At 50.4% G+C, this 69,219-nt stretch overlaps 3 protein-coding genes across 8 annotated transcripts in view; all 3 read left to right on the top strand.

The window, feature by feature from the left end:
- The window catches only part of SERPINA12 (serpin family A member 12), a 14,436-nt gene extending 1,839 nt beyond the window's left edge, over positions 1–12,597 (top strand). The window contains exons 2-6 of one of the 3 annotated variants that reach the window (XM_045451958.1): positions 3,503–3,624; positions 4,180–4,830; positions 6,464–6,734; positions 10,401–10,548; positions 12,126–12,597. In XM_045451958.1, the coding sequence (XP_045307914.1) occupies positions 3,615–3,624; positions 4,180–4,830; positions 6,464–6,734; positions 10,401–10,548; positions 12,126–12,317 (1,272 nt within the window). In that variant the 5' untranslated portion in view covers positions 3,503–3,614 and the 3' untranslated portion in view covers positions 12,318–12,597. Of the gene's footprint in view, positions 1–3,502; positions 3,625–4,163; positions 4,831–6,463; positions 6,735–10,400; positions 10,549–12,125 lie in introns of all 3 variants that reach the window. The other 2 variants (XM_045451959.1, XM_045451960.1) reach the window with 2 other exon arrangements.
- Positions 12,598–18,594: 5,997 nt separating this feature from the next.
- On the top strand, positions 18,595–35,824 carry SERPINA9 (serpin family A member 9). 3 transcript variants are annotated; one of them, XM_045451955.1, is made up of 5 exons: positions 18,595–18,673; positions 24,761–25,393; positions 31,265–31,538; positions 33,743–33,890; positions 35,269–35,824. In XM_045451955.1, the coding sequence occupies exons 1-5, from the start codon at positions 18,604–18,606 to the stop codon at positions 35,470–35,472; spliced, it is 1,329 nt and encodes a 442-aa protein (XP_045307911.1). In that variant the 5' UTR covers positions 18,595–18,603; the 3' UTR covers positions 35,473–35,824. The 3 variants fall into 3 exon arrangements, with proteins under 3 accessions (XP_045307911.1, XP_045307912.1, XP_045307913.1); XM_045451956.1 differs by lacking the exon at positions 18,595–18,673 and adding an exon at positions 22,061–22,193; XM_045451957.1 differs by lacking the exon at positions 18,595–18,673 and adding an exon at positions 22,070–22,203.
- A 19,120-nt stretch (positions 35,825–54,944) lies between these two features.
- SERPINA11 (serpin family A member 11) lies at positions 54,945–68,837 on the top strand. 2 transcript variants are annotated; one of them, XM_045451953.1, is made up of 5 exons: positions 54,945–55,076; positions 58,603–59,248; positions 64,269–64,542; positions 66,489–66,636; positions 68,489–68,837. In XM_045451953.1, the coding sequence occupies exons 2-5, from the start codon at positions 58,606–58,608 to the stop codon at positions 68,690–68,692; spliced, it is 1,269 nt and encodes a 422-aa protein (XP_045307909.1). In that variant the 5' UTR covers positions 54,945–55,076; positions 58,603–58,605; the 3' UTR covers positions 68,693–68,837. The 2 variants fall into 2 exon arrangements, with proteins under 2 accessions (XP_045307909.1, XP_045307910.1); XM_045451954.1 differs by lacking the exon at positions 54,945–55,076 and adding an exon at positions 56,031–56,184.
- The last annotated feature ends 382 nt before the right edge of the window (positions 68,838–69,219 follow it).

Here is a 69,219-nt window from a genome sequence, read left to right as displayed (position 1 = left end):
GGCGTGAAGACAGACACTACATGAGCTTTTTCTTGCCAGGTGGCTCCAAAGAGACCCCAACCACTGTGCATCAAGCAGTTCTGATTCCCACGTGGGCTGTTGGCCGCTGTATTGTTTTTCCCAAACTACTGGTAAGAGTAAGAATGAAAGGATTTTCAGCATTCTTGTTGAAAGCGATAGCATGTCCCACTCTGCCCACCCCTTAGTCCCTTTGATGGGCAGATCCCGGTTACTAAGCTCATCAGTATGGTGTGGGAGGGAAGACCAGAGCTCGCTGCGGCAGCCCTGCTGGCCTCTCCCTGAGGCACCCCTGCCTGGGCTCTCCCCGCAGCCCCCCTGCCTGGCCACTCCCCACAGCGGCCCTCCACATGCAGACTGGGGGTACCTGAGCTGCTCATCCAGAGGGCTCCTCACCTGGCTTGGACCTGTCTCCAAGAGGAATGACTCCTGAGTCAGGGCCATACTATTTATCTATTCCTAACTGAAGGGAATTGTTTCCTGAAATTAATAGGAAGTGTGGGACCAGGATGGTCAGAGGAGAGTTGAAAGACTGATTCCCCCGAAGTGGCTCCAACCAGGTTCAGATCTTGTTCTTTTTCTTCTTATTTTGTTTATTATTTTATTAGTGAAACAACAACAACAACAACACACACACACACTCACTCCAAACTAAAAACCAACAAAGAATTGCTCAACATGGGCAGTCTATCAATTTATTGGGAAACAACCAGTTGTTCAGCTATTTTAATGAATGAAATAAAAGTTTGCCTACTCAGGCATCTGGGACTAGAGCCCATCTGACAAGTCTGAGTCAGTTTAGAGCCCGTAATGACAGATGGAGAGGCCCAGAAATGGGGCTACTGTGGGCCATTTGGGGGGAAGAGAGGCCAAGCTGTTGGGACTCAGTGGGGTGGGGCAGGAGGCCGGTGAGGAGGTGGTGCAGGAGGCCGGTGAGGAGGTGGGGGACGCAGGCTCATGGAGGTGGGGGAAGCTGAGACCCGGCCGGGGTGTGGTCCGCCTCTGCAGGGCCAGGGGCAGTGAGATGAGTAGCCGCAACTAGTGAGGAGGAAGTCAAAATGTCACTCCCCTCCCCATTTAATAGATGAAGAAACTGAGGCTCTGAAGGGTTAATAGGCTTATTCCGTGCCACCTAACAGACCCACAAGTAGGAGAGGACCGATATCTACACTTGTAATTCCATAATCAGTTCTTGTTCCAAGAGCTTGGAGAAGTAGAAAGCACTTGTAGGGACCACTAACCAAACATCGCTTTAAAAATGTGGTGTGTGTGTGTGTGTGTGTGTGTGGTCTATGCCAGAAGCTTCCAGCAGCTTCCCTTCTCTGCTCCAAGGTCTGGCCCCCTGCCCAGACCCATACTCCACTCCCGGTAAGTTGCCCAAAGGCTTTGCACCTCACCTGGCTGGTCAACCTACTGTCGAGAATGCAGGTTCTTTCAGCTCCTTGACTGACGTGGATAAGTTCTCCACTCCTGGGTATCGAGAACTAGCGTCCATACAGACAATTATCTATTCTGAATACAAGAAGCTTCTATTTTTAAACCACACAAATTTTGTAAATAGTCTAACCCACTAGCCTGAGAGATCGACTCCTTTCTAGTTTCTGTGTTCTTTCCTTTATCTGAAACATCCCAGGGATTTTATGAATCTTCCTTTTTATTACCTATTTTCAGACAGCTCCTAGAACCCTTGTGCATCACCATCGATTTTTAATTTTTACTAAAATATACATCATGAGGAGTATAAGATGCTGAGAGATCACATAAGCTGAGAGAGGGAGATGACCTTTCCGAGTGTCACACAGCCAAGAGATCTGAGATCAGAGCCCAGAGTCCTTACTGCTTGGTCGTTCAGGCATTTTTTAATATACATTTGTATTTTTTAGGATGCTTTTGGCCTTGAGTAGCTGACTACATTACTCACACCAGCACCACTGGGAATCTGGAGGCAGGGCGGGCTCTGAGTTCACCTAATCTGTGGCCCAGCTCTGGTTTCTCTGCAAAACCCTGCATGTCCCTTCTCTGTGTTGGCTTTGCCCCAGAGTCACTTCCCCCATGGGGCAAATGGTAGTCCCTGGCATCCACACCTTCCTGCCCAGGACATCCAGAGAAAGAGAGAGTGCAGCACCCTCATACGCCAACAAGGAGCCCCAAAATTCATTCATTGGATCACATAAGTCATGTGCCCCTCCCTGAATAGCCATCAGGGCAGAACCTCACCACATCCTGCTTGGATTGGGCCCAGCTCCTGAACCACCACAGTCAAGGCCCCCTTGGAGCTGGAGATAGGGCCCTGCCCCTGAGGCACATGGGCTGTCTGTCTAAGGAGCGGGAGATACCTAGAAATATAAAGTCCTGTTAGGAAATTGGAAGAAATGGGTAGGATTCACTAGAATTTTCAAACACTGGGTCAGAGCCTCTTTGAAGACCCTGTCCACGGTGCTGAAGGCTGTGTCCAAAGGACCTGGCATAGAGGGTTTGAGGACATGAAGAACTTGGGGATTCAGGGCACCCCTAGGTGTAGATCCTGTTCAGGTATTTAGTTACCCTCTTAGTCACTCAACTGGAAAGAGCCCACTAGGTGGGCTCAGTTCCCCTAGGCTGGGGATCCTGAGGTTGGTTGCTAACAGCTCACAACTCCCCTCCCCATTCTGGAAAATTGCCTTCGGTGGGTAGGAGCTAACTGACCTGGGAAGTTCTACCCCAGGCCCTGCATCTTGGGGGCAGACTGACCATAGCCACTGACAGTTGTCCAAAAGCCAGCCCCCTTTGTCTCACAGGGTCAGTGCTGCCATATGGTTGATGCTCCAGAGCCCTCTCCTGTGGATCAGGCCAAGTCTCCATATTACATGGGGCCACATCCGTGCTCAGTTCTTTCCCTCTCTGTCCTGCTTGCCTCACTTCCTGAGGGACTCCTCCTACACAGGCAATGAATTCCTGAATTCTCACTGCAGGCTCTGCTTGTTGGGAACCCACTCTAAGACAACCATGAACAGTCTTGACTGTTGAGCACATTATTTCCCATGGATTGCAGATAAATAGAGATATAAGTTACAGGAAAACACACAGTAAAAACAAAGGACGGAGCAAAGAAATATAAATTGGTGTAAAAATCATTGACAGTAGCATGTCCAGCTAGAGAAGTCAACACACTTTTTAGAATATCATGCTTTTGGCATCTCTCTGTAGCCTTAGGACTGGAAATTGGGGAAAAGCAGAAAATGAAACTTTTGTCCCCCAAAAGCTCAGTCTTATTGGGAGATGCTGTGCTGTGAAGTGGCAAAAAGGAACAGGAGTCCTGGGGCCAGGCAGATTTGGCTTTTCTTCCCTATAACACTGCCTCTCTTTCCTGGAAAAGGGATATGGAAAGAGGTTTATTAGAGACCTGGGCTCTCCTGGGCTGGGTATCCACCACTTATAGACCATGTGATATTAGACAAAGGGATTTATTTATGCAAATTAGTCAGGATTTTTGTTTGGTTTTAAGGAAAAAATCCAACTCAAACCAGCCAACCCAAAGGGAAATTTACTGGCTCTTATAACTTGGAGAAACAGAAGTGAGTGAGCTTCGGGTGAAGCTTGATCCAGGGACTCCAAAGATGTCACCAAGTATGTCTCCTCATTTCTTTCTTTCCATCCTTTTCTCTCTTCTTTCCTTCTATATATGGAACCCATGGCCACACTGAGTTCTAGGACTGTATAATGAAGCCAGACACCCCAAAGTTAAGAGTATTGTGCATTCTCAGGGAAAGACAACGACTTTTCTGATGCTGGTCATTCTCATCCCTTAACCAATCAGTGTGGCAGTGGATGGAGTATTCTGATGGCCTAGCCTCAGTCACATGCCCACAGTGTGGGGTAGTCTTATTATGATCCAATGTAGTGGAGGGAGTTTCCCAAAGGAATTGAGATACCATGATTATAGGATGGGGAGAGGAGTACAAAACCAAGAGATTTCTTCTACACTCAGTCCTCTCATTTATGAAATAAGGACAAATGTTTCTAGTCCCCAGAGTGATTGTAAAGCGTAAATGCTAAAATGGATGTCAAAGAATTTATAAACCTCACAGTGCTGCTTCTTTCATCTGGTCTTTATGAATAATATAAGGGCAGTAGGATTGTTTTGTTCTTTTTTCTACTAACCTCAGGTCTACTACTCAACAGGACAATCGCCAAAGAAAATGAACCCCATCTTGGGCCTGGGCCTACTTTTGGCTGGCCTTCTCACTGTGGAAAGTCTTCAGCAGCCCAACCTCCCTCTGAAGAATCATGTACCAGTGAGCCAGATCGAATCATGGAAGGGAAGGAGGGCAGCCCAGGAGCTCACAAAGCGGAACACAGAATTCGGCTTCAAGCTTTTCAGGAAGCTGGCGTCCAATAACCCGGACAAGAACATCTTCTTTTCCCCCTTGAGCATCTCTTCAGCCTTTGCTATGCTATCTCTGGGTGCCCAGGATTCCACCCTGAATGAGATCAAGGAGGGTTTCAACTTCAGGGATATTCCAGAGAAAGACCTTCATGAAGCCTTTCATTACCTCATCCACAGGATAAACCAGGAGGGCCAGAACCTGAAGCTGAACCTCACAAACACCTTGTTCATCGACAAGAAGCTGAAGCCACAGAAGAAGTTTCTGACAAATGTCAAGAACCAGTACAATGCAGACACTGTCCCCATCAACTTCCAGAACTTGGAAAATACTCGGAGGCAGATCAATGACTATATCAATCAGAAAACCCAGGGGAAAATCAACAACCTGATCAAGAATATAGATCCTGGCACTGTGATGCTTCTTACAAATTGTATTTTCTTTCTAGGTAAGGCTTGGGGCATGTTGGCATGGAAAGGACAGGATGACCAGTAGACTTAGATTAAAAACCTGGGTTGGCCACTTGCTTGCTCTGTGACCTTAACTCATATGTAATGAAATTATCAGAACTTCACTTTCCCTATCTGCAAAATGAGTACCTTTATTCACAACTCATAGGGCATTTATTGGGATCCAAAGTAAAAATGTATGAGAAACTAATTTGGGGAAGTCTAAATTATTCTCCATATGTGCATTTTCATTATTACTGATTATCCTAATACAACATTGGTTGTAGAGATTGGAGTGACATTCTTTTCCCTGTTTCTTAGATGAGGGATGTGTAGCTTGGAAAGAGATTGATTTAGGGTTACAAAGCCATTCAAAGCAGGACTAGTCAGGACTAGATGGCGATGAGGTTCACTTTGGCGGGTGCCCTGGTCTCCTTGTCACATTTTGTTGATGTGACAAATCTACAAGGTGAGAGACTGAATCTGAGGGTGAGAGACTGAAAAAGAAGATGAAAGGATATTCCCAAATCTGTTTCACTTACCACCCCCCCCCCCAACCAGTCACCACCACACACAGCCACTCACATGCCACATGCACACTCAAAGGTTGGCCAATATAGGCCAGAATCAGAGGCCAACAACTCTCAGATCAGGCAAGATCATGTCGGGGCTATCAGAAACATGGTCCTGAATATGGAAGTTCAGCTCTTCCCAAATCCACAGTGAGACTGATGGCATAGAGGAAAAGAGCAGAGGGAGAGAGGAGAATCTGGAATTTCCCAAAGTTTCTACATCCCCTATATTTTAAAAGCAATGGCAACAATGATGCTGATGATGACTAGCATGCGCTCAATACTCAATGTACAAGGTCATTGATCTGTGCTGCCCTTCCCACTCAGTCACACAGCAGCCCTCTAAGGTACTCATCAATCTCTTCATTCTTCAGACAAGGACGCTGAAGCCAAATGCAATTGAGACACTTGTTCAAGGTCATCCTTCTGGAACAGTGAAGTCAAAAGTTGAATTCAGGGACTTGGCCCTCAGGGTCCCATACTGGGGGCTCTGAGATTAGTGGGTGTGAAAAGACCCAGGTCTGACTTTATGCTAAATGGTATCAAAGAGTAGTCAGGGTCAAAATGGAGGGGTCCAAACACCCAGGTTTGAGTGTTTTCTTCTCTTCGGTAGGCTCCCCAAGGCAGCCTGTTCCATCGGTTTTCTCAGTCCTACCTGAGGGCAGCTATTCCAGGACTGACTTAGAACAGAGCTGAGTATTTTCACTCACATAAGACCAAATAGTTCCTACTAAGTATAACCCAGGCCTCTCTACTGGGACACAATCCAAAGGCTCTCTCAGCCTCAACAGCACCTGGGCTTCAGGCAGTCCACAGGTTCCCTCTCAGCCCCACAGCCCTGATCATCGCTTCTTTGGGAACTGACAATCAAACCCATGCCACCTTACCAGGAGATTTCAGGGTATGGCACATGGGCAAGGATTCCTGGAGACGTGTCCTGATATCCCAGAGTATCCAAACCCCGTCCTTGAATCCACGTGGATAGAGATCATTGGTTAGCTGGGTCCAGTCACCTCTTCCCTTTCAGGAAACTCATGTCACTTTGTCCTTCAATCCTAAGCCAGGTGGAAACAAGAATTTGATCCAAAAGCAACTAAAGAGGAAGACTTCATCCTGGATGGAAACAAGTCAGTGAAGGTGCCCATGATGTTCCGTGGGGGCATATATGAAGCCGGCTATGATGAACAGCTCTCCTGCACTATCCTGGAAATGCCCTACCAGGGCACCATCACTGCCATCTTCATTCTTCCTGATAAGGGTAAAATGAAGAATGTGGAGGAGGCCATAAACACGGACACTTTGATCAGATGGAAAAAACTAACAACACGAAAGTAAGAGGGTGCCTGCCATACTCAGCAACTCCCTTCTTCCTTTTTACTTCTTCTAGCCCAGATCTATTGAGCTCTAACCCCATGACCAAGTCCTATTTTGGGCTCCGTGATGAACTTGTATTTTGGTAGGAAGTAGACCAGAAAACGAGTCCTAGGAATATAGCGAAACACTTGTTCTTAGAGGGAGATGGTTATATCATAAGAGTGGAGTGGACAGAGAAAAATCATGGTGGGCAGTGGTGGGGGGCGGTGCTCTATGGAGCAGGTGGCATTGGGGTTAAGTCTTCAAGGCTGAACAGTGGTGTGTGGGGATGAGAAAGAAGGGATGGAATCCTAGGCAGAGAGAAACTGCAGGGACAAACATGAGGTGTCAAAGGGAGTTGTCTGTTGTACACAGAATCATGTTTTTAACTGTAATGTTATCATAAAACCGGTGAAGTGAAGCCCAAATAAGTTATACTAATAACAGTTGAAGGACTAAAGTGAGTCACTAATTTTTTTAAGCATAAAATTGGAACAGATTTAAGATGAGCCTACAGAATTCTTCTCAGGCACTTGCTTAATAGTAGATTTTCTTGGGAAGAGTAAGGGCTGGGGACTCGGCATCAGTGTCTACTTGGTGTCAGTGTAGATGTGCATGGTGCCTGGGGAGCTTCAGGGCCAGGACAAGCATATGACAGCTGGAAGTACACAGGAGCATATCCCCGGGGGAACTGTTGAACACATGTTGGATCTCTAAATTGAGCTGAAAGCTCATGAAAGAGAAATTCCAGTTCTGAAGGCCTCAGATAAAGTCACTGTATCAGAATGGGGAGGAACAGCAGGCTAGATGGTAGGTCTTCCCAAGAGGGCTGCTATGTCTTGGGATCTGCACAGCAACCCCCACCCCAATCATCCCTGCTGAAAACCAGGGCCCGCGGTGGGTAATGGCATCTGGCCCCTGAAACGGGAGGAAGTGTCTGGGTTCCAACCTTAGCTGAGACCCAGTTTTCTCTTCTGTGGCATGGTCCACTAACACTGGCCTCAAAGGACTCTTGAGGGGATCAAATGTGCCTTAGCAAATCATGACCCCACGGAAGGCACAGACCTTCGCCTTCCAATGGGTTGAAGAGGCAGGGTTCCAAAGTTCTCAGAAGAGCATCTGAACTTCAGGTTTATTGAAAGACAGGCATCTTGTAGGTCTGGTCCCCTTACCTACGTGGTGAACCTCTGGGATGGCAGCCCATTGGTTGAAGATGAAGGCACATCTCTCTTAACCTGGGGTTGCCACCAAGGAGGCTGGCAGTTTCCAGCCTGTGCCCTCCAGTTTCTGAGTTCACAGAGGTGCCTTGGGGAATGAAGGGTATGGAAGGGTGTGAAAAGTGGGCTGCACACCCTCCACCCACACTTTATCCAGAAGTCCTGGCTTCATGAGACGTGACCTCCATAAGGTCACATTTCTCTTAGTATTCAAATTATGATGACCAGAGACCCTGCAGCTGGGCTGGAGGGACTCAACAACTCCATCTCTAGGCTATTCCTGCCAGTTTTCCATGGGGCGCAGCTCTGGTCCCAGCAACTGGTGCTGCATGTGGCCTGTGCCCAAGCCCCTCTGCAGCCCTTGGAGCTGAGACTGCCATCAGGACACTGGTTCCTGGAAAACTGTGGCCATCTCTCTGGTTTCGGGAGAGGGGCCCACACTCCACCCTTTGTGAGATAGGCCCTTTGAGATTTCCTGCAGGCCAACACAGGCCTTCTTGGAGGTTTGGGCTTAACACAACCAGAGATCTTCGCAGAGGCCCGGGGATACTCATAGCGCATAGAAGCGGCTTCTTGTGAAGTCCAAGCACAGGCTGCTTGTAGGGGTTCCTCCACAGTGCATCCTAGCTGGCTCCTGTTCATGACCCTCCCGCATCACAGTAGGACTGCAACCGCTTCCCAGGGGACTCCTGGCACCAACTCCTGTGACCCCGCCCCACACCAGGAGCATATCCTTCACGAAGTAGACAAAATGACCGTTTTCAGCCCTAAGCAAGAGCGTGTCGAGCCTCTCTGGTCAGCACCCTATTGTGGCTCCCCATTTCACTCAGAAAAAAATGACCCAGCTTGCCTGATTCCTCTGTCTCCTTCAAAGTTTCTCCAATCTTCCCTGTGTCTCAGCATCCCTAATTCCCCCAAGTCGATCTGGATTTTTCCCCATCGCATGCATTGCCTCCTTATACACAGGCTCCCCATCTATGCATCGATGCTTATGGGATGCTTTTCATCATCCGGGTTTTCTTGTCTATCTTCCCTGCTAGAGCACACACTCAAGGTCACGAGTTTTGCCTCTTTCGTTCACACATGCATCCAAGCACCTCGAACACCACCCCCTGTATACAAGAGGCACTTAATTTGTTGAGTGAATGAATGAGTGGGAAGGTAAGTCTTGGAGCCACAGGCCTGTGGCTTGTATTTAAAGCCATGACACTGAATGAGATCCTTCTGGAGGGAGGAAGGATAGAAAATAAGAGGACCGAGGGGGTGGGGCTTGGAGCATTACAGACAGTACAGATGGGCGACGAGGTGATGCTGGCAAAGGGGGAGAGAAGGAGTGGCCGGTGAAGGAGAGAGAGCTAGACTTAGGTTGGAATGTTTCCACGTGGAGAAAGGGGACCCACTGTCTGGGAGCTGTCTCCTGGGTCAAGCAAGCAGAGGTCAACGGTGGCCCTGGACAGTGGGATGTTGATGGCAAAGGTCTAGGTGGAATGGGCCAAGAAATAGTGGGGATCTCTGGCAGAGATGATTAATTTCTGCTATGAAAAGGAGGAAAAGGAATGGACTGGGAGCTGAGAGGTGACTAGGGGCCAGGGGAGATGAGTTTGCTTCTGTTCTGTAGGATAGAGGTCATCAGAGAACATGACCTGTTCCTGGGGGGTGATCAGGCAGATACCATTTATGATGCAGGCTGCAGAAGAAGAGAAGAAACGTGGGCAGGAATGAGGTTGCAAATAGGCAACAAGAAATAGAGTTTAGAGCCAGGCGGACAGGAACCCAGGGCCCACGGGTACCCCGGGGCCCCTGGCCCCAAGCCCCAGGTTGGGGGGCCGATCCGGATTCCACCTGCAGAGGATGCGAAGCCACCAACTCATGGGTGAAACGAGAAACACTTGCTGGTTGGTCACCAGCTGCTCAGTGCCTACACGCATTTGCTTTAGCATCCTTCCTGCCTCATGCTTGCTGTGATTGGCATCATCATTTCGCCCAAGTGGCTTAAGGACGTGAGATCATTTGTTCCAAGAGTCAGAATGGATTTGAACTCAGTTCTGTCTGGCTTCAGATCCCAGGACCTTGCTGCCTCTGGCATCTGGCTCGCTGGGTCAGGACTGGTTCAGGGCTTGGGCGAGGCTGAGACCACGGTGGGGACACCTCAATGTCTGTGGCCCATGGGGCCCTGAAACAGTGGAAACTTGAGAACATTTCTGTGGATGAGGGCTCTGGGACAAGTTTGATAGGGAGAAGGGACATAGTTGAGAGGTGTTTTGAAGCCAGGGTCCCAAGGTCAGAGTCCCTCCTCACTCTGGGGACAGAGAGAAGGTCTGAGACCCTCAGTGCTGACAGGGCCAATGTCCCACTCATCCCTGCCCTGCGCCTGCCCAGGGAAGCAGGGACACCCTGCTGCTCACCTGTCACTCCCATCTCCCCCAGGGTCGTGGACATATCTTTGCCCAGATTCTCCATCACCGGGACCTATGACCTGAAGAGGACGCTGTCCTACCTGGGTATCACCAAAATCTTTGAGGAGCATGGTGATCTCACCCGGATCTCCCCTCATCGAAGCCTAAAAGTGGGTGAGGTAAGTGGGCCTGGCCTGGATGCCACCCCCTCCCACGGGGAGCCTTCGCACAGCCCTGGGCCAAAGCCATTGTCGCAGCAGCCGTACGAGCCAGGTCTCATCCCTCCAGTCAGGCCGGGTGCCAGTCCAGCTCTGTCCTTAACCAGCCATGTCATCCTGGGGGGACCACATAACTTCCCCATGCCTCATGTTTCTGGTCTTTGGAGTTGGAAATACCAAGTTCCTGATGCTATTTTGGAAGTCGACTCTGTGCAACGAATGACTGCTCAGGGCCTGGAACATTTATTAAGGCCTAGGACTGGTCTAGCTCGGACCCAGAGTCTGTCCCAAAGGCCTCACGGGCTTGTTGGGAGTAAGTCGCAAACATGTTCTATGTGAGCAAGCCAAGGGCCCCGTGATTTCCAATGAGGCTGAACACCTGTGTGCTGGGGGCAGAGAGAACCGCATGGGGCGGTCTCCTGGGATATAGCAGATCTCAGACAGGACCTTCAGTTAAATCCAAATTTCAGATACGTGACAAATAGTTTCTTTAGTCCAGAATATGGGATATACTTACACTAGAAGAAAGTCGTCATATCCCCGAAATTCAACTTGAAATGTACATGCTATATTTGATCTGGCAACTCTACTTTTAAGGTAAAAGGGAGTTGGGGGTGGGGAGATTTCGACAAGCAGGGATAGGCGTAGGGGGGATCTTCCGTTAAAGGGAACGGCTTGGCCAAAGGCTTGCAGGCTGGAGAGCACGGCGTCCCGAGTGGTGGAGACTGGCTGGTGTTACGTGGGAAGTTCGAGCCGATCTGGGAGAGATCTTGGTTGCCAAGCCCAGCTGACAGCAGGCACTGATTCAGATTTATTTCCCACTTTGCCAGAGGAAGAAAGACAGTTAATAGAATTTTCTCACTTTTAAGTGCTTCCTCCCGTAAAGAGTCAATGCCAGCTACCCCTTTCCGGCAGGCTTTTGTTCGGTTCAGTGGCTCATTTCTTTTCCACAGTTAGACGTGCTGACGGCTGTGATTCTGTGTGTCAACAACGGCTACCGGCCCGCTAGTGAAGTTGGTAGAATTCCGTAGAGTGGAATGCAATGTGTCAGTATTCCGGGAAGCCCATCCATCCCCCCAGGGCGGGTCACCTGGTCACAGATGTCGGTGTCCTGGGGTAGATCTGGGGTCTCAGTCATCTCCAACGGCTCCCCCAGAATCTGGCTCCTTCCTCGCTGTCCTCCAGGCAGATGAGAGGACTATGGACAGGACTTGGTGGGGATACGATCCCCTCCCTTCCATCTAGCTGAGGTTCAATAGACTCCTTCTGCCCTTACACCCCTCGACACTTCCCTGTAATTCACGGAAGGTTAGCAAACCACCCCACCCTCCCCGCTGCAGCTGGCACTCCCCTCGCCTCACTCTTTCCTTCACGCTGTTTGCCCATATCCTTCTGCAATGACGGCAGAAGAACGAGGAGCCCCGGGGCAGCTGGCACCAGCCAGGTTACTGCCGTGCTGGGCAGCCTTGGCCGAGACCTCTCCCTCTCCGGAGCTTTGAGGAGCTTGGTGACACTGACCGCACCCCTGATTTCTGCAGGCGGTGCACAAGGCAGTGCTGAAGATGGATGAGAAGGGGACGGAGGGCGCAGCGGGCTCCGGAGCACAGACGCTGCCCATGGAGAAGCCGCTCTCCATCACTATAAACAGACGCTTTTTGGTGCTTATTGAGGATAGCGTCCTGTCTACTATAATCTTCATGGGAAAGATTACTAATCCTACTGGGGCGTAACGGGGACTTCCAGCGATGGCTTGGGGCTGAGAACGTTTTGTCTGCCTGAGATCGGGATTGAGGACCTTCTAATCTAATCCTACACCATCAAGAGCTCCCAAGAACACCGTCCACACAGGCAGCACGGCTGGCTTTGGGGGCTCCTGTGCCTCAGCCCTCTCCCTGCCCTTTCTAGTGTAGGATTCGGACCCCCACCACCACCCCCTTGGCTGGCTGTGATCTTCTCTCCCCGGAGAGGCAGAGGGGCTTCGTGATTTAATAAACACCCCCTCAGTTCTGCTGTCTGTTGGTGGATAATTTGGGGAAAGCAATGAGATGACATGAGCACCCAGACTTTGGAGGGAGAGAGACTTGGGTTCACATCTGAGGAACAGAGTGTCTCTGGGAAAGCCACATACCTCCTCTGAGCCTCTATTTCTGTGTTCCTGAAACGAGGGCAGTGACAAATCCCTTCTGGGGCTCTGAGGAAACTAGCAGCCTTCGTTAGAAAAGTTAGTTCCCCTTGGTGAGCCCTTAGCCTTGGATCTTTGGTATGCGATCTACAAAGTTATGTCGCCCACGGTGTCCCCATGGGAACTCCAGGATCAGCCAGGCATCTAGTTGGAGGGTAAAGTAGGGGTGGGGCTGGCCCAGCGCTGGGGGGTGGAGCCTGGAATAGCAGCGACGAGGGTTGAGTGTCAGGTGTATCTGATTCCAGAGCCCACAGAGAAGAGCCTGGGGTTTGAACCTGTTAGCGAGCTCAGCTCAAGAGTGAATGGGGTGGGGGGAGGGGGTTCCCTGCACCTGCCTAGAAAATGTGGCCCCGCAAGATGTGTCCCACCTGCCCATGGAGCTATCTAGATTAGAAGCATGGGAACCCTCGTTTCCAGCAGCTGATTCCTTTGCTTCCTGCCGTAAATGCCCACTGCCCACGTGTTTTGGGGGGAGGGGGTCCTGAGTGGCGTGGCCACGAAGAAGCCTGAGCTGGCATCAGCTGGCATCCCCTGGGGGTGCCTAGCAGCTCGCCGCTTACTGTGCCTTTTGTGTTCTGGTCACAGCTGCCCCGTGGGGTGGCCAGAATGGACAGACGTGGAAACTGAGGCAGAGCCATAAAGTGATTTTCTTACGGCCTTGTGGTTTGCCGTGGGCCACAAGCACTTGCTTCTGGGCCAGGGCAGGGAGGGGTTCCACGTGGACTTGGGGGCCTGGCTAGTCACTCCTGAGCTCCTCTCCCAGCTAAGAGAGCTGCCCAGTCCACTTCAGCATGGGTGTATCCAACCGGCACCCTCTCTTCCGTCCTGGGCACCCCCAGGGCCCTGGAGACGCAGCCCACACGTGGGCGGGCGGAGGAGGTCGTCTGGAGAGGGATTGGGCTACTTTACAGTGTGGTGAGGGCTAAGATGGGGGGGGGCACCGGAGTAAACACCCCTCTTTGAGAGGGTGGGAGACAGAGAAGGCTGAGACCCTGTGCCAGTGACACAGACGTGGGGCAAAAAGCAGGGAATCCCTGCAGAGCACATTGTTGACGGCCACCATGTCCCCTGCACCAGCCTGAGGGAGTTGGGGGGGGGGGGCGGTGGGAAGACACCAGATACACACGGGAACCCTCAGTGGTCGGCTCGTGTCTGCGACATCAGCCACTGGGGACAAGGGACAGTCAGACAAGCCACATAGTAGCTGGGTGGCTTGGACATGTCACTTAACCCCCCTGAACCTCATTTACTTTACTAAAACACGTATAATAATACCTAGCTCCTGGGCTGAGGAGCTCTGAGGGTTACGAGGCATGACATGCAATCCATGCCCGGCACATGGCAGGCATTCAGCAGTGGCCCCTGTTACGCTCTCCTCCCACTGTCCCCCAAGCGTCTGAGAGGACGAGCTCTTTTCCAAAACTCAGTGCTCCGGGCCCTTGCCTTGGCATTCCCCTCTACTGGGAATGCCCTCATCCTGCCTAACGAGCTCCTACTCGTCCTCCAGCGCCCAGTCCATTAGGATAGCTCTATGAGACCGTCCCTACCTTTCCGGCATCTTCCAAGCAGCCTCTCAATAAAGCACTCACCTCCACGGCTCCTGGGTCTGAATTTCCCCTCCACCCCCATGCGGGCTGCAATCAATCCTGCATTATTAAGCAGCGATTTATGGGGCGACAGCCTGTGCACTGGTGGCCGTTACAAACAGAGCTGGCCCCTGCCTCCGTGACATTACTATCCAGCGGGAGAAACAGCCGTGAGTTGCAGACACACACACGTGCATTTCTGATCACGAGCTCCGGTGAGCATGAAAAAAAAGACAACCCTGGAGGCCTTCCAAGGTAGGTAACGGGGGTCCGACCCGGTCTGGGGGCTCCGAGAAGGCTGAGAGAGCTCCAAATGCTGGGAGCTTATCTGTTCTTGAATCGCCACAGTTAAACCCGCACACAGGTATGATTGCCTCAGTGTGGTTAGCGATCTAGAAAATGCTGGCTGGGCTTCCAAACAGTTGAGCACAAGCTCCAATGCTCACTGGTCTTCCCTCTGACCAACTGTATTGTCAAAGTGACTGTTGCACATCTTAAACACTTTTCAGACGATGTCCCACCTTCACAGACATACTTTTGCTCTGCACGACAGAAATAAATCCTATCGTGGGGGAAAGAAAGAGGAAGAGCTTGGAGTGGGAACACAGACAGACTCCGCCAAGCAGGGGAAACAGCAGGTGCAGAGGACCTGGGGCAGGCAAGCGGCAGGGATGAGGAACTGAAACGAGATTAATTTGGCCAGAACAAGAAAATAAAGCAGGAGGAGGGGGGCAGTGAGTGAGCCTGGGGCCTCAGGGGCTATAGGGAGAACGCTGATCTTTAGCCCAAGAACCACGGTGAGCTGTCACGGGTGCTGAGCTGTGGGCAAACACATGTGTTTGTAAGTGTCCCTCTGGTTGCAGACTGGGGCGTCCCTCGGCCCCCTTGCCTGGGCCATGTCTGTGTTTGCTGCAATGAAAGACTGGCACAGCAGTCCCCTTGCTCCGGACACGGCCAGCCCCCCTCCAGAGCCCCCCACTCCTCTGGGACGGAAGGCCACCGCCGGGGGGGACTGGCCATGCCTGCTTCTCCCCCTGGGGATTGCCGCCTCCCTGCACCTGCTCGCTCCACCCCACCCTGCTCTTGCTCCCCATTCTCTGCGACGCCCACCAGCTCTTTTCAGCGTGTTACTCCCGCTTCCAGAAAGATCCACGCCTACTTCTGCTAGAACAGCTTCACAGGCCACCTGTTTGTGGACGGACTGACCCCACGGATGAATAAGTGAGTAAATTCGCCTTTGAAGCAACCAGCACTGACTACCTGCCTCCCACGGGACTGGCATCGTGTCGGTTTTTCCACCAAGAAACCGACCCGCCAACCCTTCAAGCTGGGCGACGGTTCCATTCTACGGATGGGAAAACCGAGGCTCAGGAAGACCGTGTAACTTGCCCAAGTTCCCACAGCTGGAAAGCCACAGATCTGGGACTAAATGCAAGTCCCCTGAGCATTTCAGTTTTTCTTCGTCCACCCCCCCCCCCCATCCAGCAAATATTTTCTGAGTGTCCGTCCTATGCAGGGACCGTTCTAGGGGCTTGAAACGCATCAGTGGACAAAACATACAAAGTGTCTTGCCCCCCCAAGGGTTCCAAGCTAGCTGACAGAGGCATATGATAAACAATAGGGTTAATAAATGAAGAAGACAGGTGAGGGTGGTCGAGGTGCTGGTGGGGCTGGCGGGGGTCAGCTCGGCCTCCCTGAGAAGAGGACGCCTACTGCTCAGACGGTAGATTCTGTGATTCTGCTCTCCACGGCTTCTGTGGCACGATCAGCTTCTGGAGACTTCTGGCCCCAGGAATGCCCGCCAGGAGCGTACTTGACGATAGGAGCAGGGTTACAGCCCCAGCCAAGAAGGGAAGTGCCCCCATCAGTGTCCCACCTTTGCGATGACGGGGTGGCCCCGGATGATCTCCAAAAACCCTCCTGTCTCCAACAACACTTTGACATTCGTCTTGGAAACGAAAGAGCCTGCTCCAAAGTTTCACTGCCATGCGTTCATTTAGCCAGCAAATATTTAACAAACATTAAGTGTGCCAGGCATGGTCCCAGGCGTGGAGAAGCCGGATGAGAGCTTAGGGACCCGTGGCCCTGCTTCCTCCCATTCAGGCCCAGCTGGGTCACATCAGTGCTCAGGGGCGACAGTAGGAGTGTGAGGCCGGGACTCCCTTCTCTTCGGGAAACATGCTGTCTATTTCCACTCAATTTCCTCTTTTAGTTTCAGTCCCAAGCCGCTCTTGATACTGCGGCTGAATCCACATCTCTTTTGTGCTACTCTTTACTCAAGACGGATCTTTAAATCAGTGTACGTTAAAAAGAAAGCCATCGGTTCGAACAGAAAAAATTATATCTGGTTTTCTATAGATGATAAGCATCATCTATAGAAACGTATATACATCATCTATACATCCCAGGACGCCATGATGCCTGGAGCGGCCGTCTTCCATTTCAGGGACTTTGTCAGGGGCTTCAAGCGGCTGGAGGTGGGCGGGAGGTCCCGGAGTCGGACAGACTGAAGTTCGAATCCCAGCTCTGCCGTGTATTTGGTTCGTGACATTAGGCAAGGCACTTAATTGTGCCCAGTCCTTGGTTTTTCCCCTCTGTGAAGCGGGGGTCATCATATTCATCTCAGAGGAAATTTGGGCAGGGGAGGGGGTTACATAATGTAATGCATATGAACCTACTTTGCACACAGTAGGCACCCATCCGCATTAGTGACGCCTGGTAAAGGCATCCAGAGCCAGGGAGGAAGGCTACTGGGTGGGTGTCTCTCAAGGTAACCTTCCAGCACAGGTAACCTTTCGGTTGGTTTCTCTTGGTGGAATGCCAACGAAGGAATCCCAGATTCCAAGACTGGGCTGGGAAAGAGTCCCGGCAGGGTGAAGATCCTTCCTGGAACAGGAAGCCTGTGTCTCTTGGAATGTTGAAACGGTGACCTCTTTGCCAAAACCAACAGAAAACAAAGGAACAATTAGACAAAACTCCTCAGGGCCTGAGGGTCCGTCTGGATCTACCCCCTTCCCCGCCCTCAGCCTGGCTCACGCGGCCACGCTGGGCAGGCTAAGGGATGAGCCGGGTTGCAGCAAGAGAGCGCAGGGGGCTCTGGGGAGCACCCCCAACCACGGGACAGGTGTTCATGTCCACACTGGGTAATGTTGGGTCCTGACAACATTGTGGGGTCGCCCTCTTGGCGAGCTTCTGAACAGCAGCTTCTGGTTGACGTGACATGGCAAATTCCAGCCTCCAGGCGTCCCATGTGCCCCACGGTCCCAGCAGGAATAGGCGACGTTAAAAAAAATATATGCGGGGCGCCCGGGTGGCTGAGTCAGTGAAGCAGCCGACTCTTGGTTTTGGCTCAGGTCATGATCTTGCGGTTTCCTGAGTTCGAGCCCCGCATGGGGGCTCTGTGCTGCCAGTGCAGAGCCTGCTTGGGATTCTGTCTCTCTCTCTCTCTCTCTCTCTCTGCCCCTCCCCTACTTGTGCCATCTCTCTCTCTCTCAAAATAAATAAATAAACTTTAAAAAATATATGAAAAAAGTACCAAGATATAGCCAGATTTAAAAAGTGATGGGAAGATCCATATAAACCAGAAATGGGGCAGAATCATAAAGATGTGTGAGGTAGGCAGGAGATCTGACAGCCAGGAACAGAAGTCTAGAGCAGCCTGGGCGCGGCAGGAGAGGCCCCGAGGAGGTGGACAGACTTGGGATAAGGCTCCATCTAGATGGGACCTGGGATGGGCCCATGGGATCTGCGTCCGAGGCGTCATTTGTCCAGCAGCAGGATTGGTCTTGTGAATTTGGGGAGAACCAGGGGTTTGCTTTTCCCAGGACCTGAGGTGTTCAGAGCCAGAGATAAGAATATCTCTGAGAGCTTCAGAGAAGCCCCAGAGAGATTCTCTCTGCGACCTGAGCGGAAGTCGTGCGGGAAGGAAGCACCCAGCGCCCCTCACTCCTAGGTTGGCTCATCTTTCCCTGGAAAGTCTGACTCAGTAGTTCTAGGCGGGGCCTGGGAATGTGCATTTTAATGAGAACACAGGTTCTCCTGACAATTAACCCAGCCTGGGAAACTCCATCCTTCAGGATGCCAACCTGTCTCACCAACTGTAGGCCTTTACAAAAGTCCCTGGGTGTGAGCCAGTCAGCAGAGCCTGGCCCTTCGGGTTCCCTACATTCCTCCCACTTCCCTCCCACCTCCTCCCCCATCTTTATACTCCCTTTATTGTTCTCCCTCTTTCCCCGTCACTCACCAATTATGGTCCCTGCCCTGGAGGAAGCCACACAAGATCTGGACTGTGCACTCGGGAAGACAGACACCCGAGGAGGTAAATTGCAATGGTTTGCTCCAGGTGTGGGCGAAGGGAGGGGCTGACTTTCCGTGGGATCTGAAAGACTCTGCAGGGTGGGAAGTTTGGAGCCGGAGCCGGCAGGATGCAAAGCAGTCTGTCAGAAGGGGAGGGAGGGGAGAGCAGCCTAGACAGACTGAGAGTCAAGTGCAACCATACAGCTTAGGGGGAAGAAATGACAGGGCCGTATTCATTCTACTGTAGTTAGTCTTTTTCTACTTCGTTTACGTAGAGTAAGGGGTACAAATATTTGTGCCTGTTATTTCTTCCAGGCTTTTTCTCTCCCACCCCCTCCTTGCCTAGGACTCCAGCTGCCCATCTGTTCGTCCGCTTGCTTTCATTTCACAGATCACTGGGGCTCTGTTATTTTCCTCCCCCCGTCTGCTCTCTTTTAAGTTTGGACAGCTCCTGTTGATGTGTTTTCAAGCTCACTGAGCTTTTCTTTCAACCATTTAGATTTTCTCTTATAATCTTTTTGGTCTGGATTTTGTTGTCTCTCTTTACAACGTGTTGACACTTGTTTCGAAACAGCCAACACAAGTACACGCAGGGCTTTTTTTGTTTGTTTGTTTAATCCTGTCCAGGATCTTATCATGGTTTATCATCTTCTCATGATAAAATGTTGCATTGCAGATAAAGTGTGTTAAGGTGTCTACAGTGGCTTTAAACTAAAGTTAGTTGAGCCCTAACGTCAAGATGTGACAATTCTAGGGTCTCTACTGAATGCCTTAGATGCTCATTGACATCCCACAACTGTGTCCAGTCGGAACCTCCCTCCCTCCCCGTGCTATGAGAACTCTGGAAATTGTTCTGTTTATATCTTCATGGCGGTTTTGGGGTTTTGCTTTTGCTTTCGGACCGTCCTGGTGGAATTTCACTTTACGCACGTAGCGCTGAGTGCTTAGCTTCGGACCAAAGCTAACGCACACTTTTGCTGCACAAACCATAGCTACTTCCACTTTCCTAAACTCTGAGACCGTCAGCAAGCCTCTGCTTGGGTTTCCCTCCTTGTATCTGGAAAGTGTCTTTAGACAGAATATTGGGACAATCACAGGGCTTCCCTCATTTGTTTGCCTTCTCTGCCTGTTGTCCAATGTCTGAATTGTCTCACATATTTTTTAGGGTCTCGATTATTTCATGTATTTTACCTAATTTTCTATGGTTTTAAATTTTGTAATGTTTATTTATTTTTGAGGGGGGGGGCAGAGAGAGAGGGAGACAGAATCCAAAGCAGGCTCCAGGCTCAGCTGTCGGCACAGAGCCTGACATGGGGCACGAACCTATGAATCGCGAGTTCGTGACAGGAGCCGAAGTTGGACACTCAACAGACTGAGCCACACAGGCGCCCCCAATTTTCTTTCTTTTTTTTTTTAAGTTTATTTATTTATTTCTTTTTGAGAGAGAGAGAGAGAGCACAAGCAGGGAAAAGGCAGAGAGAGGGGGAGAGAGAGAATCCCAAGCAGGCTCCATGCTATCAGCTCAGAGCCGACGCAGGGCTCGATCTCAGGAACTGGAAGATCACGGCCTGAGCCGAAATCAAGAGTCAGACGCTTAACCGACCGAGCCACCCAGGCGCCCCTTTTGTCCAAGTTCAATGTCAGTTACTGTGTCTTGGCCAAAAATATAAGTCAACTCAAATTTCATAGATGGGGATGCCATGTAAGTATCACCTTAATTAAGACCCCGCAAGGGTCTTTCTCGCTGATTTCCAAGCAGTATCACCTCTCAGAGGTAAATTGCCCACTTAATTTATTTCAATTCATTCCTTCCTGAAACCCTTAACTGAGCCCTTTGTACTGGCCACACCGTGATGTACAGCAGGTACAAGAGGGACAAGTTCCCTGTGACTCCTTTAATTTTGCATCACACAAAGAAATGTGAAATTGTAGCCATGGTAAGTATCTCACTAAAAAATTAATAGTACTGGGGCACCTGGGTGGCTCAGTCGGTTGAGCATCCGACTTCGGCTCAGGTCACGATCTTGCAGTCCGTGAGTTCCAGCCCCGCGTCGGGCTCTGGGCTGATGGCTCAGAGCCTGGAGCCTGTTTCCGATTCTGTGTCTCCCTCTCTCTCTGCCCCGCCCCCGTTCATGCTCTGTCTCTCTCTGTCCCAAAAATAAATAAACGTTGGAAAAAAAAATTAATAGTACTGTAAAAACGTTTCGAGGGGGGAATTTTCCTCATCTGAGTGTCAGAGAACTTCCTTAAGGGTATGACATGACATAGGACCTAAACAGTAGAAAGAAATTAATGGGGGGTGGGGGGAGGGCAAGCAAAGTTTGGTGAGGGCAGCAGGGCACAACAAAGATCACCTGTGAGGATCAAAAAAATGGATAAAACGGTTGGACGCAGCAGTCCCGAGCAAGGGGCTCTGACATCTGAACTGAAGTTAGAGGGGCCAGTGGATCCCAGGCTGTGCAGGCTGGATGGGACACTGGTCCCCGCTCTGGAAAATGGGAGGCTACTGGAACACGTGAAAAGAGGTAAGTGATGTGTCGGCGTGGAGAAAGAGGAAGAAGGACACACAAAGATGAACCCTGGGCTTGAATAACTAGGTGAGAGGGAGCGCCGTGGACGGAGATGTTCAAAGAAAGTCTCAGTTGAAACTTTTACTGGGAGACGGGGTTTGGGAAACCGTGTGAGTTCAGTTAGGGTCTTACTGAGTTTCAGGTTCATTTGTGACATCAGGAGAAAGTATCAAGTAGGTGGTTAGAAATACAGGGTCCGTGGGGCGTCTGAGTGGCTCCGTCGGTTAAGCGTCCGACTGCGGCTCAGGTCACGATCTCGCGGTTTGTGAGTTCGAGCCCCGCGTCGGGCTCTGCTCTAGCAGAGGATTGGGATTCTCTTTCCTCCTCTCTCTGCCCCTTCCCTGCTCGTGTGTGCTCTTTCTCTCCCACTCTCTCTCAAAATAAATAAATGAACATTAAAAGAAACTTTAAGGGCGCCTGGGTAGCTCAGTCGGTTAAGTGTTTGACTCTTGGTTTTGGCTCGGGTCGTGATCTCACAGTGCGCGAGTTCGGGCACCCTGTCTGGCCCTGTGCTGGCAGCATGAAACCTGTTTGGGATTCTCTCTCTGCCCCTCCCCCCCTTTCACACACACACACACACACACACACACACACACAAAATAAATAAATAAACTTAAAAAAGAGATACGGAGTTCGGAGGAAAGGTGTGGGCTGGGGATTAAAAATAATACGCAATTTGCTTTTCAGTCATGAAGCCCCGGGAGTGATGAGATCAGCGGAGGTGGAGAACACCGCAGAGGCCGGGCTCGAGACAGAGAGCATAGAGGTGACTCAGGAGGAGGAACAGAGGGAGAGGAGAAACAAACGCAGGAGAACGTGGTGTCACAGAGCCACGGGGAGGGACTGGATAAGAAGGGGGGGGTGGCCTCCAGTGTCAGATGCTACCAGGAAGGCAGCTGAGGTGAACCCAGACGTGTTTGCAGGCTGGTCCCGTCTCTGTGGACCCGGAGGCCAGACTGGAGTGGGCCAAGGGTGAGCAGAAGTAAGACCGTGAGGACCATGAAGGATCCGGGCCAGGATCCGGATCACAGCTCGTGAGGATTCGGGCCAGGATGGGGAGGACGGAGACAGGGCAGCAGCTAGAAGGCAATGAGGGGCTGAAGAAAGGTGTTCGTTGGGCTGATGGCGGTGGGCCATTTGTCCCAGCCGGGAGCGTGTTTAAAGGCCGATGGCACGGACGTAGTTGAGGGGGAGCGTTTTAAGTATGGAAGAGAGAGGTGTGAGGGCCCCGGGACGGACATACGGATGCTCTCTGAAGTTTGGAGAGGGGTGGAGGGGAGGAGTGAGATAGGTTCCTTTTCTGAGGGTCCTGCATGGGACGCAGGAGACGAGGCGGTCTGACATGTGTGTGTGTGTGTGTGTGTGCGCGCGTGTGTGTGTGTGCACACACACGTGCATTCGTGGATGGCGAGGAATCCGGCATAAGGAAATGGAAAAGACTGAGCTGCACCCTCTAGTCGATGGGAGGGTGAGGTGACCGTGCTCTCCTGCCAGGCAAATAAAAATTCACCTCGGACCAAGCTGCCTTGCTGAGCCACGGTCTGTCCAACATTTGGCAAAGAAGGAGCAGACGGGTGGGTTCTTCCAGGTCTGGGGTCGCGTCACAGGGAGGGTAGGGTTTTACAATGGAATGAAGCCCTCAGACAGTCGAGCTAGCTAAGGAGGCCGATGAGGACGGGGCAGGGGGGTGGGGCTGAGGGCCATGCCATCTTTCCAGGGAACTGGAACAGCTTTGTGCTTGAGGATGAGCTGGGGAGGTAAGTCGGAGCCCAACAGAGAAGGACCACGAACGGCAGGTGCTTGGCCTTTCCTCCCAAGGTCAGTGAGGAATCTGAGTAGCTGAGGGACACATGAGCTTTGTGGCTAGAAAGTTCCCCCTGTCTGCAGTGTGGTTGCGTGACCGCAGCTGGGAGCCAAGTGGGGAATTGAGCAGGGGAGAGAAGGTGAAAAGGGGGGGGGACAGAGGGGGACAGGAGTGGGGGATGGGGAGAGGCCAAGTGGCCAAGTGTCAAAGGAGGTTGGATTTCAAGAGCCGAATGAACAAGCTTCTGTGGAGCTTTTCCTCAAGAGCATAAGGATCTCCCCCTTGAGACCCATGGCCACAGACCCCTTTGAGGCCACCTCCCTGGGGCTCAGAGAGAAGCAGCCGCTTGCCTAAGGTCAGGGCCGTGAGGGGCTGAGACATTTACTAGTCGACTGCCTGGCAGGGCTACTGATCAAGCCGGTCTCCCCTGCTCAGCCCGGGACTTGGGACACGGAACCAATCTCCTCTGGCAAGGCCATGTCTGCTGATGGGGGTGTGTGTCCTCGGCCTTAGCAGGTGCCCCGAGAGCCCCGCCCCCACCGGCACCTGCCTCAAGAGGCCCCTGCCTCTTGTGTGGCGCCTCATCCCTGGGCACGGCTGGCCTTCTCATCCCTCAACCCCCTCCCTTCCCACAGTCAGGAAGACCCAGGGACAAGCCTGCCCTTCACCTTGCTTCCAAGTGAGGAAGGCAAAATCACAACAGCAGCCACCCGGGGTGGGGGTTGGGGGGGAAGCAGCTTTGACCTCATGCCCTCCGCGGGCCAGACACGGCTCTGGGTGCTATACAGACCCTCTCACTTCTTCCTCGGAGCTGTCCTTCTTCACAGATGGGGGGTTGGGGGACACACTGGGAGCGAGGGGGGGCACCCCGGGAGGACACACGGCATAGCGGGGGTTGTGCGGGCCTCTGGTTCCAGGACAGCCTCCGGCCTGGGGTTTCCACTTTTTTTTTAAGTTCACTTATTTTGAGAAAGAGAGAGAGATCGCTTCTCGGCTTTTTGGCTAAGATCAAGTGGAGAAAGAGAGAGAGAGAGAGAGAGCACAAGAGGGGGAGGGTCAGAGAGAAGTAGAGACAGAATCCCAAGCAGACGCTGCAATATCCCCGCAGAGCCCGATGTGGGACTTGAACTCACGACCGTGAGACCGTGAGACTCATGACCTGAGCTGAGATCAGGAGTTGGGCGCTTAACCGACTGGGCCACCCGGGCGCCCCCGGGGTGTCCGCTTTTTGAGGGACATGCCAGCAGATGCCTGGGGCAGGGGGTGGGCAGCCATGGAGAGCTGTGATCGTGTCCTCACAAAAGGGACCGAGAATATCTGGAGGGTTCTCTCAGGCGTAAGAGGGCGCGTCTGGCTGCGACGATTGGGACTGTACCATCTGGTCTCACTGTCTTACTTTCTGAACAATAAGCCTGCGAAGCAGAAACAGCAAAGCGCGTGGGATCTGAGATTGTGGCTTTAAGACCCGGCTTTGAATCCCAGACAGAACACGACCCAGCTGCGTGGCCTAAATCACACAACCTCCCTGAGGCCTGTTTCTTTGTTTGTAAGACAAGGACAACAATAATATCTGCATCGGGGGGGTTGCGAGAGGCGGCGAGATTACGCGAGAGCTTTGTTCACCGTCCAGTGTGTCCCAGTTCTATCGCGAATGGGGATGGGGTGTCGCAAGGTCTCTGATTCCAGGCTGGACGCTCGGCTTACCTTCCCTTAGCGGTCCTTTCCTCTCTTGCAGACTTGTTTCGTCCCAAAATGGCCTCTCCCTTTTATCGACTTTTCCTGGTTGTCAGCGTCTGTGCTCCGGTCTACTGTGTGCCCCCATCCAGTGGTCCCTGCCCTTCCCCCACAAGGAACAGCGCTACCCCCTGGGTATCTTCCAGCAACACCAACTTTGCCTTCCGCCTCTACCGGAGGCTGGTTTTGAAGACTCCGGATCAGAACGTCTTCTTCTCCCCGCTGAGTATCTCCGCTTCCTTGGCCACGCTCTCCCTCGGGGCCCGCTCAGCCACCAAGACCCAGATCCTCCAAGGCCTGGGGTTCAACCTCACACGTGAGCCAGAGTCCGTCATCCACCGGGCCTTCCAGCATCTGCTCCACTCACTCAATGTCCCCAGCAAAGGCCTAGACTTGAGGATGGGAAGCGTCCTCTTCATCAAAAAGGAGCTGCGCCTACAGACAAATTTCTTGGACAACGTCAAGAGGCTGTATGATTCGAAGGTCTTTTCTACAGATTTCTCCAGCACCTCCACCGCCCGGAAGAGAATCAACAGCTATGTGGAGAAGGAGACCAAAGGGAAGGTTGTAGACTTAATCCAAGACCTTGACCCTCTGACGGCCATGGTCCTGGTGAACCCCGTTTTCTTTAAAGGTAAGGCTCTGAGAGGCTGATTTTGATTTTAATGTTGTTTCTTTTTACCCCCAGTTGAATAAGCAAACTAGACAAGCCCTAGGCAGCACGGTGAAGTAAGGGGAAGCCTGAGTTTGAATCAACTGTGTCACAAGCTGGCTGCATGAGACCTCCTGTTCCCTCTGCTGGCTTTAGTTTATCAATTACGGTGGCGGTGGCGGGGGGGGGGGGTCATTCAGTTCTGTGTCTGGATAGCCTGATTATGCATCCTGAGAGGCTGACCCTGGCCTCCGTGGGCAGCCCAGCAAATCCAAAGGTGAGAGCACTTTTATAGGTAGATGTGTAGACTGGCCAGTGTATGGAAGTGTAGACAGGCCAGCCTAACTGCCGTTCACACCCCCTGGGCAAATGTCTTGAGCTTTACAGTTTGCAAAGACACTGTGCTGCCACAGAACGGACAATGGCTTTGAAGTCGGACAGCCCTGGGTTCGGAGTCTACCTCTACCCCTTACTTGCTCCATGATCCCGGGCATGTGCCTAATGTGTGAGTCTCTCTACTAACTGGATGGGTGATGATACAGCCAGCACCATGGGCTTTTGCTTCTGCTGGTGTGCTGGACACTCAGGGCTGAGTTATCATGGATGCCATTGTATCATCCCTCCCTGCTTCTCCTCTCTCTCCTTCCCTTCCTTTCTCCCTCCTGCCGTCCCCCCACCCCCCATTTATCTTTCCCTCTATCTACCCACTCACCTTTCCACCCATTTCTCCATCCATTCTGCAAGGAGGGAGGGGAAGGAAAAAGAATCAATATGCCGTGAGCCCCTATTATGTCCTCTGTGCTTTATCTACGTTGTTCATTTAACTTAATCTTATTTTCTTCTTGAAATATAAGTCACACAGCACGAAATTCGCTATGTTAAATGTACAGTTCAGTGGGTCTTGTTTTTAGTATACCCACAATGTTGTGCAAATACGTCCATACATGACTCCAGGACATTTCCATCACCCCTCCGTGAGCACTCACTCTTCATTTATGTTCTTCCCCAGAAACAAGAATACACTTTCCGTTTCTATAGTTTGCCTCTTCTGAACATTTCATATAAATAGAATCCTATAATATGTGCTGGGTTTTGTGGGGACACAGTTTTCAATTCCTTATACCAAGGAGCATGCTTGCAGGATTGTTTGGCAAAAACATGCTTGGTTTGGAAAGAGACCACCAAACTGTCTTCCAAAGTGGCTGTACCATTTTTGCATTCATGCCAGCGATGTGTGAGAGTTCCTGTTGCTCCACAGCCTTGTCAGCACTTGGTGTTGTCAGTGTTCCAGATCTGGGCCACGTGAATGGGTGTTTTGTTGATATCTCGTTGCTGTTTCAATTTGCATTTCCCCAGTGACATATGACATGGAGCATCTTTTCATCTTTATCTGTCCCCTGCCTCTCTTCCTTGACAAGGTATCTGTCAAGGTGGTTAGCCCACTTTTTTAATCCAGTCATCTGTTTTTCTCATTGCTAAGCTTTAAGAGTTCTTCGTATATTTGGGATAACAGTCTCTTATCAGGTGCCTCTGTTACAAATATTTTCTCTTAGTCTGTCGCTTGGCTTTTCATTTTCTTAACATTGTCTTTCACGGAGCAGAAGTTTTAAATTTTAATGAAGTTTGGCTTACCAGTGATTTCTTTCACGGATTGTGCCTCTAGTGTTGTATCTAAACATTTTTTGCCGTACCCAGGGACATCTAGTTTTTTTCCTATATTATCTTCTACGTGTTTTATGTTTAGGTCTGTGGTCCGTTTCGAGTTAATTTTTTTTAAATTTTTTTTAATGTTTATTTTTGACTGAGAGAGAGGGGCAGAGCGTGAGTGGGGGAAGGGCAGAGAGAGAGGGAGACACAGAATCTGAAACAGGCTCCAGGCTCTGAGCTATCAGCGCAGAGCCTGCTGCGGGGCTCGAACTCACGAGTTGTGAGATCATGACCTGAACTGAAGTTGGTCGCCCAACCAACTGAGCCACCCAGGTGGCCCATTTTGAGTTAATTTTTTATGAACGATGTAAAGTACGTGTCCAGATTCTTTTTTTTTCTCTTTGCATACAAATGCTAGTGGTCCCAACACCATTTATTGAAAAGACTATTTTTCTCTATTATATTGGTTTTGATCCTTTGTCAAGGATCAGTTGGCTATCTTTACATGGGTCTGTTTGTAAGCTCTCTCTTTGTTCCATTGATCTAGTTGTGTATTCTTCACCAATACCACACTGTCTTGAGTACTACAGCCTTATAGTAAGTCTTGAAGTTAGTTAGTGTGAGTGCTGCAACCTTGTTCTTCTTCAATAATGGATTGCCTATTCTGGGTCTTTTGCTTTTGATATAAACTTTAGTATTAGTTTGCTAATATCTATACTATAACTTGCTAGTATTTTGATTGAGATTGCATTGAATCTATAGATCATGTTGGGAAGAATTGACATCTTAACAATATTAAGACTTTGTATTCATGAACATGGAATATCCTTCTATTCATTTAGCTCTTTGATTTCATTATCTGAGTTTTGTAATTTTCTTCATATAGATCTTGCATGTATTTTGTTAGATTCATACCTAAGTATTTTTTTGGATGCAAATGTAAATCGTATTATGTTTTTAATTTCAAACTCCACTTATTCATTGCTGGCATATGGAAAAGCAATTGACTTTTGCATATTAACCTTGTATCCTGCAACTTTGCTATACTCCCTCATTAGTTCCATGGATTCTTTTGTTTGTTGACTCTTGGGTTTTCTACATAGATGATCATGTCATCTGCAAACAAAGACAGTTTTATTTCTTCTTTCCCAACCTGTATACACTCTATTTCTTTTTTCTTATCTTATTGCATTAACTAGAACTTCCAGTAAAATGTTGGACAGGAGTGGCAAGAGGGGACATCCTTGCATTATACCTGACCTTAGTGGGAAAACTTTGAGTTTCTCACCATTAAGTATTATATCAGCTGTGGGCTTTTTGTAGCTATTTTTTTTTATCAAATTGAAGAAGTTATTCCTTTATTCCTAGTTTATTGAGAATTTTTATTATGACTGGTGTTGGATTTTGTCAAAATCCTTTTGCTTCATCTATTCACATGATTAATTTTTCTTGCTTAGCTTCTTGATATGATGGATTGTATTAATTTATTTTCAAATGTTGAACCAGACTTACAAACCTGGAAAAAACCCCATTTGGTTGTGGCATATAATTATTTTTATACATTATCGGATTTGATTTGTTAGTATTTTGTGCAGGATTCTTATATCTGTGTTCATAAAAGATACTGGTCTGTAGTTTTCTTGCAATGTCTTTGTCTGATTTGGGTATTAAAGTAATGCTAGCTTGATAGAACAAATTAGGAAGTATTTTCTCTGCTTCTATCCTCTGAAAGAGATTGTAAAGAATTCGTATAATTTCTTTCTTTTTTTAAATGTTTTTATTTACTTTTGAAGGAGAGAGAGAGACCGACAGAGCCTGAGCAGAGGAGGTGCAGAGAGAGAGAGGGAGACACAGAATTCGAAGCAGGCTCCAGGCTCTGAGCTGTCAGCACAGAGTCCAATGTGGGGCTCGAACTCATGAACTGTGAGATCATGACCTGAGCCGAAGTCAGACACCTAACCGATTGAGCCATCCAGACGCCCCTATAATTTCTTTCTTAAGTGTTTGGTAGAATTCACTAGTGAATCCATCTGGACCTGGTATTTCCTATTTTGGAAGGTTTTAATGATTGCCAATTTCTTTGATAGATATAACCTATTCATATTGTCTATTTATTCTTATTTAAGGTTTGGAAAATTGGAATATTTCATCTCAGTTATTAGATTTGTGGGCATAGAGTTGTTTGTAGTATTCCTTTATTTTCCTTTAATGCTCATAAGATCTTTTTCAGTGTCCCTTCTTTTATTTCTCATATTAGCAGATTGGCTTTTTCTTGTGTATGGCCCGTACTTTCTTTTTATGCCTCATATCTTTTTTTGTAAAAGCTGGATTTTTAAAATAATGCAATGTTGCAGCTCTGAAAATCAGATTTACCTCATCCCAAGGATTTGTTGTTTTTGCTTGTTGCAGTAGTTGTTTCTTGAGTGACTTTTCTGAACTAATTCTTTAAAGTCTATACTTTGTCATGTGTGGCCACCAAAGTGTCTTCTTTGTTAGTCAAGTGGTTAGTTATGACTGGGCAGAGATTTCTTTTTTTATTATTTTTTTTAATGTTTATTTATTTTTGACAGAGAGAGAGAGACAGAGCATGAGCTGGGGAGGGGCAGAGAGAGAGGAAGACACAAAATCTGAAACAGGCTCCAGGCTCTGAGCTGTCAGCACAGAGCCCGATGCGGAGTTCGAACTCACAGACCGCGAGATCATGACCTGAGCCGAAGACGGACGCTCCACCTACAGAGCCACCCAGGCGCCCCCTTGGGCAGAGATTTCTTAAGTGCTTGGGCCAAATAAATCCCCTAGTCTTTGCTGAGGACTCTTGTGTGCATGGTGGGGTTGTCATCAACACTCAGCCAGGCAGTTTATAACTCTGACTCAGTCTTCACTTTCTATTTCTGCAGACCCTCAAGGTCAGCCGTAAGTGAGAACTTACAGCCTTCTCATCTTTTTTTCTCAAATACGCACATAGCTTTACACATGCATGAAGCCTCTGAATTCCCAAGATATAATGGAGCTTTCCAAAGTTCCAACGGACATCTTATGCCTCAGCTTTTCCTTCTAGAATTTTTTATCACTTTGTTGTTTGCCCCATCTGTTATCCCCACCCAGGCAACCATAAAACTAAAACATTTGTCTGTAATTGTTTCTAGCAAAAAACTTCCAGCCCCCTGGGGAGAAGGCTTTGATCACTGACTGTGCACCAATCAACCTTGGAAGTGAGATCTTCCAGTTAACTATCCGACGGGTCAAGTGATAATAATTCTTCGAAAATGAGTCTTTGAAAGACCTCCAGGTCAATCCCTCTCCCAATGGTAGCGGGAACACAGGCTGCTATTCGTCAAGGCTGCTGCTGAGCTAGAGAGTAGAGGACAGGGCTGGCACAAGTTAAAATAACCACAAAATTGACTGTTCTTTCTGAAATTTGGCCATTTGTCTTGAATGAACTCTCCCTAGGTTGCTACAGGGCTTTGATTAATTTCCAGAGTTCCAAAGAAGTTGCTTCTGAATATGTTTGCCAGTTTTCCTTATTGTCTTTAGGGAAGGGTGGCAATGCAGAGGTCCTTACTCTTGTCATTTTTGCAGATGTCACCCCCCACCCCTACCCCCAGCCTGTCCTGTTAACCTTTTTGACTCGTTTATTGTTTGCCTCAAGTGTTATCTACTGCCCCCGGCAGCTGCAAAATGTATCACTGCCTGTGACTGCTTTTGGCTAATTTCCTCTGAGGAAGAGAGTTTTTTGCATTGGTTGAGCTCCAAATCAGATCAAGTACAGACAGTTCTGCAAATGATGCCTCCCAGGGAAGCACAGGACAGGTCAAATAACAGTGTTTAGGGATTGAGTCTTTGAAAGGGTTCCAGCCCTATTTTTTCCCTCCTGGGGCTGCCACGTTGCTGGATTTCACTGGAAATGCACACTCTTGTTTTTCAAATCTCCTGAAGAGTTAGGACATGGGGAATGGAACTAGGGCAAGTTAAAATACCCCAAAGTTCACCTTCTTCCCAAGATTTAGCTGCTTCACTTGAATAAACCATTCCCTAATTTGCTGAAAGAGTTTGGTTAATTTCTAGAGTTCTAAGAAAGCTCATTCTGATCGTTGTTGGCAATTTTCCCATTGCTTTTATGGAGGAGAGAGTTTTCAGAGATCCTTACTTCATCATTTTTGCTGACAGCACTTTGACACAAAGACCTCTCTTTTCTCTCTGTGCCAGCCAAGTGTGAGAAGCCCTTTCACCCTGGATATACAAGAAAGAGCTCTCCGTTCCTGGTGGGCCAGGGGGCCACTGTGAAGGTCCCAATGATGCACCAGGTGGAACAATTTGCTTTTGGGGTGGATCCGGAGCTGAACTGCTCTGTACTACAGATGGACTACAGTGGCAACACCGTGGCCTTCTTTGTCCTCCCTGGCCAGGGCAAGATGAAGCAGCTGGAACAGGCCTTGTCAGCCAGGACACTGAGGCGATGGAGCCTCTTACTCCAGAAGAGGTGGGAATCTGTGTCCATTTCCAGACTCCTGGGGCAGGTGATGGTGTACACCCAAGCATGGGGCAAGGGATGAGGACGTACATCCAAGGGTGGCAGCTGTTGAGTAATCGCTCCTGCCAACCGAGCGGCAGCTGCACGCTGGATGGTGAACTTGGTGCTGTGCGTGTGTGTTCCCACTTGAACTTCACAGTCACCCGACAGGTGAAGAGCACTGGAGCACCGTCACCCCCACCCACACGTAAGGAAGTTGAGGCTCTGAGAAGGGAGGTGAATTGCCCACAGCCACGTAGCTAATATGTCCTTGCAAAGCTGTTCCGTCATGGCTAGCAGAACTCACCCTATCAGCCAATCCAATATTAAACTCCAGGGACTGATTCCATAAAAATAAACAAGCAAAGAAAGCATTGATGCTCACCTATAAAATGAGAATCATGATATTACTGAGCCCATAAGTTGTTGAAAAGATAAGATGAGTTACTATGCATAAAGTACTTAGCTGATTAGTTCTTTCTTTTCCTTTTCCCTTTTAAGTTTTGTATTTTATTTTTTGTTTTAAGTTTATTTATTTATTTCGTTTGAGAGAGAGAGAGAGAGAGAGAGAGAGAATGAGCTGGATAGGGGCAGTGAGAGAGGGAGAGAGAGAAAGCATCGGGCTCCACACTGCCAGGACAGAGCCCAATGCGGCGCTTGAACCCACAGACTGTGGGATCATGACCTGAGCCGAAATCAAGAGTCGTTTGCTTAGCTGACTGAGACATCCAGGCACCCCAGATTATTATTAGTTCTGTAACCATTATGGAGAGTATCAAGAGGATGTTAACCATAAGATACAAAGGACTATCAAAGCCTTACATACAATCTCTTAGCAATATTTTCTTGGCATTCTTGGCATCATTCCCAGGTGCCCACAGTCCAAGAGGAGAGAAGACAGGGTCAAGATAACTGTCATTTAAGAAAGACAAAGATCAATGCCCAGGGGGAGGCAGGCAAAGTGCTAAGGAGCTTCAGAGCAAAGAGAGATCACTTTTAGCTGAGACAGAAGAAGGCTTCAAAGAGATGGTACATTGGAGTCAGGAGCATAGATAGGACGTGAAGGATGGACAGGACATAGAGGCTGAGGCAGGGCGCTTTTGGCAAAGGAAAGAGCCCTGGCAAAGAGGTGAAGTTGGGAATTAAGGAACACTGTAGGATCCTTCAGAGGTTTCTTCTCTTTTCTGACTGCAGCCAGGGCTGGACAGAGGAGGCAGCACGGAGGCTGGGACAGGGGGCGGCTCATAAAGAGCAGCAGATAGATCAGGGAAGAGATGGCCAGGAGGGTGCAGGAGAAGCAAGAGGGAAGAGAGAGCTGTCCATTGTGCTGATGCCCATCAATGAGGACTTGAGTGTCCATCCAACACTTTTGTGGTTTCATTTTTGTGACTCACCGAGTACATGACCTTGCACAAAGCACTAAAAGTAAGTTTTGACATTTTTAAAATGGAAATGACTAAAATTATCTGGGACGATGCCTGGCACATAGTAAATGCTCAGTAAATGCAGGCTGTTCATTCTTGGTTCAGGGAAATTATTGCTGAGGAAGAAAAACTTATGTTGACCTGGAGGGATGTGTTATCCCACGTAGTAGCCACTAGCCCCCTGTAGTTACATACATTTAAGTTAACTAAAATAAGTAAAACAAAAAAAATGTTTTCCTCACTGGCACTAGCCACATTTAAGCTGTTCAATATAACCACGCATGGCTAATGGCTAAAATGTGGAACAGCACAAATAAAGACTATGTCCACCCTTGCAGAAAGTTCTGTTGGACTCTGCTGCTCTCAGGGGTTAGCAGAGTTTGTCTCAGGAGGGGCTGGGGGTAGGGGATGTGCTGGGCCAGGGACGGCAGACACACTTCCATCACTGCCTGGTGTCCACCATTGGTCTCTGCCATAGGCTCCCTTGCTGGATCCCCGTGTATTCTCTGTACCTTCCTTCATTAGGGGCCTCCCTTTCATCTCATTTATCTCCAGGGCCAGACTTGCCCCCTAGATAGGGGGCTTTACCTCCAGAGCAACCTGGGTTGGTTGTCTGGGATGTATTGACTACTTCGGCAGCAGCCAGCAATACCTAGAGGAAGAACAGAGTCTCCCGAAATGCCACCTAGAAGCAGAGATAGAGACCAAGGGGCTCATGACCTCACTTTTTCCTTTTCTCCCTCTCTGCAGGTGGATAGAGGTGTTCATTCCGAAATTTTCCATTTCTGCCTCCTATGACCTGGAAACCATCCTCCCGAAGATGGGCATCTGGGATGCCTTTAATAATAATGCTGATTTTTCTGGAATCACAAAGACAGACTTCCTGCAGCTTTCCAAAGTGAGTTGGTCCACGAGAACATTTGCCTGGGCAGGGAGAGCGGGAAGAGTTTACAGTACCTGGCTAATCGAGCTCTCACATCTCACTGATAAGGAAACGCAGACCCTGAGAGGAGGCACAGTGACTTCTCTGGGGCAGAAGTTGGGCCGAATTTCATGGCTGCCAGGCCTGTCTGTGGCTTTATGGCCATCATACCTCTGGTACACAGGCAACCTTTATCCCTCTCAAACAAGTGTTCCTAAAGTCTGTGAAAATCAGTCCTGTCGGGAAAGTAACTCTGCTGCCTCGATACTCATGCAGATAAGCAGATGCCCCCTGGCATTCGACCTCGCCCCTGAAGCCTGGGACTTCACACTGCAGTCAAATTGGCTGCCCACGGGCCATTACTACCCTGTAGATGGGTTGTGGGTGACGTCTAGTATTAAAAAGAAAGAGAGCCAACTTCTATCATGTAGGATATTGTACCTGAAATTAGACATTTCTGACCGTCTTGAAACAAATCTCTGAGTCCAATTCCCGCATGGCAACAGTGAGCCCAATGCCCTACATAGCACCCATCAGCCAGAGCTGAGCTGTGAGTGTCCCTTTTAGTGAGGGTGTGCCCTCCAGGTCCCCTGTGGGCTCCCTGCTCTGAAAAGAGGTCTCCCTGTCTAGTCCTTGTCTGCTCATGGGTTTCTGATCCCCAACTTAAAAGTGTATTTTGATAATACATCATAATAGTCAGAAGTGTCCCTGGGTCATGGAAGGGGAGCTTTGTCATTGGCGTCCGGGGAAAGATTACGGAGGTCCCGATGGAATACGCTGGGCGTGATGGTCCTTTTCCCATTACATGTTTATGGACACATCTGAACAATAATGACTGTCATTGCTGGGAGTCCTCAGGCCCCCCTGAAGCTTGGGAGAACATAAGCCCCAGGGTAAGTCTCTTTCCTAGGAGACCCAGAAGGGATCCAGCACTTAAAAACACCTCCTTATGTCTCCAGGGCACACATGTAGCAACACTCCTGCACACATACTTTGTGTGATCTCCTTTAATTCACCCAATGACCTTGTGGGATATACACCATTATGATGACCCTTCCAGAGATTTGGAGAGTGAAGCCTGCAGCATCTAAATATCTTTTGCAACAATAAGTGGCAGAACTGGGAGTCAAACCTGGGTCATTTCTGGTGTGAATTGGTAACCACTCAACTCCACGCTTAAAGACCAGTGGACCGGTACCAATGACAGCCGCAAACCTGATGCCAGGCACCTGGCGTATATAAGCTTGAAGCTCCTCAAGGGGGGCATCGCCATTCCCAGGCAGAACCCCAAGGCTCAGTTAAGTAAAGGTGCCCCTCCCCCGGGGACCACTGATGTTTGTTTTTCCCCTGGCAGGTTGCCCACAAGGCTGTGCTGGACGTCAGCGAGGAGGGGACCGAGGCCGCAGCAGCCACCGCCACCAAGCTCATAGTCCGGTCAAAGGACAGCCCCTCTTACACCGTCATCCGCTTCAATAGGTCTTTCCTGCTGCTGCTGATAAACAAAGCCACAGAGGCCATTCTCTTCCTAGGGAAAGTTGAAAATCCAACTAAATCCTAGGTGGAACTATCCTGCTGGCTGAGTACAGGTTGAAAATGTCCAGGAAATAAACCACGTTGTATGATGCTCCCGGTGTGACTTTAGGACGTGTCCCCTCCCGCTCTGAGGGTCCATTTGACCCTGGCAGAGATGCATTTTCTTCTGGGATGCCGCTTTTAAGGCTCAGCCATCAGATCCGCAGAGATTGGGGTCTCAAACCAAAGCTTAAGACCCAATCAGTGCTCTACAAATCCCGCCAAGTAACTAGCTTCATGGATGTTTCTGGTTGGCATATTCCCATTCCTCGGAGCCCCTGGGCATGGCAATATGCAGGTCAGTCACCTTTGTTGAAAAATTAAAGTAATAAACTCAACAAGTCTAAAGCGTGAATTCAGCCAAGAACACTGCTCCCGCATGCCCTCAGGGCCCTAATCTGATAATGGTTTATCCCCTAACTCCCAGTGGCCAGGGTGCCACTACGTGATAGTTCAGTGGCTGGGTGGATTCATTCATCCATTTCAACAAAAACTCACTGAGGACCTAATACACACTAGGAGTGAATCAGACAGACAAGGTCCCTGGACTCCTGGGCCTAGACGGGGGTGACCATCCACAACCAAAACATATAACCAAACCTATAAATAAACAAACCATGGAGGCTTCTGGGTGGCTCAGTTGGTTAAGCATCCGACTTTAGCTCAGGTCATGATCTCGCGGTCCATGGGTTCGAGTCCTGCATTGGGCCCTGTGCCGACAGCTCGGAGCCTGGAGCCTGCTTCCGATTCTGTGTCTCCCTCTCTGTCTGCCCCTCCTCTGCTCATGCTCTCTCTCTCTCTCTCTCTCTCTCAGAAATAAATAAACATTAAAAAATTTTTTTAATAAAAAAAAGAACGATGGAGGCTGTGAAGGCAGAGAATAGGGTGATTGCAAGAGGGGAGCGGAGCAGAGGAAGTGCTTCTGTGAGCACAAAGCCTGAGTCAACAATGCATAGGCATGCTGGGACAGAAAGAGGTCCTTGTGACTGGCATGGTAGAACCGAGGTCGGAGAGGTATAGAGACGTCAGCGTTGTTGGCCGAGGATAGAGGTCTGGGTTTGGTGGTGGAGGGGGGGGGGGTCCACTAAACCAGTTGAGTGTCTCAGACAAGAAGTTGGAAGGCTAGTGTCTGGGTATGATGACCTCTCTTGAGTGGGGGCCATGGTTCTCCAGCCAGGCTTTGTCAGGGCTGGCTGCCTTCTTGGCTCTAACACTGTCACACACGCGTGCGCGCACACACACACACACACACAGCCCTCGGGGTGTTCAGCCTCATCCTTGCTGACTCCTGGAGACAACGACCAGGCTCTCTTACTCTGAGTCCCGAAAGCCTCATGTGGTGCAATGGGCCACAGCAGCTCCAAGCCGAAACAACCTTTCCATCCTTCCCCGCTTTCCTCCGGACAGGCTGTTCTGGCTCCTTCTACCTCACCCTTTGTCACCAAGGGTCTCTCCTGCAGCCTCTACGGGAACCCCCATGCCCATCAGATCCAGAGACTTTTTTTTGGGGGGGGGGCACTGGTGCCTCACACGACCTCAGCATGCCAGGGCCCTCACACTGGCTTTTCTGAGCCCTTTTACACAGGAAGAGACAAGACAGACGGGGGTTATGCCGGATAGCCAGAGAGAAGCTCCGGGGGAACCCCCTACCTCCACACTCCCACAGGAGAACAAACAGGAGAACAGAGAGCGGAAATAATTAACCACAGGGCCTCCCTGGGCTGCACGAGAACCGGGACCAAAGCCCAGTTCTCGTGGTGGAGAATATTCTAAATATCTTCCTACCGGGGACTCCCGCACTGGCTTCCACCATGCTGCCTGTACCGAACCCTGCCACACGCACAGGGCTCTGCCCACAAAACCACGGTGCTGAGCCACTGATGCTGTCCTCTGAGGAGCACCTGGGGAGGACCCGACTCCGCGCACATGCACGCAGGAAGTGGCAAGCGTGAGGAACCGGGGAAAGACGCATCTGCCGTGCCCAACTTCTAGCTCTGTGACCATTAGGAGCCCCCAGTAGTCAAGGGTGGCGGAGGGCGGCCAGCCTCCTTCCCCGCAGCCTCGCCCCCAGGTGGCCCATGACAGTGAAAGCCGGCCTTGGCAGCCTTCCTGCGCCCGTTCACTCTTGTATTAGCAAGCAGGGGCAAGAACGGTCATAAAACCGATTTTGCCAGCTCTCGGCTCTCTCTGTATTTTTTGTTTTTTTCAGATGCCCACGCCTTGCATTTGTTCTGAAACATGTGCAGGACTTGTTCTCATCAAATATGGCAGGATGGCAGCGGCCCCCCGGGTGGCTCAGCCGGTTGAGCGTCCCACTTCGGCTCAGGACACGATCTCACGGTTCGTGAGTTCGAGCCCCGCGTTGGGCTCTGTGCGGAGTGCTCGGAGCCTGGAGCCTGCTTTGGATTCTGCCTCCTTCTCTCTCTGCCCCTCCCCACTTGTGCTCTGTCTCTCTGCCTCTCAAAAACAAATAAATGTAAAAAAAAAAATTTCTTTTTTAAAGATATGGTAAGTTGGCAGACACAGACACAGCCGCCTTTAAGAGAAACCGTATTACCTACAATTCCCAAGAAGAGAAGGCATGTCCACCACGCAGGGCCACATGCTGGAGCCCCAGGAGTGGTCGGGAGGCAGAAGGAACAAGGGGAAAGATGGACACGAACCTTTATCGCTATAGTGGGGAGAAGCAGTTAGGTGGGAACAACACCCCATTGGGCAGGAGGCGAGACACAGACGTTGACGATGCGGCTGGCGGGTTCGTCATCAGATTCTCGTGTGTTGGTGAAAATGCAGCCTTCCCGCGGTGGGGAAGAGTTTCAGGTGTTAGTCCCATGATTTAACGATGCCAAATCAACTTCAGAACATCAGGAATGATTTTTACAGAACCGCATGAAGGCTTCCCTCAGGGCGGAAGTAACAATATTCCGAAGGCAGATTCAGAGAACTTGCTCGTCAGAGCCAGGTGACAAAACCCCATGAAAGCATCTAAAGAAGCAAACAAAAAGCAAGCTCAGAATCCTGAGTCCAGGGACAGAGGTACCCATGCAGTATTTCTAGCCAACCCACACCTCTGACAGTCCGGCCAGTCCATGATTGGAAAATCACTTTTTAAAAAGTCATCCGTGGGCTTTATCAGTGTTGATTTTTTTTCAAGAGAGCAAGAGTGCGAGTGTGGGTGGGACAGAGAGAGAGAAAGGGGCAATCTCTCCATGCTCAGTGCAAAGCCGGACTCGGGCTCGATCTCATCACCCTGGGATCATGACCTGAGCCAAAATCAAGAGTTGATCGCTTCGTTGCTCAACCACTGAGCCACCCAGGGGCCCCTCACTAGTGTTAAATCTTAATCTAGTGTTCTAGATCAAACTAGTGTTGATTCTAGCTAGCCAAATCTTGAAGTATGGAGTATGGGTTTCTGATTAGAATCTTTCAAATGCTAAGTATCTGTATCTTCCTGTATCCTGTATCCTTCCTGCCCTGTATCTTCCTGATCTGCCAGGTGGTTGACTAACTGCCCCCAGAATGTAAGTAAAAATAATTACCATTTCCTTCATGTCTGTGCTGGAGTATCTTAAAGGGCTGCATAGATAGTAGGTCGGCAGAGCTCCCAGCAGCCCCCGGGCCATCTCAGTTTTCCAGGTGGGTATTGCTTCCCCACCTGTGCTGCCATCCAGGTGAATGAGCAGAGGCTTCGGGTCCCACAAAGAGCTGCCTGCACCATGGAGTTTACAACCCAGAGAGGAGGCGGGGGAGACATCACCAGTATGGCGCCTCAATATGGCGTTTCTCTAAATTCCAGGACTAGGAAGTGAAGCTACTGATGTGGTCAAAAGGACTGGCTTGGTCTCCAGCACTGAGAAGTACGGTGTAGTCATCCCAACTGGTGCCGCCGCCCCTGGGGCGACTGGTGGCCACCCCTGTGCCAAGGCAGACGGAAGCTGTTCCTGGGGCTGTGGCATCGGTGACCTCACAGGCAGCATGGACGCAGCTCAGAGACGGGGTGGGGGGGGGAGGGGTAGGGGGGTGGAGGAAGACAGAACTCAAGAAAGAGGATTTCATGAGGTTCCAGAATCCCAGCCCCACCATCATGGAACACGGGACCTTCAGTGCCTTAGAGAATCTCTTTGGGCTTCACTCTCCTTGAAAACACTCATGGTTCCTGCATCATTGGGTTGTCATGGCAGTAAACACACAGAAAGTGCTTAGGACAATACCTTGCAAATTGTTGGTGCCCAGAAAGTGCTACCTGTAAATGCCGTTGTGCTCATTTGTTACCCATATTGGAAACCTTTCAAAAAAGGGTGTCCTTTTCCAGCTCAATTCCCAGCTGAGAGCCCAGAAGAAAATTCAGGCATTCCCGGAGAATGTTGCCCACCACCCCCCCTGTCCCCTGAAGCATCGCTCACACTGTGCGGCCAACATCCTCTGTCCCACTCAGGTCTCAGAACCATCTACAACTTTGGCTCAGGTCATGATCTCACCCTTGTGGGTTCAAGCTCCACGCCCGTACCCGTAAAAGTTTGCCTACTGCCCATCGAGTCCAGGGCCCGCTTACCGCAGAGAGGAGACCTCTGGTCAGGGGGCTCTGGGTTGGGAGCACGGCTGTGGTGTCAGGCAGATGTGAGTGTGAGTCCCCAGCTCTGCTGGGGGACTGTGAAGTCACTGAGCATCAGAGAGGTGGGTGCCCCCCTCTAAAATGGGGGCAGTAATAACAGGAGCGGCCTCGCACGTTTGTTTGGAGCGTTAAGTGAGATACTGCAGATCGGGGGTGCGACACCTGATTGCAGATCAGGGAGCCCCGCACGCGGTGCCATTCGGCACGGGGATAACCACTGTTCCTGTACAACACCACAAGGGGACTTAGGGAGGGCTCGCTCCCCAAGCAACGGAACAGCTCCCCAAATGGCCCACCTCCTACTGGCAGAGGAATGGCCCTGGAAGGGAACGAGGGCTTCTCTATGGAGAAGACGGAGTCCCCCGGGGGAATATAATATACTCATGTGTTCATTTACGGAACAGTTGTACACCCATTTGTACATCCTGTGGGCCAGGATGAAGGAGGCAATCATATTATGTACAGATTTCTCCAACAAAGTTTTCACAGACCACCAGGAAATGAACCAATGTATTTTGCAAGCCAGCATGATATGGGAGAGGCGAGAACGTGGTATTATGGGAGCCCACGGAACCTAACTCTGCCTGGGTGGAAGGACAGAGAGGTGGCTGTCAGGAAAGGCTTTCTCAAGGAGAGATCGGAGGTGAATCCTGATGAGTAGGTAGGAGCTGTGTTAGCCTGAGAAGGCGGAGAAGTGGGGTTCCAGGCAGGCAGAACGGCACGTGCTAAGAAAAAACCTGGTTTCTTTGCTTCTCGGCAAGGATTTGGTCCGGCTGGAGAGCAGAGGCCCGAGGAGTGAGCGGTGAGATAGGAAGTTGGCCGTCAGCAGAGGCACATCATGAGGGTCCTGGGAGAAAGGGGCCACTGAAGGCTTTGGAGTTGGGTAAGTGGCCCGTTCCATACCAGACTGGAGAATGCGTGGAGGTTGCTCTCCTGCAAACAGGGGGCCAGCAACGAGGCAGAAGACATGAGCCATGAGGCAGGTAGTAGAGAGACAAGGGTCAGTGGGAAGCCAGGACCAGCGAGGAGGCACTGTAGAAAAGGAGAAACCCAGTGACGCCCGACAGGAGGCCAGCCAACAGGCAGCCACACAAACAAATGGGACTCAGAGCAGAGACCCAGTTCTGGAAATTGGGGCATGGGGAACGGGGAGATTCTAGCACACAAGGGCAAAAGATACCTGGGGACCAGGCATCAGAGATTCCCCAATCAGGTTGGCCACCAGGGGACTCCGAACCCCACAGAACATCATCACATGTCAGCCAGGAGGGTGTCACGGATGAGGTGCCCACTGTGTACGTGCATCATCTCCTTGAGCATGGGCACTATTTCCTCCACGACGGATGAGGAAGCCAACGCTCTGAGAAATGACTTGCTCGAGGTGGCCCCGTAGATGCCAGCTGGGGCACTGGCGCTCACCTCCAGCTCCAAGTGACCCCCAGGCCCACCATCTTTCCAACAAAGCCTGCTGCCACTGCTCATCTTTTTTTTTTTCTAACAGCTTTATTGAGCTACTAATTTGCATACCATAAAATCCACCCATTGGCCGTGTATAAGTCCATGATTTTTAGTCAATTCAGCCTCACTTCAACCCAGCTTTAGAACATTTGCAACAACACTAAAGCCTGTCCTCAAGCCCGTTTTCGGTCTGTCCTGGCACCTTCTTTCAGCCCCAGGCAACCGCTGATGTGCCTTCTCTCTCTAAAAATGTGCCTTTTCTGGATCTCTCGTATGAATCGAATCCGACAGTGTGCAGGGCTCTGAGCTACTGCTCTCACCCACTATAACGCTCTAAGAGTCCGTCCATGCTGTGGCTGGCGTCGTGTTTTGCAGTCCAACCAGCAATGAGCGAAAGTCCTGGTTTCTCCACATCCTTGTCAGCCCTTGGTATTTCCTGTCTTGTTTATTACAGCCCTTCTGACGGGTATGTAATATCGTCTCACTGTGGGTTTAATTTGTATTTCCCTAATGACTGGTGATGCTGAGCACATTGGCCATCCTCTTTGGTGAAATGTCGATTAGAGTCTTTTGCCCGTTTTTAAATTGGGTTATTTCCCTTTTTATTATTATTTATCTGTTGTGAAGTCTCTGGCTGCAAAGTCCAGTGTCTGGAGACCCTCACCAGCAGTGTCCTATTGACTTTTTTTCCTGAGTATGGGCCACCCTTTCTTGTTTCTTTGCATGTGTTGTGATTTTTCTTTTCTTGAATACTGGACATTTTAGATAATATATTATAGTAACTCTGGATTCTGAATCTTCCCCCCTGGGGAGGTTTAGTAATTTACCTGGATGATTTAGTTTGTTTGTCGACTTAGTAATTTGCCTAGACGGACTCTGTGATCTGGCCACTGATGTTTTTTTCTGTTTTTCTTGTCTTTATTTTATATATAAGCCTGACTCCTAGAGGTCAGCCCTGTAATTGTGTTGCTTATTGTTCAGCCACATATTGGTTAGAAATTGTGTTCAAGCACCTTGAGCCAATAAAGCTTCCACTTCCTGCTGATGGATCTGTACGGAGGCTGGTGAGCCCATTGAAACCTCAGGCAGCCCTCAAGTACCCCCCAGATTGTACATTCTACTCTTCTCTCTCGCTTCTCCCTGGACCAGGGAGCTATGTGTAGCTTGCACCTGCTCTAGTCTCTGTTGGGCACACGAAGAGCCCCCACCCCGCCCCACTGCCTGGGATATGAAGAGGGCTCATCAGGCCCCCAGGAGTGGCCACAGCTCTTGGGACTCCCTGTTGAACCTCCTGCTACTCCGCTGGCCTATTTAATGCCCCCAACCCAACCACAGACCAGCAGAACTCCCGCCCCCCCAACCATCCCACCCCCCTGCACACACACACACTGCTCACCACCGAGATCGTTGCTTTAACAGACAACATACCAAATCAAGTGGTTTGACCACCCACCACCAGATCTGGGTCGGGGGGAAGCAGCCCCAGACAAAAATGTCACAGACTCACTCTGTGCTTCCTCAAAATTCAGTACTCTTCATGAATGAATGCTTCCGTTTGCCACAGGCCTTTGGTAGATCACGAGAGCACAGAAATGGTTGCTTTTGACGATTGCATCCAGCTCTTTAGTTGTTACTGGGAAGATGATTCGTAAGTGGTTTGTCTCCAACACGCCAGCAGTGAGTTCCTTCTACACTCGGAATGACCCTACACACATAGCCTTGATTCCCCACCCCCACTCCCAGGCGCCCCCACCATACATGCCCCACCACCTAGAATGCCCTCTTCAAATTTCCCTGAGGATGTGTAGACTCCTGTGTTAATTCTTAAGACCTAGATGAAAGGTAGCCACCCTCTGCTGATGGCCCCAGGTCATTCACTGGGTCCTTCTCTACCCTAAGTAGATGTTTGCCGAAACTCTGCCTGAGCAAATTCATGGCCAGTAACACAAAAGGCCCCGTAACCATTAATTTGCTCATTGGCTCACGGGGGACTGATGTGCAAGGAAAAAAATAACGTAAATGATTCAGTTGTTGTTTGCTTTGGACAGTATTTGAACACGATTTGTTGGTCGTTAATATTAACTCAGGTTTATCCATTCCACTGCCCCAGCGGCCATATAAATATGGCACGGGCAGATGCAAAGAGCTTCTGGCAACAGCAGTTTCCTCTGGAAGGTAAGCCACCTTTCTCTTGGGGACAGAGTGGGTTCCACCTGACTGTGTTTTCTTGCTCTTTTTTTTTTTGCCATGTTTCAGGTAGTACCTGCCTGAGGGAAGACAATGGAAGATCCAGGCTAGTAAGCACGTGTGTGTATTATTCGGGGGTCTCCTCCATCCACTGTTCCCCATCCCAGAGCCCCCTCCCGTTCCCTGGCCTCCTCAACCACAGTGTCCTCCACCCTTCACCACCCCATCCCCCTTTCATATGAGGCGGATGGAGGAGGCAGTGAAGGATGGGGGCTGTTGGGGCAATGGGGGTAGGGCATGGGAGATAGGGGGGCCATTGCTGGGGGCTGGAGGGGACAATGAGGGCGTAGGGCAGGCTGCTCAGGACCAAGAGTCTGGTTGACTTCACCTCTGCACCACAAGCTAGAAGCTGGCAATAAGGCCTTCACCCACAAATTGTCCAAAACTGCGTTAGTGGAGCATCTCAGAAAGAATAGCATCTTCTCCGCTCTGAGTATCTCTGCCTCCTTGGCCATGACTTCCCTGGGTATGAGATCCACAACGCGCACTAACCTCCTGGAGGGCCTTGGATTTGACCTCAAAGTCATCAGGGTGTGGGACATCCACCAGGGGTTCCAGAGTGTCGTTCGGATGCTGAGCCAGCTAAAGAGGGGGGGGACATCTGAAGCACAGGGACATCCTCTTTATCGATGGTGATAGGAAGTTCACCTCGATGTCTCCGTGGGACGCAGAGAGCATATATGATGTGAAGGCCCAGATGACTGACTTTCGAGATGCAGAAAAAAAACAAGAAGCAGATCAAGCACTTTGTGGCTGAGAAAAATGCACACAACAACCAAGGAATTCATCACCCCTCTGAACCCTCACACCTTCCCGTTTCTCGTTAACTACGTTTTCTTCAAAGGTAAGGTTTATCGAGCGCGTGAATTCCTGTTTGGGTATAACGTCTGCCCTTGCACTTCCTAAAAGATTTCAGTCAGAAACACATGTAGGTTTTGTAATTATATCCCATTTCCCATAGACCAGCAGATCCGAAACTTTTTGATTTGCGTTAATTTCATTGTGTTGTCCTGCCTTTTTAAGCGTTTCTGCTCCCAACCCTCTCAATTATATCGTTTGCCATACTTAAGATATTTTGGAGTAAAATGGAGTAACTCTTTTTTTTTTTTCAATGTTTATTTATTTTTGGGACAGAGAGAGACAGAACATGAATGGGGGAGGGGCAGAGAGAGAGGGAGACACAGAATCGGAAACAGGCTCCAGGCTCTGAGCCATCAGCCCAGAGCCTGATGCGGGGCTCGAACTCACGGACCGCGAGATCGTGACCTGGCTGAAGTCGGACGCTTAACCGACTGCGCCACCCAGGCGCCCCTGGAGTAACTCTTGATGGTAGAAACAGATCGCATGCAGGAGTGTGTGGGCAACCATGTGCACGCAGGTATATGTTTTTCTGACAAAAAATTTCCCTCCTTGAATAAGTTAAACCATTTCAAACAGATTTCTTTTGTCATAGGACTTCTTCGAACTCTTAATACACTAAGAGGCATTGGGAGTATTCAAAGAAGGGATGTTGGGGTCAATGTTTCCCAAATTATTTGACAGCAAAATCCTTTCTTGGTGCTACAGGTCCAGAGGCAGGTAGCGTTTTGGTAAACATCTTCTGAGGAACACAGTTTTAAAGAAAGCCTACGGTGAATATTTTCAAAATTCATGTGTTTGCCTTTCTTTCCTTTGCATCAATCCGGAATTTTAAATATTCTGTTCCCTGAGGTCAAGGCATCACTGGAAGGAGACTGCTCCCTTCGCTAGATGATCACCTCTGGGGTCCCCCAAACATGTGGGTGCTGATGCCTTCTCCAAGAGGTCACTCTTTGATTTCTTCCTTCCCGATTCCCCTAGGCATCTGGGAAATGGCTTTCCATCCCGACCTCATGTACAAGGAGGACTTCTTTGTGGATGAGCGCACGCCACAGTGCGGGTGGACATGATGTGGACGACGGAACAAGTGATTTATAGCCGATCGGAGGAGCTGTTTGCTACAACGGTCCAAATTCTTTACATTGGAAACGTGTCCTTAGTCCTCATGCTCCCAGATGTGGGAAAGCCCGACTCTGCCCTAAATCACATGATTGCTCAAAACGCCACGCTACTGAAATCCAGTGGCATGAGGTACGCTACTCTGGAGGGACATTCTAGATTCACGTTGAAATTTTGCTCAGATCTCACTTCCTCTGTGCAAAAGTCTTATTTCCGGGGAACTGAGATTTTGCTTACTTCCAAGCATCTTTGTGGAAAATGAAACAAGCCAAGCAGGAACAATGGTGGCCTGGCTTCCGTTACCAGCCGGACGCCCCTTAAACTGTCTTAATTACGGTTCTTCGGGCTGCATGTACCAGAAACCCACTTCGTACGCGCTCAAGGGGGTAAAGAAAGGAACGTATTGGAAAGATACACCCAAGGGGATCGACACAGCCAGGTGTCATGAGGGGCTGGACACGGGACGGCAACGTCATTAGAAATTCCGTCTCCCCTATGTCGCACTCATCCTTGCTCCTAACCTCTCTAGCTCAGCAAACCAGCTCTCGTCCACGCAGCGCGTGGTTTACTCACCCAACACATGTTTTCTGAGCACCCATGCCACACCAGACTCCCCCTGGGGCTGGGAACAGAATGGCTAGCCAAACGCGTCTCTGCCATTGTGGGATTTTCCATCTGGTGGGAGAGGCAGTGAGTCCACTAACAAAGGTGTAAATTCGAATTGCATTGAAAGCTACGGAGAGAATGAGTAGGGTGATAGAAGACAGGATTCAGGATGAATTGGGGATCTTAATTAGGAATGATGATTGGGGAAGGATCCCAAGAAGTAAATTTTCAGCTGAGACCATTGCGGGCAGACACGGCTGCTTTCCAGTCAAGCAAATGCTCCACTCCGGAGTGAGTCTAACCTATTTCGGTTCCGATTACATATTCCTGGAAGGGAGAACTGGATTGATCCAGCTGAGGTACGGCGTCCACCGTGGCCCAAGGGGATATGGACAGATCACATAATGAAAGCGTGATTCTCAATGGCCCACTGAGCTTGGCGGGGGCAGGGGCAGTCTTCGGGCAGTAAATGCGTAGACTGGGAAGAAATCTCCAGATAGCTTTCGGCCCATGCCACGTGGAAGCCCAGACTGTTGCCCAGGCAGCACCTGCTGTGGTTGAGGGCCCTGAGAGAGTGTGCGTGCCATCATCTGCCACAGCCGTACCTCATGCCATGTCATGGCTGGGACGGGGGGGGGGCGGGGTGGGACACCAACAGAGGAACCCAACTAGTAACTGGGTTACTATCCAGCCAGAAGCTTAACATCACATTGGCACAGGCTAAACTATATTGCTCTGTGAGCAACTACGCCCCTGCCTATAGCTGGAGGGTTGCTGAGACACAGGGCTGGGATCTCCTGGCCTGACCCTCGTCTTCTCTGGGATGGGGAGGGCACCGCTTGAATAGTAAGGAATATTTTAAGAAGTGCTTTGTTTGGTTGCAGCCCACGCTTCCACACCACTCATCCCTCGGCACACACGCACTCGTGCCCCGCCCTTCTCCCCTTTCTCTTGGAAGAGGTCTTAAAGCCCAAGCAACATGCTTCCCCTGGACAAGGAGAGAGACGTATTGCAGCTTCCTTGGGGGTTTCGCTCTTAACAGACTGGTGCACTTAAGTATGCCCAAGTGCAAGATCTCCTCCAAGATCGACTTAAAAAAACTGCTTCCCAAGGTGGGCATCAGAAATGTGTTTACTCCAGCAGCGGACTTCTCCGGCATCACACAGGAGGATTTCCCAGCTGTTTTTGAGGTGCGCAGAGCAATTTCTAGAGTTTCTGTGTTACTCACAACCGTCCCGATTGACAAACAATTTTTTGCCTGGGTGGCTCAGTCAGTTGAGCGTCTGACGTCAGCTCAGGTCATGATCTCACGGCTTGTGGGCTCGAGCCCCGTGTCGGGCTCTCTTGCTGACAACTTAGAGCCTGGACCCCACTTCGGATTCTGTGTCTCTGTCTCTCTCTGTCCTTCTCTCTCTCTCTTTCTCAAAAATAAATAAACAGGGGCACCTGGGTGGCGCAGTCGGTTAAGCGTCCGACTTCAGCCAGGTCACGATCTCGCGGTCCGTGAGTTCGAGCCCCGCGTCAGGCTCTGGGCTGATGGCTCAGAGCCTGGAGCCTGTTTCCGATTCTGTGTCTCCCTCTCTCTCTGCCCCTCCCCCGTTCATGCTCTGTCTCTCTCTCTGTCCCAAAAATAAAATAAAACGTTGAAAAAAAAAATTAAAAAAAAAAATAATAAATAAATAAATAAATAAATAAATAAATAAACATTAAAAAAAAAGAAAAAAGAAAAACACTTTCCAGAAAATAGCAGTTATAAATCTTATCCGCCTTGGTCCATTGGCTTGTGGGGTTTTTCAGTCACGCAGATATTCACAAATCATTACATCAAGCACATTTGCAGGCTCTGAGGATGTAGTTATGAGCGAGCCAGACAAAGTCTCACCCTCGCAGATGTTCCGTTCTCCCGACGGGGTCAAACAGTGAGCATGCCAACAAGTAGGTCCGTGTCATGTCACGTCAACCAGTGACACGTTCTGTGAAGACGGGAAAGCAGAGAAACTGTGAATGGCTCGCCGGGTTTGGTGGGCGACTTGGGGAGGGCCGGCCAGGAAAGGCCTGGGGCTGGGTTGGCCCTCATGCAGAGGCCTGGGGAAGGGGAGAAGAGGGCCAGGGGACCTGGAGGGGACGTCGAGGGGAGGCATGTTCCGGGCCAAGGGAACAAGTACGTCCTGAGGGGGACGTGGGCTTGACATCCTCGAGGACCCCCAAGGAGGCCCACGCAGCTAGCATGGCACGTGGGCCGGAGAGGGGCGGAGGGCGAGTGTGAAAAACAGGCAGGGCGGGCCGCGTGGGTCCCCACGTCCTGCACAGACCCGGGGTCTGCTCAGCCTCAGACCTCCGAGGCTGCCGTGAGCTGACGTGTGTTTTATGCCAGACCACCCGCCGTGGTGAGGAGGAGGGGTGGCTGATGACCCAGGGGAGGGGTGCACCGGGCTTGATGGGGCATCGGCGGGAGCGCTAGCCGAGGTGCGGAGCTCTGCGTGCGTTTTGAAGACAGAGCTGGGGTGCAGGGAAGGGAGAGTCAGAGACACCAGCTCCCGCTACCAGGGCCCGAGGTAGGGGGGCGGGGTGCGGATGAGCAAGCAGGGACCGGCTCTCCCGGCCCCAGACACCTGTTAGATGTCCAGACGCCGTGGCGCGTTTGTGGGCACGAGGCGCTGCCCGCCGATTACTCCCCCAAGGTCACCGCTGACCCGCTGCTCTGGGCCCCCCACCCCGTGACACGCCGCCCTGGACGTAAGCGGCGATCGCAAGCCTCACCACCGCGCAGCACTCGATAGATCACAAAGCGCTTTTGCAGGCTTCTCTCACCTGACTCTCCCAACGACCTCGGGGGAGGGGACAGGATCTGAGCGAGCTGTCACTCATGGAAGGCATGGAGCTCCCAGGGCCGACCCGGCTGGGATGCTGCTCTCGCGGGTATAAGCTCTCCCTACTGTGTTCCATTCAAACAGACCCGCTGGGCCAGTGCTCCCTGAGTGTGGGGTGTGGGGCCGGGTCTGAAGGATGCCAGGCCCCTCACCGTGCAGGAGCCATGTCGCCACACACCCCCCATCCCTCCAAGGCCTCCTATAGATCAGAGGGGTGGACCTGGGTGCTCTGACCCAAGTCAGAGCACAGAGGGAAAACTGTGTGTGCTTGCACGGAGACAGGAAAAACTAGCCCCCTCCAGCCCTTGCTCTCCGGGGATCCTTCCCGAAAGCCTTTGAAAGGCCCCTCCCTCAGTGATTCTACAGGGTTTTTTTTCCTAAGCCTTGAGACCACCCAGCTTCCCTCTGAACTCTAATCCCCCTTTCCTCTCATGTAAACACCCAAACTCCTCAAGCCCTCTGCCTACACTGGGGGAGACCGAGCTCCACAGTTAGTGCGAACCCCTCCCTGAGGCATCTGGCCTTCAAGGGCGGGTCAGACAGCCGAGAGCCTTGGGTGGTTCTTCTGGAATGGGCGCCAGCTTTCCCCCACCTGCCTCAGCCACGGAGGGAGCCGGCCTCCCCGCCCTGGGCCACGCTGGGCCAGCTCGGCACACGGCCCTGACTTGCTCTTGAGCCAGCCAGGCGAGCTCACACCCAGAGATGAGACGGGACCTGTTTCTCCCCGGGCGACGCATGAGGCCACAATGGAGGTGAGCAAGGAAGGCGAGCTGGACGCCCGCAAGGACACGGACGCGGATAAGGCCATCCCCCTTCACTCACATACAGCAGCCCCCTTGGTGGCGAAGTTCAACAGACCCTTCTTCCTATTTGTGTTGGACTGGATGACTCAGATGGCCGTCTTCATGGGCAACGTCTTCAACCCCGCGGCGGAGTAGAGATGGGGCCGGGCTCCGCGAGGCTGGCATCCAGTTGCTTCTGAATAAAGTGGGTAAAATCCACTGCTATTGAATCCAAAGAAGCTGAGTCTGGGAGCTGTAGTCCGAGAATGGAATTGGGATGGGTCGTCTTTGCTGGCCTTCTGTCCTGTAACAGGGCAGGACAAGGAGAGGTGGGGGGCCTGCTAGGGACGTTTGATGTGTGTGTCTTCTGTCCTGAGAAAGGGCAGGGAAGCGATGCTGAGGGGTGTGAGTTGGGTGCGAGAGGGCCTCTTCTGTATGTGGCCATCTCGTTGGTCTTGCTTCCTGCACAGCTGGCAGTCAGAGACTGCCCCCTCATCTACCCTGCCAGACAGCCCCAGGCAGGAAGCTGGGTGTGCAGAGGCAGGGTCCTACCACGGACAGGAGCGGTCAGCACCCACAAACACCTCAGTGGGCCTCTGTGTGTCCATCCAGCTCCACGGGGAAATAAGGCACCTAGGAAGGCAAAGGCCCCCAAGTATGTTGGCAGCAACTTCTCTGTCCAGACCCCTTATGAGAAAGTTATCATTGCCCCCCACCCCCCAGAATAAGAGGTAAAACGGATGAGGTGGAAAGAGGCAGGAGGACGGTCATGCACAGAACGGGGTGTGTGTGTGTGTGTGTGTGTGTGTGTGTGTGTGTGTGCGTGTGTGCGTGTGTGCGTGTAGGGGACCCTGGGACCTGGATACCACCTGGCTGGCCATGACTTGCCCCATGGACATACGATCATGGGGTCTGATAGCAGCAAGTCATTTGACAACAGAGGTCAGACCGTGGACATGGTCTGGCAAAGACATTGAGCAAACAAGCTGACCCAAGAGTGACGTCCAGAAGGCTGGACCTCACCTGGGTGGGCTAGTTCGGTTCAGTAACCCAGAGAAGGTTAGGTCAGAGGGTGAAATAGACCTGGGCTGGCAGAGAGCCAGGGGGCCATGCTGAAAAGGCAAGGCCGGGAATGAGACTGGATGCCAAGAACGGGGCACCAGGGGCTGCTAAGCCATGTAAAGACGTGACCAAGTGGGAGTCACCTGGAGGCGGGGCATTAGATCTCGGAGCCAGGAGAGGGGGGAGGGAGGCCAGAGTCAAAAGGTCCACTGCAAGCCCAGCGGTGGTGGAGTCGAGGACAGGACACAAGTGTCTTCTTTTCCGGGGACGACGTGACCCTGAGGGAACCCCATCTGTTACCAGAGGAGTCACTTTAGGGCTTGGACTTTCCTTCATTTAACAAGTATGTCCAAATGGCCAAGGAAAGAGCTGCCATATGCATCCCACTTAGCACACGAGCTCCAAGAGAGGAGAGGCCTGGAGAAGGAGCTTGGGCAAGGCGCTCACCTGAGAGAAGAGCAGTAAGATAGATTGTTCTAGAATATGTGGAGGAAGCGATGTCCGCAGCGTAAGCAGATGGACGGAGGCCTGGAGATCCCTGCTTGTGAATATTTCACGTCCAAGCCGGGAGGGCAATGCTCACAGAGGATGCCGAGGGCCTCGTGTCCTACAGAGTAGACGGTGTCCACGGAGGACAGTGAGGGCGTCGTGTCCTTCGTGCTGAAGGGCACTCACAGACACCGTTCAGCCCTCGTGCCCCGTAAGCTGAAGGGTGTGTGTGGAGAGTGGTAGGGCCCTGGTGTCCCGCGCTAAAGGAGGGTGGGCGGTGATCCATGAGACAAAATAAATCTACACTGGCACATGTAAGAAAAAGGCTAGGGCAGGACGGAGAAGAAATAGACGCCCAGGTGAGTTCTGTCGGCTCCTCAAAGCCTGGCTGCCCCAGGGTCACGGGAAACCACGCCTCCTCACAGACCTTGGTGCCACGACACGTGACGCCTTCACGGGAGGCCAGGATAGGCTTTTTCCTGCCCGTGGCAATGAGCTGGTATGATTCCAAGGTGAAGTTGAAGATGAAATGAGTTAACATCCCTGAAAGTGTGTAAGAGCACACTTTCACGTTCTTGGACTCTGAGATGGGATGTACGGATGAGGTGTCTGTGCACCAAGGTCACAGGTTTTCGCTCCAGGAAGGAAGGCGAGGATCCCCTAAGAGAGGCGGCCCAATCCTCTTTCCCACCAGCACGTGCCGTGTGTGATGGTTAATTTTGTGTCAACTCGGCTGGGCCAGGGCGGCCACATATGTAGTCAAACATTATTCTGGATGTTGCTGCGAAGGTGTTTTTGAAGGAGATCAATGTTTAAATTGGTGGGCTTTGAGTAAAGCAGAATGTTCTCCATGATGTGGATGGGCCTTATCCAATCAGTTGAAGGTCCACTGACAGACCTCCCCCAAGCAAGAGGGAATCTCACCAGCAGTCGCACTTGAACTACAACGTCTACTCTTCCTGGTTTCCGGCCTCATGGGCCCACTCTGCAGATTTTGAACTTGTCATCGTCCATAATCAGTACCCTAATATTTCTCTCCCTCTCCCTCCCTCTTGCTCTCTGCTTGCTGTGGGCCAGGGACAGCGGAGACCCTGCCCGCATAAAATCGCCTTTGCTTCCCACCACAGCTGCAGGAAGGGGGCTCTGCTGTGCCAGTGTCTGGAATGGAATCCAAAATGCAAGGCTCCCAGGATTAGTTCTCCTTCCCCTAGCGTGTGATAAGTTACTGCAAAGGGCCGAGTAACTTATGTGCAAGCCAAGCGTGAATTGGATTCCTATTAGATAAGAAAAACAAAACAAAACAAAAAGCTCTAGCCATATATATCAATTGTTTTGTTTATTTGCACTGCAAATGTGTCCTTACAAAACATCTAGTGGGTTCTCAGCACTGTTCTAGACCCAGGGGGAGGGTCTCAAATGTCGGTGGGTGTAGCAGACCCCATCAGTGCTTGGTCCAAATGTCCTTGACCTTCATCTCAACAGCGCACACTCACCGAGTCCTACCTTGGGCACCTACAGCTTTCCTCCCAGGGCTTTCTTGTGCGACACACACAGGACAGGACAGAGGTGCCTCCAGTTCCCCCCCCCCCCGCCCCTACAAAGAAGCAGATTCAGTCTCTCGGGGGCCTTTGTGTTTTAAAGTGCCTGTTGTGGGAATGCAAGCTGGTGCAGCCACTCTGGAAAACAGTATGGAGGGTCCTCAAAAACTAAAAACAGAACTACCCCACGACCCAGCAATTGCACTACTAGGCATTTATCCACGGGATACAGGTGTGCTGTTTTGAAGGGACACTGCACCCCCAAGTTTATAGCAACACTATCAACAATAGCCAAAGCCCAAATGTCCCTCGATGGATGAATGCATAAAGAAAACGTGGTATCTATATACAATGGAGTATTACTCAGCAATCAGAAAGAATGAAGTCTTGCCATTCGCAACTACGTGGATGGAACCGGAGGGTATTATGCTAAGTGAAATTAGTCAGAGAAAGACAAAAATCATACGACTTCACTCATATGAGGACTTTAAGAGACAAAACCGATGAACATGAGGGAAGGGAAACAAAAATAATATAAAAACAGGGAGGGGGATAAAACATAACAGACTCTTAAATATGGAGAACAAACAGGGTGGCTGGAGGGGTTGTGGGAGGGGGGATGGGCTAAATGGGGAAGGGGCACTAAGGAATCTACTCCTGAAATCATTTTGCACTAGATGCTAACTAATTTGGATGTAAATTTTAAAAATTAAAAAATAAAATTAAAAAAAAAGAGTGCCTTTTGATTGGGGCCATTGTGCCAACCCGGACGTGCTTTTATTTTGCTTTATGCATATAATATAATTCTACTCTAACCTTTTATTGTGGGTGGGGGTTTGTATAAATAAGATACTCGCTCTTTGTGAGAAATTAGATGAATGCAAAAATTTACAAAGAAGAACATAAAAGTCACCCCAAGGTGACTTGCCATCACCAAAATTTCACTCACACGAAATACTCATTTAGTTCCAGGCTTCGTTCTAGATCTGGGATGGTTCATGGTGAACAAGACTCAGTGGTACCTTTTATGGGGATTCAAAATAGCAGGAGAGAAGATTTTGCTCCGTTTTCCAATTTCCTTCTATCTTTTTCTTTTTCTACATATGGACAATATTTATTTAAAGCATCAGTAAAGGGATGCCTGGGTGGCTCAGTCAGTTAGGTGTCCAACTCTTGATTTTAGCTCAGGTCACGATCTCATAGTTCATGACATTGAACCCCGTGTCTGGCTCTGTGTTGGCCAAGAAGCCTGCTTGGGATTCTCTCTCTCCCTCTCCCTCCGCCCCTCCCCTGTGCCTACCCTCTTTCTAAAAAATAAATTTTTCAGTGTCAGTAAAGGATTAGAATAGTAAGAACCAATAAGATACTGGAGCCTCACCACCCACTTCACGAGCAAGTAATTTAACCTCACGGAACCTCAGTGTCCCCATCTGTTAGGTAGGGATGATTGTGCCTCTCTCCCATTCTTTTTCTGTCCAGTTTTATTGAGAAATAACCCATGTACGTCGCTGTGTGTGTTCAAGGGGTGCAGCATGATGGTCGGGTTTACGCATGTGGTGAAATGATGACCCCAACAGGAGGCGTTAGCGTCTCGTATTCTTATCGTGAGGGTGATCTGGAAAGTACGCTGTCCGGAACCCACAAAACACCCATGATGGTTCAGCAGCAACCGCATTGCGACCCCTGCCGTCATCACCGGTATCGGGATATCCTCAAGGGGAGTTGGGTCCGGAATCATGACTCACTGTTTGTAGGGCAGGCAGGCAGGACAGAGCCTTCAAAAAAAAAAAAAGGTCCCTTCCTGTTCGCCGCGCACAGTCTTTGCACTGTTCCAGGAATGGACCTGGCAAATATTGACCAGGACGCTGTGACCCTCCGACACCATTTCCTGTGGGTAGGAAGCCACGCGGTGCTGACGACCCGGGGCCCCCAGCCCAGGGAGCTTTGCTGTGAGTACCTGGCTTATGCGGGGGCAGCTCTGCCCCTCTCTCTCCCTCCCTGTCCCTCTCTGTCCCTCCCTCCCCCTCCTCTGGCTTTGGCAGCAGGGAGAGGAGAAATGAGGCCCCTAAAGGAAAAATACGATGATGTACTGCTTCTGAGCTTTAAGTCGGAACTCCAGGTTTCAAGTGACCTTTTATGGAAAGCTTGGTCATCAGAAATTTTGAGAGAGGAACTCCCGGTATACCTGGGAGAGACAAGAAAGCAGAGTAACACAACCCAAAGCAAGACGACAACGTTGCTGCAGCAAATTTACTAGAGACTCGGTGGTAGCAAAAGGCTGGAGCTTCAGAGCCCTTGTCTGGGATCCGAACCACCCTCCAGCCACTTAACAGGTGCCTATCTTGAGCCTGCGTCCAGTGTCCCCATAGGCACAAGAAGGCACCAATACCTGTGTCTTAAGGCTCTCATACGGATTCAATCTAGTGACACGCGCGAAGTACCTTTCGCACCGCTGGCACTTAGGCCGGCCACTCTCCACTGCCTGTGACTGTTCTGGCATTTCGAGAGCTTTCTCTCCCACCCAACTCCAATAGCACGCCCTTCTCCAGTCTCTGAGACAATCCAAAAAAATAGCGGATCCCCCTGCATTTGAGAATACACCTGGCTGGGAGGAGGCTGTGATACACCAGATAAAATATCCCCACACAAAATAAACAATAAGTGGGAATATTATCATTAATTACTGGAGTTCTTAGTTTTCCCCTGGGATCTTTCTGGAAGAGAAATAAAGAAATAGGTATAATTACACCCAGCTTCTGTAGAAAGCAGTGACAATTCAATTGCACGCTTCCTACCTGTCGGGTGTTTCACACACGGTATGCCCTGTAATCCTTAAGTGACTCCGCCCCCCGAAAGGTGGGCATTGTCCTTTGCATTTTGCAAATGCGGACACTGCCGGTCAGAGAGTTTTCCTTCCCACAGTGGGATCCACAGATCCCACAGTGAGATACTGCAGAGCCTTAATTCAACCCCAAGCCCTCCGACTTTTCATCCTCTTGGGGAAATAGAACCTTCTGCAAGTCTGGCGATCCTTGGGGTGCAGAAGGGTAGAAAACGGTGAGTTCAGCGGGATAAAAAGAACCAACCAGTTTTATTACAGCTGTATTTCTTTTTTTTTTTTTTTTAATGTCTATTTATTTTTGAGAGAGAAGGAGAAAGCGTGCTAGTGGGGGAGGGGCAGAGAGAGGGGGACAGAGGATCAGAAGCGAAGCACAGAACCCAATGTGGGACTCAAACTCACAAGCCGACAGATCGTGACCTGAGCTGACGTCGGCCGCTTGCTGACTGAGCCACCCAGGTGCCCTACGGCAGCTGTATTCCTGATTTTCTCCAGGAGCAAACTGATCTTTAAATTGTTTGACTTCCCAGGGTGAATGGAAGCCGACGTTAAGGGAGCCCACCAGAGCTTTGTGGGAGGGAGGGAGGTCACGGCCTTGGGAAATCGCCCACAGTACTTTGTCCAGCAAAGTTTCAACATAACTGATAATCAGGCTGTACTGGTCCCTCCCAACAACCGGCCTTTGGGGCATTGAGGGCCCCGAGTGCTATAAACCGTCTAAAAATACGATCTCTCCCACACCGCCGTGGCATCTGTAAGGGATCCAGAAAACATTGGTTTGCGCAAACGGTGCCGATTAAGACACAAATGTGGGGCGCCTGGGAGACTCAGTCGGTTGAGCGTCAGACTGCGGCTCAGGTCGCGACCTCACCGTTCGTGGGTTCGAGCCCCGCGTCGGGCTCTGTGCTGCCGGCTCGGAGCCTGGAGCCTCCTTCAGATTCTGTGTTTCCCTCTCTCTCTCTGCCCCTCCCCCCCTCAAAAATAAATTTAAAACATTTTTTTTTTAAAAAGACGCAAATGTTATCAAGACAGAGGAGCACCAAGAATCGTGTGGTCAGCGGAAGGGTCAGTTCTGAAGGGAGCAGGGGGACGACACTGTCCTTACTGAGGACATCGAGGTCCGGGGGGGAGAGGGGGAGGGCTCCAAGTGGCCATGTGGCAGCGTGTGGGCTGTGAAGATGTGCGGTGTGTGCGTGGAGACCCTGAAAGGGCACTAGACTAGAGTCAGAATGAGCAGAGATCAGCCACGTCTATGCTGCAGCGTCACCTCGAGCTGGAGCTCCGTTCCACCCCCTGAGGAAGGAGTCTCCTGCCCCTGCACCACTTTGCCTCCCTGGAAGTAGCTCGAAGGCTTCTCTGGCACATTCTATAACCTGAAGTATAAGAGAGACAGTATTCATTTCCTAGGGCTGTTGCCACAAAGCACCACACCCCGAGGGGTCTCAATGACAGACAGGTATGGCCCCACCGTCATGGCGGCTGGAAGTCCAAGATCAAGGTGTCCACAGTAGACCACTTCCTTCCGAGGCTGGGAGGGAGAACCCGCTCCAGGCTCCTCCCTGAGCTGCTGGGGGTTTGCTGGCCACCTCTGGCATCCTCGGCTGTAGGAGCATCACCCCGATCTCTGCCTTTGTCTCCACAGAGCCGTCTCCCTGTGTGCAAGTCTGTGCCCAAGTGTCCCCTTTGTAGAAGGACACCAGTCATATTAGATCAGGGCCCATCTAATGACTTCATCTTAACTAATTATACCTCAACTACCCCATTGCCAAACAAGATCGCATTCTGAGACACTGGGGAGTAGAGCTTCAAGCTATGAATTTGGGGGTGCACAATTCAACACAGGTCAATAGGCATCTTCCCTAACCTTCTGCTTCAATTAAGATACAGCCGCTGCATGTGACAAAGGCTGTATGTGACAGCTGCTGCTTCAGACAGCAAGTCTGATGGAGACAGAGTCGGTCTGTGCTCCCGGGCTCTGTCCATCGTGTGGCTTTGCCACCCCTCGTGGGTGGCCCGCATCCACCAGGCCCCCGTGACTCACCACCACATGAGCACCCCGGCTAATGAAAACCCCAAACACTGGCGAACACTCCCCTTTCCTTGGGGACCTGACCCAGGAGTGGCTCCCATCATCCTCTCCCTTCCAACGGGCAAGGGTGGAAGTTGATGTGGCCACACCTCGGTGCTAGCAAGGCCCAGCGTCCCTCACTGTCACAGTGTCCTGAACATCTGCTCCGTAGTCACACCAATCCTTGAAAGGTGATGAGTGATTCAAAGAAATACTTGAAAGAAGAAAAAGAAAGGAAATAGGAAGGAAGGAGGAGGGAGGGGGAGGGAGGTCGGAGGTGGGGGGAGAGAGGAAGAGAGAATAAACCAGGGAAGTTTCTTTTTATAGCCCAAGTCCTTTTGTCAACAAAACCTCGTAGACGTATTAATAGTCAAGCAGATTTAGGGCAGCTCTTCAGACTTGGGGGAAAGCGACAGAGCCCCGCCGGCTCACCTCCCACCTCGTCCTCTGCAGGGCCCCTCATGACACCTGTGGGGGTACAGCTTGGGCGTGAGGCTCACTGGGTGAGCAACGGGGACCCTGAGGTTCCGGATGCGGTAGAATGGCGTGTTCACTGTCTTGTTTTCAGAGGATGGGTCCAGCTTGGCTGTGGCTGCTGGGAGCAGCGATCCTGCCCTCTGTCCATTGTCGGCCCTTTCCTGCCGGTGGAGATAAGAGTCTGGGGGCGCCTCCAGCCCCCAGCGATCAGCTGTCCGCACCAGCCCCCGCCTACCACAAAATCACACCGACCATCACCAACTTTGCCTTGCGCTTGTACAAGCAGCTGGCCGCAGAAACCTCGGGCAACATCTTCTTCTCCCCGGTGAGCATCTCTACCACCCTGGCCCTGCTCTCTCTGGGGGCCCAGGCTGACACCCCGACTCAGATCCTGGAGGGCCTTGGCTTCAACCTCACGGAGATCTCGGAAGCGGACATCCACCGGGGTTTCCAGAGCCTCATCCACACCCTTGACCTGCCCAGCCCCAAACTTGAACTGAAAGTAGGCAACTCCTTGTTTCTGGACAAGCAGCTAAAGCCTCGGCAGCACTTTTTGGACACCGTCCGGGAGCTGTACGGAGCGTTTGCTTTTGCTGCCAACTTCACAGATTCCGCCACGACCAGGAGGCAGATTAACGAGTACGTGAGAAAACAGACGTACGGGCAGGTGGCGGACTGCCTCCAGGAGTTCACGCGAGACACGCTCATGGTTGTCCTGAATTACATCTTCTTCAAAGGTGAGGGCTGGCTCGGGCCGAATCCCTTCCGCCTCCTTGCCCCTGAAAGGCACCTGTGTCGAAGTCCTGCAGCGGCTCCAAATATTTAAAGCGTCCTAGAGGACTACTTCTTGACTTATCGACATTTGTTTGCTCTTGCCATTTCCTTCTGTTCAGTTTTTACTTATTTTTTGTTATACCCCCTATCATACTCTCCTAGGAATAACTCCTTTTTTAGAAAAATTTTAGTTTTTATAGGACTGTCTATCTTGAGCATAGACAAATTTTTTTAATGTTTATTTCTGAGAGAGAGCGAGAGACAGAGTGCGAGAGGGGGAGGAGCAGAGAGAGAGAGGGAGACACAGAATGCGAAGCAGGCTCCGGGCTCTGAGCTGTCAGCACAGAGTCCGGTGCGAGGCTCGATGCCATGAACCGCGAGATCCTGACCCGAGCCGAAGTCAGCTGTTCAACCGACTGAGCCACCCAGGCGCTCCCGAGCATAGAAAAGTGTATAGCATATTAAAACCACCATATACTCCCCCGCCAAGAATGAATGTTTACATTTTACCGTTGGCTTCAGATTTTTATTTTATTTTTTTTTTTAATGCAATGTTGCAGGTAGAGTTCACTTCCTTTTGCACCCTTGCCTGGTCCCGTTTCCTCCCAGAGGCAACCACTGTCCTATGTGTTCTAAATTTTACCAGAATTGTATCATACTGTACATATTACCTCAGGCTTATGTTTTAGTCCCCTCACCACATCTTAATTTGTGTGAACAGCTTATTAGTCCATTGTGACTGCCGTGTGAACACTTGCTCCCTGTAGGGCTCATTTCTTTTACTCGGGTTATTTCCTGACTTAGTAGCATGTATCTCGATTGTGATACTAGGAAAGTGAGCTCCTCCATTGTTTTAAACTCAGGTCCATTCCGATGTTGTTTGTTTTTACCTGGTGTTTGTGTCTCTTCCGGGATCCACGTTACGCTGGATCGTCACGTCATTGGGGGCTCCTCTGGACTGTGACGGTTTCTCAGACTTTCCTTGCTTGTAATGACCTTGCCAGTTTCGAACAGTGCCGGCGAGGTACTTGGTAGCATGTCTGTAAGTTGGGACTTGCTTGTTTTTCTCGTGATTAAAACTGGGGTAACGGAACGTGGAGAGGAGGGCCACACAGGGGAAGGGCCATTCTTATCACATCACGCCAAGGATACGTACTCTCGGCGTGACTTACCGCTGTTGATGTTGACTTGGACCATCCGGCTAAGGTCACACCCGTCATATTTCTCTGTTGTAAAGTTACCCTTTTCCGAATTGCCAGACTGTGCTCTTTGGAGGAAGTCACCGTGCCCATCCCACACTTCGGGAGTGGGAAGTTATGTTCCCTCTCCTTGAGAAAGGAGGACCTACCTCAATTATTTGGAATTCTTCGGTATGGGAGATTTTTCTCTTCTCTCACATTTATTTATTCAATCATTTGCGTACATCATTATGGACTCAAGGGTATTCATTTCATATTCTGGGTTGTAATCGACTAATACTTAGTTTTGTTGCTTAAAATTTTCTGGCACTGATCATCAGGAGAACTTTTCAGTTGGTTCCTTGATAGGCCCCCACCATTGCTGATTTTCCTTCCTTTCTGGAGCACTTCCTTGCTTTCTGGCACGACACCTCAAGCTCATCTTTTATAACTCCTGCCCCACCCCACCCCACCCCCGCCCCAGAAAACGTCTCTGTCTCTCCATGCTGCCATCTAGCTGATTCCTTCCGCCCAATTTCCCTTTTACTAATTACCTCAAAAGCCATGCTGCTTATTACTTCAAACCCATCCACTGAGTTCTCGGTCTCACTGACTGTATTTTCGCCTCGAGGTCTTAGTTTTTCAAGACCTATTGTTTTGTCCCAGTGGCCCATCTGATGAATTTTAGTCCTTCCGTTTTTTTAACACACTTTTCAAAATGTCTTTCGGATTATTCCATTATCTGGAGATCTCGAGCTGTGAATTCTTGGGTTCGTTACCCCAACTGCTTCTCTTTCAGGAGAGGATTGAGATTTGCAGCTTTGAGCTCATCTTCAGTGGAAATTATCTTTTTGTGAGTTTCTTACGGCCTGTTGTGGCAAGGTCTCTGGGAGACAATTTCACATTTGCCTCTGGTTTCCCTGGTTCTATTTTAATTTCTAGGTTGGGGAGTCCCTGCACCGAATGAGTAATAACAACAGAGAACCCAGAGCAGGTGACTCCTCCCATCTACCCCCAGCCTGGGAATGCGGTGACCTATCCTACCTCATCCCTGGGCTGCTTGACAGAGTTTTGCAATCCAGTCTTCCCGGACAGGGAAGGGATTGCCTTTCATAGCTTTTGACTATTTACAGAGAGATTGGTCCCAAGCGTGGTCCTGAATTTTATTTATTTCCCCTGAGAAGACATTAAGCACCACCCGTGAAGGGCTGTATCTGATTCTGATAACCCCTGAGCCACATGACTCCCAAATCAGAGACACACATTCCTGCCTTGTATCTGAAAGATTTGAGTCTTATTGTTGAACTCAGCTGTTTATTTATTTATTTATTTATTTTTCCATTAGAGCAGACAAAGGAAGAGCTGGGGGAGGGGACTTACTTGAGTTTCTTCTTGGGGAACAGTGCTTGTGGCAGGTGACAGCATGGGGACCCAGGTGAGACCGGCACTTGCAGCAGATGACCTTGTCATAGTCCCATTCCTGGGCCGGCTGGCGGTGGGAAGGCCCAGCGATGCCACCTCCCAGGTGACACAGCGAGCACAGGGTGACTCTTCCTGGACATCGTAGCCTGAGAGAGGACGGCCATCCTCCAGCTGTTTGCCCGCAAAAATTAGATGCCCCCCTTGTCTTGGAGTTTTGGCTTTGACATTCTCAGGGGTGTCACTGGACTCGACCGTGATGGTGATGGGCCTGCCCGTCAAGGTCTTCACAAAGCTCTGCCTCTCTGCATCTGCCACAAGGCCACAGCCCCCAAACCACTCAGCCGCCTAGTCAAAGGGAAAGAGAGGTCAAGTATGTTTAAAATGTTTGCCGAGTGAATGATTTCAAGTCGAACTTAGGTCTCGTTTTTGAGGCCTCTGGGAACGGTATTCATTAGTTTGTTTTCAAATATACATCAAAATTAGTCAGAGAAAGACAAATACCGTATGACTTCACTCTCATGTGGAATTTAGGATACAAAACAGATGAACACAAGGAAGAGAAGCAAAAATATTATAAAAACACTATAAAAATAGTATAAAAACAAGGGGGGCAAAACACAGCAGACTCTCACGTTTAAATACAGGGAACAAACTGAGGGCTGCTGGAGGGGTTGTAGGTGGGGGATGGGCTCAACAGGCGAGGAGCATTAAGGAAGACACTTGGTGGGGTGAACACTGGGTATGACACATAGGCGATGAATCTCAGGAACCTACTCCTGAAATCATCATTGCACTATATGCTAACTTGGATGTAAATTTAAAAATAAATAGATAAATTAATTAATTAATTAAATATACATCAAGTACCACGTTTCAGGGACTTTGTTAGTGTCTTGGGGAACTCTATGAATAAGATAGAGTTTTCCTACCCTTATGTAGCTCATAGTCCCAGGAGAGCTGCAAATGAGTAAAAAGGCAATTGCAACTCAATGGGACAGTAAGTTCTGCTTGAGTCGGCATGGGTGCCATGGAGCTCTCGAAAGATACAACTTTCCAGACTTGGGGAGTGAGGGAAGGCTTCCTGGAAGAGAAGGCATCTAAGCTGAGACATGAAGAGTGAGTTGGATTTACTCAAGCCAAGAGGCCGTAAGAGAGGCGGGGAAAAGAGGGTTCAGGTTGAAAGCCCAGTGCGTGCAGAGGTCCAAGGAAAAGAAACAACTGTGGCACTTTCAAGGAACTGAAATGAATTTAGTTGGACTAGAACACAGAACACAAGAGCGGAGTGCCTGGGGGACAGTACCAAGAGTTGCGATAAAAGGATAAGCAGGAACCATCCGGAGAATTCTAGGATTTACCTGTAGGACACCAGAATTACCAAGAAGTTTGAAGCAGTGGCGTGGCATGATCACATCTGTTTTAAAACGATCAGTCTGGCTACAATCTGGAAAATGGTTTGGAGGAGAGGAAGGGTGGGAGAACAGAGACTAGTCAGGAGGTTCTCGAAGGGCTCCAAAGTAAGGAAGGTGGCCGCTTTGGATAAAGTTGCAGCCTTGGAGGTGGAATCGGCAATACTTGGCCACTGATGGGATGTGGGCAAGAGGGACAGGATGAGCCAGCTTCCCATCACCAAGACCAGGGCTCTCAGGAGGCCAAGTCCGGAGGCTGTGGTGCGTGGAGACCGTAGGAGAAAGAGAGGATACTGCACACGTGGACAAGGCTGTGACCCACAGATGCCACATTTCTTGTGTCTTAATGAACTTTTTGGCATGATACGTAACATTTTATTAACTGAAATCTTTCTCCTTTTTCAACCTGAGTATTAGGAAGTTCAGAGGTGGCGGGGCGGGGGGGGGGGGGGGGGGCTCTTCACCTTCTCTGTAGGAGATTGTTTAGCGTGGCAGTGAAGGGTCAAGTCAGTGTTTGCGAAGAACATGAACTGTGGAGCCGGTCAAGCTCTAGTCCCTGTTCTACCACCTAATGGCTCTGCAAATTGGGTATGCTTCTATAAATTCCCAGGGACTCGGCTTCTCGTTGCTGACATGGAGCTCCTAATACTTGTTTAATATTAATGTTCATGCAGATGTAAAGAGATAATGCCTTGCACATGGAAGGTAGAAGAACATTTTAGCTTCTTGAAAGTTACATTGCTCTGAAATGGAACAAAATCGTAGACCATCGGAGTTTAAGTGCTGGGGGGCTGACTCTGGCGGCTGAGCCGGCCCTAAATTCTGGCCCCCTGATTCCGTATCCACGCCACTTCTCTGCCTTATATTTATATACACCCCAAGAGGAAATCACCAAACCAGTGCAGCTTAGTACGTGTCTGCCCACAGTTGCTCTCTTGGAGTGTGTTCTCATAGTTTTGTGGATTTTGTGTCCTAAGCTAAGTGGAAGCATCCTTTCGATCGCTACCAGACCCAGAAGCAAGAAAGCTTCTTTGTGGACGAGCGGACCTCCGTCCGCATCCCCATGATGCACCAGAAGGAAATGCACAGATTCCTCTATGACCAGGAAATGGCTTGCACGGTCCTGCAGATAGAATACAGTGGAAACGCCCTGGCCCTGCTGATCCTCCCCGACCCAGGGAAAATGGAGCAGGTGGAGGCAGCTCTGGAGCCAGAGACCCTGAGAAAATGGGATCGATGGCTTCTGCCCAGGTAAGTGTCAGAGCAGAAGGACCCCGGCAGACTTGATTCAAGAATCCAGGCCGGCCTGGATCAATGCCAACTGCAAAAGCCCAACCCTTAGGTTTGGCTCATTATTCTGCCCGTCAACTAACCTATGTGGGTTTGGGCCAATTTTCTTGCCTTTTGGGTCTCCAATCGCCTCAAATGTAAAATGAGGTCATAATAACTGCCCCCATTGGGTTGCCTGGAAGATTGATCAAGTTAATACATATAAAGTCCTGAGACTGGTCATGATAAGTGCTCAGCAGGCATGCATCATTCGTATCCCTTCCCGAGGGTTTCTCTGGCCAACTATCCTTCCTCTGGTTTCTCCCTTTTCCCCGAATGATTGACCACCAGAATGTAGCGAAGTGTAGGCAAAAAAAATCAGATGAAGGACAATTATTAACAATACTTATGACTCCCACGGAACAGTGTATATTTCTCAAAAGAGCTCCTACTTTTTTTAGTTTACTTAAAAATTCATTTGACCAAAACGTAGAAGAAAGGGATACCACTACCGGTGACACAGTTGCGAGAATCTCCATGAACAGTGTAGGTTTTATTTAGGTGCCCAATTCGCTAGTGCCCCTCCTGGGTGGTGTAATGCTGAATAAACAGGAGTGAGGGATTCTGCTTTCCTCTCTCTCTGTCCCTCCCCCCACCCTCACTCTCTGTCTCTCAAAATAGACGAACTTAGAAAAGGAAAGAGAGTATCTGTTCTCTCTCAATTCGGTGGGTGGACTGGGCTCGGCCGAGTGGTTCTCACTTGGGGCTTTCCTGCACTAGAGTCAGATGCTGGCTGGGGCTAGAGCAGTGAAGCCTCAGGTGTCTCCTGGGCTAGCTGACTCCTCAGATAAGGGCTGAACAGGTGTCTCTCTCTCCGTGCAGCATCTCCAGGAGACTAGCTTGGGTTCCTGCACGGCAGCTTGGTGCAGCTGATGTTGTTATATGGCAGCTCAGGTCTCCGGGAAGGGGTGTTCCAAAAGACAGGCAGCGAAAATTCCTGCTCTTTTAAGATCTGGGCTCCAAAGTGTCTCTTCTGTCATATTCTTTTGGCCGGAGCAGTCACGGAGCCCACCCTGGTGTGGGGGGAGGGTGCATATACCAAAACTCCTGATGGCCGACTTGAAGTTCTAATACACCATCACTTGGTAGGTACGTGATCAGCAGCTTTAGGGTCTGAATTCATCAGAAGCAAAGGTTTCCAAGCCGGTTCTTACCTAGCCCAGCTTGCAGGTGCCCTGCTCTGGCAACAGTCAAGCAATAATCGAGAAGAAGCATCCCAAGAATGGAAGGACAGACTTAGTGTCAAAGGAGACTTGTGACTTTACCACGGGCAGGGTGCTGATCTGATGGCAAAGGCCAGTTGTAGGGCAGAGATTGGCCCACATTCTACACACGCTTTCGGTCGTAAGATCCTCATGATGGCCCGAGGCCCAGACAGGAGGAGCTGACAGCGGCTTGTATTAGGGGGTTGCCAGCAGACGGATTCAGGATTCAGTTCTGAAGCGGGGCCAGCAGAACCTGATGATTAATTGGATACGGAGGCGGGAGAATGTTGGCAGTATTTACCTTGCATGGCTGTTATTTGCATTTGATCACTTAAGCCTTGTGAAATCCCTTGCCCAATGTAGAAAGTCCTCCAAAAATGTGCCCGAGATGAGGACACATGACCATGCTGGGAGTCTTCTCAGATCCAAACACAGGAGGGCTGAGGAGGTCACAAGAGGTCTGGAAAGGTCCGAAGAGGAGGGAGCCGCAGGGGGGTGGGGGGGTGGAATGTTCTCGCACAGCGGGGAATATTGTGGTAGGACCGGCTCCGCCTCACCCTGGGAAACGCTTCTCCCTCCCAAAGCTGGGGACGGCCTACAGACCGGGCGGGAGCAGCACAGTTAATGAGACCACACCACCCCTCTGTCTGATTCTCCCTCCAGCCTGTTGGATTTACATCTGCCAAGGTTTTCCATTTCGGGAACATACCACCTTGAAGAAATACTTCCCCACATTGGTCTCACCAACATCTTCAACCTAGAAGCTGACTTATCAGGAATCACTGAGCAGCTCAACAAAACCGTCTCCCGGGTAAGGTGGCAAACGTGGATGGAGGGGACAGTCTTTTCTCCTTTCAAGTGTGCGTTTGAAAGTCAAGTGTCCCTTTTCTTTTCCCATTCTGGGTCTTGATCGCAATCTACGAGGCTTATTTTCAGGGGCAGCGCTCTTTCCACCTCTCCTCTCTATCCTTCGGAGCAGGGACACGGAGTCCTGAAGAGACACGCACTAGGGGTCATCCACATGAAGCTTTGCCTTCATTCCCCATACTTCCCCAAGGGCAGGCATTGAAACTCCATCTGTCTTTGTTATAGTTAGAGAGAGTAGTGGGGCATGAATACAAAAATGTATCCATCGGCCTTGCTGCAGGGACCCGTAAGCCCCAAATCTCAGTGCATTATGGTGACAGTGGCTTATTTCCTGTCTACGGTACATGTCAGAGGTATGTTACTACCACAGGCCTGTGGACTTACTTCACACTGCGTCTCCCTTCCAGGATGCAGGAGAAAGGAGAAGTCCCTATATGGGACATGCCATTCCCCCGGTGATGGGAAAAAAGCAGGAGAACCTGTGTGATCGCTCTCCGCGTTTCTCTTCACTGTGGCCTATGTCAAGGCCCCTCACGTGCTGCTGGCCAAAGCAAGTCCCGTAGTCAAGATGGCCATCAGTGGGGTGGGTCTGTGTTCTCTTCCAGAAGGAGGCCATTGGTAGTCACAAGGCGTGGGTGGGGATCCATGACTCTCTAATAGGAAGAGAGAGTTAACCACTGGGAATAGCCATGCAATTTTCCTCCCCTGCTCTATCTTTTATGTTTTAGGAGAGAGTCATTAATTGTCGCTTGAGTCTTCGTTATAATTTTTTTTTCTTGAGAGAGAGAGAAAAGACAGAAGTGAGTGAGGGGCAGAGAAAGAGAGAATCCCAGGCAGGGCAGAGGGAGAGAGAGAAGCAGGGTTCACACAAAGCAGGGCTCGAGCTCACCCAAAGCTGGGCCGTGCTCACCTGATGTGGGACTCAAACTCACGAACCATGAGATTATGACCCGAGCTGAAGTCAGAGGCTTAACGACACCCAGGCACCCTTTGCTACAAACCTCATAAGGAAAGCATTCTGTCTTTTGCTTGGGAAAGATCAGCTGAGATCAGGAATGTAAAACAAGGCACTAGGGAGTGTGTGCACGGGAGTGTGTGTGCGCACGGGAGTGTGTACGTGCATGTGTGTGAACAAGAAGGAAAAGAAATAACTTGGCTTTTTAAAGAATTATTTCTCAGTGTATCCCTTCGTAGAACTTTTTAGAAGTGAAAGGGATTGTCAAGGCCAAAATTTTTCAACTTTTTTTTTAAAGCCTCAGAATCCTTTCTTCCGAAGAAATTGTGTGACAATGAGGGTTAAAAAAAAAAAAAAAAAAAAAAAAAATTCTTCTCACAGAGGAGGATAGAAGGTTTGGCACATCAGACAACCCAGTTCCCAGAGCTCATGTTAAAAACCAGTGATTTAGGCTGAGCAGGTCGTTATAGAGAAGAGGCGACCGAGGCTTAGAGAATGTGCGTGCAGCTCGGAGCAGAAAATGGCCCTCAGCCCGTGTCGCCTGTGCCCAGATGCTTCTGTCATGCTCCCAGAACTTGCCGTTGGGAGTTTTGCAGCCAGGTTCATGCTCGGCCCGGCTCAAGCCCATCTGTCTTCTGCCAGAGAGCAAACAGCACCATCAAGGCCAGCCCCCGGGATGTGGAAGAGGGAAGAAGCAAGAAAAACGAAGGCTGCAGTTGCCTCCTTGGAAGGCGCCTGAGGGGGTGACTCTACTCCATCTCCCTAGAACCACACCAGGTGGGATCTGTCCCCTGAAAGCGCCCGGGGCTGATGCTGTCCTTGTCCCTTTCTCCCCCTCCAGGTGTCACACAAGGCGGCAGTGGACATGAACGTGTGGGGAACCAGGGCAGCGGCTGCCTCGGGCCTGCTCTCTCAGCCTCAGGCTCTGAACACAACTTGGGCCCCACAGGCACGTTTCAACAGGCCTTTCCTGGTGCTCTTTTGGGAGGTGACCACTCAGAGTTTGCTCTTCCTGGGGAAAGTCGTCAACCCGGCTGCAGGGTGACCGTAGTGGGAGGCCGGGTGGCGGTTTGTCCGCCCCGGAACAATCAGGAAGGCCGGCAGATGGGCAGCCTGCACCGTGGGCTGCCATGAGGAGCGGTTGCTCAGTGTGCAAAGATCCCAATAAAGTCGACCTTGGGTTTTGTGAACATTGAGGTGCAATGTTTACAAGGGAAGGTCAGCGTGCAGAGCAGCCTTGAGCCGTATGTCCTACGATCTCATGGAAGCCAGGATAGACCGTGATTGGATGGTCAAAAATGAAAATGGCTCACGCGGTACCCACCCCCCCCACCATGGGAGATGCCCACCACCCCTTCCATCACAGCGGGTCTTTCCTGAGGGTCCCAGGAAAAGGCACAAAGGACATCAGGAGGAATGAGGAGCTTTCTCCCTTCACGGTGGCTGACCTCGGCTCTACCGCCAAGTGAGGCCGTCCTGAAATGGCAGGGCCCCGGTGTCAGGGACGAGATCACTTTCAGAGGAGATTGGGGCCAGGGCAGGGGCTCCAAATCACGCTCTGTGAAAAGAAGG

The sequence above is a fragment of the Leopardus geoffroyi genome, chromosome B3, assembly GCF_018350155.1.
Source record: "Leopardus geoffroyi isolate Oge1 chromosome B3, O.geoffroyi_Oge1_pat1.0, whole genome shotgun sequence".
Lineage (NCBI taxonomy): Eukaryota > Metazoa > Chordata > Mammalia > Carnivora > Felidae > Leopardus > Leopardus geoffroyi.
Note: the sequence above shows the minus strand (reverse complement) of the source record. Positions and strands in the feature narration are given on the sequence as shown.

Excerpts from the sequence above, each read along its gene's own strand:
- SERPINA9 (XM_045451955.1), top strand. The coding sequence starts at position 18,604 with ATGGTCCCTGCCCTGGAGGAAGCCACACAAGATCTGGACTGTGCACTC. Across the intron at positions 18,674-24,760 it reads GAAGACAGACACCCGAGGAG|ACTTGTTTCGTCCCAAAATG; the intron begins GTAAATTGCAAT and ends CCTCTCTTGCAG. Across the intron at positions 25,394-31,264 it reads GAACCCCGTTTTCTTTAAAG|CCAAGTGTGAGAAGCCCTTT; the intron begins GTAAGGCTCTGA and ends TCTCTGTGCCAG.
- SERPINA11 (XM_045451953.1), top strand. The coding sequence starts at position 58,606 with ATGGGTCCAGCTTGGCTGTGGCTGCTGGGAGCAGCGATCCTGCCCTCT. Across the intron at positions 59,249-64,268 it reads GAATTACATCTTCTTCAAAG|CTAAGTGGAAGCATCCTTTC; the intron begins GTGAGGGCTGGC and ends TTGTGTCCTAAG. Across the intron at positions 66,637-68,488 it reads TCAACAAAACCGTCTCCCGG|GTGTCACACAAGGCGGCAGT; the intron begins GTAAGGTGGCAA and ends CTCCCCCTCCAG.